This window comes from Chelonia mydas, chromosome 1, assembly GCF_015237465.2.
Source record: "Chelonia mydas isolate rCheMyd1 chromosome 1, rCheMyd1.pri.v2, whole genome shotgun sequence".
Lineage (NCBI taxonomy): Eukaryota > Metazoa > Chordata > Testudines > Cheloniidae > Chelonia > Chelonia mydas.
Window position 1 is genome coordinate 103483134 of NC_057849.1, and position 72089 is coordinate 103555222.

General features: G+C 40.2%; 2 protein-coding genes across 4 annotated transcripts in view; both read right to left on the bottom strand.

Moving 5' to 3' along the window:
* Positions 1-6209: 6209 nt before the first annotated feature.
* On the bottom strand, positions 6210-58388 carry EFNB2 (ephrin B2). The gene is made up of 5 exons (XM_027818243.3): positions 56991-58388; positions 32381-32664; positions 13614-13706; positions 12757-12870; positions 6210-11219 (listed from the first exon to the last, which is right to left on the bottom strand). The coding sequence occupies exons 1-5, from the start codon at positions 57116-57118 to the stop codon at positions 10837-10839; spliced, it is 1002 nt and encodes a 333-aa protein (XP_027674044.2). The 5' UTR covers positions 57119-58388; the 3' UTR covers positions 6210-10836.
* Positions 58389-65534: 7146 nt separating this feature from the next.
* ARGLU1 (arginine and glutamate rich 1) overlaps positions 65535-72089 on the bottom strand; it is an 11339-nt gene continuing 4784 nt past the window's right edge. The window contains exons 2-4 of one of the 3 annotated variants that reach the window (XM_037896630.2): positions 71236-71461; positions 68845-68928; positions 65535-67506 (exon numbers count right to left, since the gene is read on the bottom strand). In XM_037896630.2, the coding sequence (XP_037752558.1) occupies positions 67342-67506; positions 68845-68928; positions 71236-71461 (475 nt within the window). In that variant the 3' untranslated portion in view covers positions 65535-67341. Of the gene's footprint in view, positions 67507-68844; positions 71462-72089 lie in introns of those variants that run through there. The other 2 variants (XR_006287374.1, XM_043535335.1) reach the window with 2 other exon arrangements.

Genomic DNA, 72089 nt, shown 5'->3' on the forward strand with positions numbered 1-72089 from the left:
TATTTCTGTGCTTCTTTCATTTAAATTAAGAAGGTTAAAAGCAGAATTTTTCCTCTGCATAGTAAAGTTTCAAAGCTGTATTAAGTCAATGTTCAGTTGTAAACTTTTGAAAGAACAACCATAAGGTTTTGTTCAGAGTTACGAACATTTCAGAATTATGAACAACCTCCATTCCCGAGGTGTTCGTAACTCTGACGTTCTACTGTAAAAGTTTTTTAGCTGAAAAATGCTGATTAATCAAAATTGACATTTTGCAAAATGGGGATGCTTCTGACAACTTTCCTGCCTCAAAAAATGATTGAGGAAAAAAAGAGTTTCAAAACTGTTGAAACATCTGTGACGAAGTGGGAATTTTCTGTAATATTTTTATGATGCCTATGTGTGCCTCAGTTTCCCCTGTATATGCGTGGTTATCCAGTGGAGGAACAAGGCTTAAGGCACGGTCTACACTACATGATTAAGTCGATGCAAGGCAGATTATGTTGACCTAGTTGTGCATGTGTCTACACTCAAACTGGTCTCCCACCACTTATGCGACATAGTAACACCACCTCCGCGAACAGAGTGGAACCATGGCAGATGTACTTAGGTCAATACAGCACCAATGTAGACACTGCATTAGTAACTGTCCTCCAGCAGTGGTCCCACAGTGCCCCACACTGACTGCTCTGGTCACCATTGTGAACTCCACTGGAAGTCCCCCCTCCCCTCGAAAGCTCCGTGAAGTTTTGAAATTGCCCAGCTTGATGAGCACGCCAAGCAGCTGTCCACTGTTGAGTGCAACTGCCCAACCGACCATGCTGGCAGGCTGCGCCAGATGCGCTCCTGCCTGGAGTAGACAGGAGATATTGGAGCTCCTAGGCCTGTGGGGAGAGGAGGCTGTGCAGGCACAACTCCGATCCAGCCATAGGAAAGTCAACACCTATGAGCAGATTGCTAAGAGACACTGGGGGGGGGGTGGGGGGGGGATGGGGTGTACATGTCTGTGTGACCTGTGGGTAATAGAAAAGGACCGGCTCTGAGCTAACCAGAATGGACTATTCTTTAACCTTCATTCCCCTGTGCTAACCTAAGACCTTCCATATTCTGCGTGCCAGGTGACTAAAAAATGGTTACCTTGTTTTGAAAAGGCTGCCTGTGTCATTGCAAATACTCACTGAGAGCATTGTGCCATGCAAGGGCACAGTACAAGCCTCCCTTCAGACTGCGACCTGGCTGGATATGCCACAGGGAGCCAGAGAGAGAGACAGGGATCACTGGGACAGAACAACCAGTCTTGGAGTTGTGGAGGCCACAGACTTGCCCCTATGGAACCATGTGGGTCTCTGGGGCCCAGCACACTAAAGGGATCAGTGCCAGGAGACTGGTTACAGGCTGGGCGTTTGACCAGACCTTAGGACAACATCCCATGTGAACACTTTTTTAAATGAATAATTCTGATTTTTCAAGTCAAAACAACTTTTCTTTCAAAATTTTAGTAAATAAAGCTTAAAAACAAAATGTTTCAACTGACTCACACCAAAACATTTTTCAGCTTCTTGGTTTGTGAAAATGGTTGAGATTTTTGACTTTTTGTCCTGATGGGAAATTTGTCTGAAATCTTGAAAATTCTCACAGGACAGAAACCCCATTTCCTGCCCACCCTAGGCAGAACCCAGGACGAAAAGCCTGACCCTAAGTCATATCAGTCTCCATGGAGAACCCTCAACAGAGATCAGAACCAGCACAAGCCTGACTGTTTCAGCAGATTATACAAAAAAAAAAAAAATCCTTTTGCACAAGCCTTTGCTCAGTTGGAGCTCATGAACAAGTCAGCATTATTTCTCATCATCAGATCATGACTGAAAGAAGAGGAAGAAAAAAATCCAAGTACTAACAATTTGCCCAAGATATAGAAAAGAGCCCATGGTAGACAAATGTGTATTTGACATCTAGATCCCTGGATGATTGGGCACAGTAACATAGGAATATTTCTCAAAGCCACTGTATGAAAGCTACACATAAATGTAAGCTGCCCTGAGCCTCCCAACATGTACCTAGACATTAGTATATTACTAGTATCTTCAGTGAGGGAATGCTGTGCAAACATCACAAACAACCAGCTGCATGGAAAAACAAAAATGCTTGTGTAAGTACATTTCTGACAAATGTAGTACTTACTATTTTTATCTTTAAAATATTTTAACTTTGGGGGGGTGGGAACAAAGGGAGGAGGAAAAAACCCTGCTGCTCTAAGACAGACTGTTAGCATGGGGAGAAGGGGAATTTATGCTTTTGTTGGAGGAGCTGTGTGTTAGTATAAATTGCTTGTGTTGTATGTAATCACATAGGTTACACTGGCTGGTATCCCAACGCCCCAGACTTCAGTTTTAACACAGCCTGTCATAAAAGACTGAATGGACAGTGCTACATAAATAAGCCCAATGCTGGCTGACACCATACAAATGCACAGAACAGTAAAACGAGTGAAGACTTTGACTTCTCAGTGCTGACTATAAAAAAAAAAGTATTGATTATTGCCAAAATAATATGTTTCAAATACTTGCATTCGCCTGTGGGCTTCAAACTAGTCACAATCTCTTGATTCTGCCCAAAGGATGTCTTCCAAAGTAAACTACTTAGACTTTCTTGGGAGCAGATTTACTAAGATTTACTTTAAAAAAAAAAAACAACACAGCTTAACATTTTTGTATAGCACAATCTACTGAGAAGAAGAAATGTAAAACCAAATGGAATTACGTGATCTCATGTTGAGTTTGTACTTAGGAATTTCACCGCATGCATTTTTTTTTACTCAGACACTCAATTTAATAAATACAAAATGTCTGATTAAATAACATGGAGTTCCCAGCTAGAGGAGATTGAAAAATAGGGGAGTGGTGGGAAATCATGAAAATTTTCAACAAAACTTTGTTTTTCTTTTTCATCAGAAATTTCTGATCAGCTGTCATCCAGACTCAGCCATACAAAGGGAAGAAATTCTATGTTAAAAATTCCAAGAGATTCATGCTCTTTGCACCCTGAGGCACCTTTGTACTGAAGCTTATTTTGGGCTAGATCTCCCACTGGGGAAGTGAATTTAAAGAATCTCTTTTCCCCTGTGGAAGTGGCAGGACAGGATGTCACCTCAGGAGAATAACAAAGGCACTGGCCTGTGCAGCACAACCAAAAGAAAGCATGGTCCGCAAAAGTGCGTGTCCAGTTGCGATCAGCGACCAGGCTCTAACTGGGGATGCATGATGCTCCTTTTCAAAGCAGGAGCAAAATATATCCCACTTCTTGCTCTGTAGGTTTGAACCATAGAAAGTGCCCTGGTTGCATGGGTTCTTAGATCAGAAGATACATAGGCCAGCGTTCCTGCTCCCCCACCTTGCCAGTACAGGAAGGATTTGCCCCATAACATGGACCAACCCTGTCTCAGAGGACTGTGGGCTGCAAAGGATCTTGGAGTTAGCAATACTGAGCAGGTGACTGGGACATGGCACAAGGGTATGTGATAATGGGGCTGAAGGAAGATAACAATGTGTATATATGATGACCACCATTTTGGCAGACACCAAAAATTCAACTGAGGACCTACAGAGATAGTAGAATGATTCTTTCCAGCTAGAGCTAAAGAGCCAGGTTTTGTCACTAGGATCTGTAATGGACTCACATCCTGTGTATATCAGGCACAAGGAGAATGCGTTACACACACTGATTGGGGAAGGGGGTTATGCATGGAAGGAAAGGGAAAGGGAATATGAGGAGTAGCTCATATGCAAGAAACAGATGGCCAGTAGTGTCAACCCCACAAATTCAAAATTCATGAGTCAGGCTCCCCAAAATCCCTAGATTGGCTTAAGAATCGCAAGATTTTCTAAAATAATAAATTTGGAGTTCCTTTTATTTGCCTCCTGGCTTTTCAGGCTTCAACATTTGTGTTCTCTTGTGTTTCTTCATTGTCAGGAAAGCTACAAACTTATATTTAAAAACAAAACAAAACAAGAGTTGAGGTTCTCATGTGACCACATGACTCCAGAAGGAAAGGCTTTAAAACAATACCAGATGTCATGAGACTCATAATAAAATTGCAATAGCTCGCAACCCTGCGAGCTCAGGATGTGCGAGTGAACAGATACTGTAAAATTAACTAAGGGGGCACAGACCATTTGGGTTAGTGCATTGGCTGCAGGGAGCAGAGGGGACAGACTGTTTGGTGGTGGATAGTGTGCCCAGTGCAGAGTGGGGCATAATAATTGAGTTTAAATATTCTATTGAGAGCATGAAAAGAGACATTTGAATTGAAACTATTTTATTATACATTTGCTAGTAATCCAGCCTACAATAGCTATTTTTAATAAAAGTAAGTAGCAAACTACTGTCTGTGTCCAATGAAATACAAATTACAATTATTATGGAAATTAAACACATTGGAAATTATTATGGAAATTAAACACATTGTTATTAATACAGTTCTCAGTCCACTAATTGTAGTGCTAAGTATAGTGACACTTCTGTAAAGCATTCTCTCCCCATTGAGGAGCTTGGGGTGCCATAAGACAATCAAATCTACATCAGCATTGTAGATGAGTGTAGAATTCAGGACTGTGAGAATATTGAACCAGATGCTAAACCGAGCAACATTAATTTACGCCAGCTGAGGATCTGGCCCAGAGAATATAACACAATCACTTTTCCCACGTTGATACCCAAAGACCAGAGAGATGAGGCAGGCCCTCCCTACTTATTGTTTAATTAGTTATATTCCAGCAGCACGCACATAGACACTATCCATACATGTATGAAAACAAAGACCATGCCCCATGGGGCTCAGTATCTAAGTGGCAAGGGGGCTTGTGCTTTTGGATCTCTAGTAACTCCAGTTGAGTCCAGTTCCTAGCTACCCTCTCTCTTCCACTGCTTCCACTCTGTTCCTATCTGTGGTATATTTGGATGCTGGTTCCCACTCTCCTCTCAATTGCATGTTCCTTCTCTCCTCTCAGTATCCATTGGCAGAACTGCCTAGAACCTGGCTTCCCCCCTGCTCATAGTACAGTCCATCACCTGGCAGTCCTGATTTCCTTTTCCAGTGTCAGCACTTTTCTCCATGTCCTGTTCAGCTTTGCAACATCTTTTTCAAAATCTGCACCAAGCCATTATCATCAGCAATGGCACCTCCTGTCTCTAGCTACCCCCAGAACTGGGTCTGACATCTAGGTGCAGTTTGGCTCCCCACTGCTTTCACAATTACTGATTCTTCTCTGCACCCCTCCCTGCCATTCCCAGCACTGCTCAAGCAGATTCTTCCCTCCTCAGCTCCACCCCATCCTTCTTCAGGACCTGTTCTCCATCTCCACCATGTGTGGGTAGAACCTTGCCTATGTTTGGCAAGGCTGTTAGGCTCTGTTCCCACTTTTAGCATGGGCAGAAGCTCCATGCACAAATAGGAAAATGCCATGTGAACACCACACCTCCTATCATTCTTCTTTCCATCATCGCCATTACCTGTCTGACAACTACTAAGAGGAACATGAAGCCCTGATTAAGTAAGCCTCAGGGCATGCCTGTGAGTTAAATTGCATGTAGATAATATCTCATTTTACAAACTACAGAAGAGTCAACAACCAAGGCCATGCAGTCCATCAGTGGCAACAGAACCAAGGAGTTCTAACTCCCAGTTCCCTTCTTTTTCCAAAAAGTCATCACCCTACCTGTAATCTGATGCTTCAGATATTGAAGTAGCAACTGTGTCACTGGTGTGTTTTGTATTTTACCACACCAGGGTTTGTTCCTCACCCACCCCCGATTTTATCTTTGGTGGCTACAAAGACCAAGATCATCCTTCAAAAGTCATTTTCCATATTTTATTGACTTTTCTCATTTCTGTTGCTAACCATTACACCAGTTTTTGAATGAGTAAATTTTCTGCAGAAAGGGAATTTACAGTGTTCATAGAATCAAAGTGTGTCACTCACTGAGTGAGCATTTGATTGATGCAACATTGCAGTGTTCAAAAAAAGAGAGAATACTTCAGACATAGGTAGTAACATTTTGCTACACTTACTCTGTGAGACAATATTTTATGTAATAGGTTCTTACTCCACTTTAGATGGATAACAACTGTACATTATAATTTTATTTTCCACTTAGCAGAGCCTATTGACTCAGACAGACTCCTGCTGCGGAACCAGGCTTCATAATGAGGGCAGTAAATTTTGATTTTGTGCTTGTTTGATAATTAATAGTGCAGTGTCAGCAGCAGTGCAAAAACGCAAGTACATTTTTTTCTCTGCATGTTCTAAAAGATGAGCTGTAAGTCAGTAGCTTGATGTTGGGTGTACTTCTATAAGGCACATACCGTTCATCAAAGAAATGTAACAGGCTGAATGTAGTATCTATTTGTTTATTTATATGCCTCCCACCCTATCAGCAGAGTATCTCAGCACCTCATGATGGGGAATGTATACTCTCACGATACCCTAGTAAGATAGTGAAATATTGTTACCCCATATACAGCTAGGGAGTGGAGACAGGGAGACTAACGTCCTGGCCCAACAAAGCATCCCGGTAACTTTAAGCACGAGTAGTCCCAAGTAAAGTCATCTACATGCATAAGATTTTATAGGATCAGGCCCAAGTGACTGGCCTGAGAAGTCAATGGGACTGCTCACATGCTTAGTTATACATATGCTTAAGTGCTTTGCTGGAGCAGGGCCCAAGTGACTGGCTCAAGGTCATACAGGGAGTCTATGGCACAGCAAATTAAAGTCACTGACATTCTCTAGGCTTCCCTTAAGTCCAGTATAAAAAAAGTGTCACTGCATCTCATGCTTCACCTATAAGTTTACTTTTCACCTGTCAACCGCTCTTTCCTTGATTATTCAGCAAAGACAAATAATTTGACAAATGGGAATTACACGACCAAAAGCTATGAATAACTAGCTGCCTTTCTCAAATGGAAACTCGTAAGACAACTTGGCATCAATTGTTAAAGTGACAAAGGCATCTTTCCCCTCCTCAGGCCTCCCCATATATTACTCTACAGATGATTGTTCAAATTATGTGCTCTCATGGTGACTGGGCTTTGTGAAAAAAATGACAGTATTTGTTAAATGTGGGTGTCAATTGTTTAAGTGAAAATTATAGAGCAGCACACCCACATATTCTGTATTAAGGCTTGTCTTAGTTTGTATGTCATAGGACCCAATCCTGGAAAATCTTATGCACTTTAACTTTATCGACGTGAATAGTCCCACTGATTTCACTAGGACTACTCACAGATAGTAAAGTTAAACATGTACATAAGTATTGGGAGCACTGGGACCCTGAGAAATCCCACGGACTTCAAGTTAAGTGTCTGCAGGTCAGACACCAGACTCCCTGTTCTGCAAGCTGATCCATGTTAGTAGGCCCTTATACCTTAATGGCACCCACTGACTTCAGTGGGGCTCCACGTGGGCATAATGATCAGTCTATACGAATCAGGTTGCAGGATCAGGGCCCTAATTTGAAACGAAAATAGACTTAAGTTCACCCTATAGATCACTAGTAGCTGTGGAGAGTTTTTAAAAAAAAAAGAAAAAGAAAACTAAGGAAAAAGGAAAAAAATAAATAATCAAAAACTAAAGAAAATACTTAGAAGGCAAGATTTCCATAGGAAAAAAATATTTTATTTTTTTAAGAACAAATTCAGTTTGAAACAGACGTGGAATGTGATTTTCATAATTTTCATTTTCTGGGGGCTAATTGCAACGTGGAACTAAAGCAGATTTCAAACCTATGACAGGCTAGTTAAAAAAAAGAAAGAAAAGAAAGAAAGAAATTATTTATAACTCAAGCGTAATACTGTGTTACTTACAAACTGGACAAAGAAATTCTTAAATAAATATTCATGGTACACACTTACAGCACAAATATGCAGCAATTTGGCAACCTTTTATACCATTTTTTCCTCAATACAGTGCAAAGGGGAATGACACTGCCTTTAAACAAGCTGTAGCTAAATACATTGCAAAATTCAAATTTTATACAAAACATCTTGCTTAGACTTTATAAAAAACCAACATTGCTCTATATACACAATCTGGTTAAGAAAAGCCATTTCTATCTTGTTTTCATGTGTATTTTTTTATTTAAAAAGGTGAATAAGGCTACTGTAACACCCCAAATCCATATACAGTAAATCTGAACCTATTTACAGCATCTTCACTTCGACATGATGGTGCAAATTCCAAGTCAGGAGACTAGGGATGATAATACAAGCAAGGCATTTACAGTAACTTTTCAAAGCTGAACCAACGTCAAATAAAGGAACAGTTGGTAGATTGTCATAATGCTGCACCAAACACAAAACAGAAGCACGGTACATTGTTTTCAATTGGTTGCAGGTTGCTCTTCATCCATTCATCTGATTTTTTTTCCCCACAGTTTAGTACATAACCAGAATGTAGCCAACTGATGAAACATACACTTGATTTAATTAAAATCAGACTCACGATGCCTATCTTTCCCCTTTCTCCCCCTCCTGCAAAATAAAATCTTAATGACTTACAAGAAAATCTTGTATGGATGGATTCACAGAAAGGAGGGGTTGTTGGAAAGAATTACATATGTACTGTAGTTAGTCACCATGGTAACCTTCCACAGAACCATGCGTTTTTCTTTTCTTTTTTTTCCTCCTTTTTGACCAACATCATTTTCAGGTTCAGGAAATAGAGAGAGTAATCGTTTCTATGACAGTTCATTTTTTTTTTTGCAGGTGCTCGCTGGAGGTTTGAGAACCTTAAAATGCTGTTGCTACGTTTTCTTTCCCGTTCAGAAAGCCAAGTGTTACCATAGTAACATGACTATGTTAAAGATGTCTATTTTGCATAGCACATAAAAAGTAGGATTCTTTTTTTTGTTCAGCGTGGGGGATGTGGGGGAAAAAACATGCTAAAGCAGACAAACTTCAACCTGAAACTCCCCTTCTCTGTGACCTGCTGAAATCTACAGAACACTTCAGTCCATAAGGCAAGGGAAAACACAACACAGAAAATAAATGCCGGAACATCTTGTCATTGTTAAATATATGATTCGGTGACATTGATTTCCTGGATTTCTGGGCTTGTGTTTCCTCGTCTACTGTTATGTGAGACGCCTTAATAGGGCTTTGTTATTTTTGTATTTGCTCTCATTATTGTTATTTTTGGAATGAAGTTGTTTTTTCCCACAAGCAGTCATCCAATTTTTATTTTTTAATGCTGAGAAATTAAGATCATTTAATTGCCACAAATTAATTTCACATCTTCTGGTGTAGATTCTGTGCAATCTCAAAATATATATTAGAAAAACAATCTTTCACTTTATATTCCTTGTGTTCTATACACCTATTATAAATAAGTCATATCGTCCTTCTCCCTCTCAGTGTCATAATTTATTTTATCCTTATGGTAAGAGGTTTTCCATATGTGCTTTAACTTTGAAACAGAGCACCAATGAACTGCTGTGTCAGTCACCGTACCTACACTGCACTGTGCAGGGACAGCCCTACCATAAACCAAAGAGTCAAAAGGCTCAATCAGAAACAAAATCCTGATCTATCTGGAGAGATGCGAATGTATTTAATAACTCCATTGGTGACGGAATTACTGCTCTTTTGAACCTTTGGCTTATAATCATCTAGGTCAGATTTGGCTCTCCGCTATTTTCTTAAATGCTTTCCCTGTGTTTAGTAAAATGTGATAAGTATAGCAGCTGAGTCTGCTTAAAAAGTCATCCAAAGCAGACTACGATTTTGCGACAGCGTCCAAGCTGTATATCTTATTGCCAGTACCACAATAGTTCTGCCCTAATACATTATCAGGGACCTGCTATTGTCTTGTCCTCCAGGCTTGTTCATTCATTTACTAACAATACCCCTTTGTCCTACTGTATTGAAGGTACTATTTTTTTCTGCACATTGCTATTTGATAACTGTGAACTCCTTCAAATGCGGCCCTAATCCACTGCGCGTGTTGTGTCTCCTACTTGCCTCTTAAAACTTAGCACACCAAAGTGCTGTGCTACCTATATTATGTTTCTTTCCAGCTTCTAGTTCAGAGGCAGCAGCATTCAACTGTAATTGCAGTCAGCCCTTCCCTGCCACCGTCCAATCCTGGTCTTGACTTCACTGACAGCCTAACTTTTGGCTGGAAGGCTCCTTATTAGCAAACACAGTTTCTATAAATGTATTACCCATTCGAGAGAGGCTGCTGTAGCAGATGGATGGAGCATGGCACTCCAAATGTTAATGTTCCATTAGTGATGCAGGAGGTGGAGTGAAAGGAAATCTTATGTGAAGGATGGCAGAACCCTGGACTACAGAAATAAATGTAACAGTGATGGACTAAAAGCAAGAGAATTTAAAAGTCTTACTTAGATGCCGAGGTCTGTGTGACAAATCCAGTCTGCATTGAGAGAGAAACACAAAAAGTCGTAAGATTGCATTTCAAGCCTGATATCCTAAAGGACCTTCCCAGGAGGCCTAGAACTATTAAACGTCCACAAATCACTCCATCTTCCCTTGGCTTTTGTACATGCCTGGATGCCTGCAGCACATGGCTTCAAGGATGATGAATGTAACAAGAATACAGCAATCAGAGAATGGGTATCTTCTACGGAAAGTCTTCCAGCTTTTAGTGAATGTTTGTTCACTGAGACAGGAATTCTACAGACTAGATAAGCTGTCCTGCTCAAGAAGGCTCTCTGAGAAAAGGGTGTTGCCTTTCCCCCCTGTGCCTGAGTCAATACTAGCGCACAGGGGGTCATCACAAACCCCAACAGAAAGCATCTGACCAGTAAGTTTCCTCTATAACTCAAAGGTACCACAGTTTGTCAGACTTTGTAATAAATGTTTGCTGGACTCTGAGGAGGCATCTCTTGAACTATATACACTGGATGTCCATAGTCTCCGCTAACCTTTTCATAGTGAGGGCAAAAAACACTGTCTGCAGTCCGTAGAGGAATGATAATGTCACTGGGCTCAGAACCATTGTTGTTGCCACTACGTTTTGGGGTGGCTAACGTACTAAGTGACAGGGTTGTAGTGTGCTGGGGTGAATGCTTCCTGTGTCTTCTCCGGTACTTCAATAAAAGAACCACCAAAGTGATTATGATGACGATGAAAATGATGCACCCTGATGCAATCCCTGCAAATAAGGCCACCTCTGAACCAAGTATACTGGAATGTCCAGCCTTGCTGCCATCTGTGCTGGATCCTAGAAAGAGAGGAAAACACAAAGAAAAGTTATCGCTGGCCTGTGACCATTTTACGGTGCTTAAAAATGTGAAGACTCAGCAGGACTGGAAGAATTAACTGGCAGCTAAACTTTGACAAACCAATTACCCTGTTAGGTAGCTAAATGCAAACAGCTGAAGTCAGCAATCAATATTAAACAAGACTTTGTGTCTGTTGGTCTTACTTTTATGCTGCTCCCAAACCGCATTGTTTTCTTTTCATATATCATCATCCATCAGCAGCAAGGCCTGGGACTGACAAGGCAGCCTTTGATACATTCTGCATCTTTTAACAGATGCTGGCCAGCTCAAGGCAGCAAACGGAAAAACAGGGAAATGACAAGTCTCAGGACAGCTGACACTTTGGTATCATAGTCTTGCTACTTTCTCTTTCAGATACTAGTTTAAATTAAATCACTGACTGCGTCTACGTATTTTGCTTACTAATGAAACAAGGAAGCTTGAGGCAGCAGGGGAGGTAGGTAAAATGTTTATCATGCAACTAGTTTTTATTATTTAAATTACAGTTATTTAAAAAAAATACATTTGGAAGGCAGATAAAAGCTCTCACTCTGAACAGCCTGCTGAGTGCATGGCATCATCGCATTATCAGTTTGTCACAAGAATTCAATGAATTCTTACTTAGAAAGTTGGAAATAACTTCCCTCTCTTGATGCTCAGTTCCAGATGGAAAAATGCTGCGGATGCTAAATTCACATAACTATCAACTCTGCCTACAATAACCTTAGCACAGAATTGCTGACGCCCGCTCAACAACTGCCATCTCAAAGATTCATTAGCAGGGTAGCAAATAATATAGCCAGTGAGGACAGACTTGAAGCCATTGGTGAGAACCCAGAGTCGACTGATAACCAGTTTGGCTTTGTAATATTCTAAATTTGCTATCTTTCACAGTGACCTTGTTTATTTTTTTTGTTCACTTAAAGCGTGAAAAGCAGTTTGAAGATATTGGTCTGAAAACGATGAGATCCTCATATTAAAAAGATACATTTTTAAAAAACCTTTAAATTTAGTGAAGGATCAATCAGTCATTTGTAGACTTTATAAGATCAGATAAGAGATTAGAGCATTAATTATACATGCATTAAAATAAACCTTACAAATGGCTGTTGACAACCTCTTAATAATGTATCAGATGGGAAGAGAAAGATAGAAATATTCTCTCATCTGCCAGGGTACTAAACATAAGGCAGCACTTACCACTGTAAAGCTATTCAGAGAAACTACTACCCAAAAACTTTCCTGGAAATGAATGATTTTCTTAGAAGATGTAATTTACTCTAACTGCAAAATGGGATAGGGGAAATATGTGCTGTGCACTGGCCAAAATGCACAGCTTCTAGCTACCATCCACTGGTGCATCAGAACACATTTTTGTTTGACCTCACTATGCAAATATTTGCTTTTAACAAATTCCAGTGCTAAAATAATGATGTAAGGAATGGAAAAAATCGCTTAAAATGGCACTTCCCAAGACCAAAAAATCCCGATGTGTACCTGAATTATCCTTTACAAATGGACTTGTTGTGGAGCTTTTTCCGTTGGTACCAGCTTCTTGTTCGGGACGTTTAGTTGGATCAGTATTACGGGGTGATCCAGCAGAATTGGGATCTGTAAGAAAGAAAAATGATTGATTTCAATTTAGACAACTGAAGAGATTAAGCTTTATAAGGCTGCTATATACCATGAGATAGGACTAGCTTTGACTAGAAGACTCTTTATGAAAAGGGCTATGAGATAGAAGAATATAATTTTCCTTTTAAAGCAAAATTGATTTTTTTCAGAGGTTTAGATTGTGAGGCCATCTGCAGAAACTATAGGGATTCCTGTAATTGGCAAGAAAAGCTTTGCAGATGACATTTCAGTTTAACTGAGCAAGTTGAGTGACTCCTAAACCAACTTCTAATTAGAAGAATAATTCTTTCTTTCTGCACAATAGGTTATCTATATATAAAAAGAGACAATGAACAAAAACCTCTTCTGTAGTTAGAATTCATAATAAGAAAACTATAGAAACATTAGCTTTTCTCCTTTCATTTATTCCAAATAATTATGAACTGTGAAGTTGTGGTTTTGTTTTTAAAATAAAAATGACTGAAACGCATTATTACTGGCTGTCCTTCCCTTCTAGAGAGCTCTACAATAAAGAGATCTTATTACACTAGCACTCCTCTTGTAGAAATCTGTCAGTAGCTTAGGTACAGAAAATAGGCTTTGCTCTCAAAATCTAAGGGAAGAATGACCAAACTAGACTCAGTTGGCACTCTGTTCTATGCTATTAAAAGAAGCCTGCACGCTAAGTGGGGTACTGAGACTGATCAAAGTGATTTCATGAAACAGCAGATGGTCTTTACCTTGTCCAACTTTCATGAGGATCTTCATGGCTTTTGTCTGGCACACCCCTCCCTCCTGGTTATCCAGGCCCTCTAAAGACCCATTTGATGTTGCTGATTAAAAGAAAAACAAAAAAAGATTTCAAGAAATCAGTAGGCAAAGTGATGTCAATATGAGTGCCTGAAAACAGGGATTCTTTTAATCTACTGGAATCTGTTCTTGTTGCTCAGGTTGACCTATGAAAAGCTGTGAAATGTTGAAAGCCAAAAGAATGAATACATTGGTAAGTCATACATTATATACAAACGCTGGAATGACTTATCAGGTTTCAAATTTACTCAGCCACTTTTTCTTCTATGCACAATTGAGTGACTTTCTATTATGCCCCTCGATAAAAAGGCATCACCTTCCAAATAAAGGTAATGGGGTCAGCTGAAAAAGAAGCCCTGCCAGGCTCAAAGGAGCAAAGTACTTAATTCACTCTTCTTCTTTTTTTAAAGCAACATCATAATAATCACCACAGTACACCTGCTTCCTCTGTAACAGAGCTCCTGTTTAAGGAAATGCGCACATACAAAAGACAAAGTGAAATCTGAGATTTCATACTGATTGGAAAACAGTATTTTATTTTTTTAAATACAATCTTATTTTTCTTAGGGCTTTTAAAAAATGTTCTACTTTAACAGAAACCTTTCAGCTTCTACAAACAAACGAGTGTCTCCCCCATGTTAAAATTGTTTTCTTATTTGTATGCTTGCTTAAACTCCACATACCCACTTGCAGCCCACTGCTAGCTGGTATTGCAATCTGATTTGTGTATGAAGTACAACTCACTTTGGGAACTCATACATATCAAGTCAGAGTCTACATGATTGTACTCCATCACCAATATTCTGGGGAGCATCAGTTTTCTTTCATGCTACACTAATACTTTACTGTATTGTATTCTTAGGACTACAACGTATTGCATCCCTTACTAGCTCCTGACAGACAACACTGCAGATTAACCAGATACATTAACAATAATGCAGTATTAAATAGTGGGGATGATTCTAAATCTACTTCATTTAATGATTTGTATGAGTGTTTTGTACATTTCCCTTCATTTCCCAAAACACACACACACACACACAGATCCCGACCACCTAGTGCAAAAAAATAAATAATAGATACCAGTTGTATTACTTGTTGGGATTCCCATGGACTGCTTAAATTAAACAGCACTTTCCTTTCTCTAGACTCAGTCTTTTCATCTGAGGACCTAATTCAGCAAGGGCCTCACACTGTCCAGCTCTTTGTTTTCAGTTCTCCTTCCCTCTCCTTTCAACTTCCTCTGGGATTTGCTTTTAATATAGCTTATTTGTATTTCCTACTTGCTTCACAGTGTCTTCCCAGCCCCATGTTAATATTTTTTCTGCTTTAATCTTCTCCTTAGCTGTATACCCTTTACACTGAACCTACCTTCCTATCCTGTGATCCACTTTTTGTTTTTCTTCCACTTCTGTCTCTTTTGTGTATAACCTGTTTTCCCCCCATCATATAAAATTTCCAACTCATTACTTCTTCTTCTATACTTTCCTTTCCTTATATTTGGGCCACCCTGGGTTTTCCCCCCCTGTACAACTAATCTTGTTTTCCCCTCCCTCACTGCACAATCATCACAAAGAAAGTTACTAAAACTTCAGTTTGTTTTTATTTCTAATCTTTTCTTTAAAAAAGTTTTCAAAATGAAAAAAATAAAACCCAGCAACCCACACCACAATAAGTAATTTAAGATAAAAGCAGATCTGAAATGTGCCATTGCATTGCCAGACTCAGAAAATAATGGAGACATATAGTTTGGGGTTTTTTTGTTTTGTTTTCCAGAGAGGAAAAAAATCAATACTAAGAACTAGTTCTGGACATAAATCAAATGTGTCTTCGCTGAAAGTGTTTTTTATGACCTATTTGCCAATGTAGAGACACAAGGACGGGGAAAAAAGTAGTAAATAGAAATATCAAAACTGAGCATCAGCTGAGAGTACAGCTAATAAACACTGACTTTATTTTGTTTTTTTGTTGTTTGTGAGTTTTTGTTTTTGTTTTTTATATCTAGGTTACAGGGATTCACAATCACTTTAAACTGCACTTTCTCAGATTTTAATTGAATAGAGTACAGCCCCTTCTCATATCAGTACCCTTTAAAAATTTGTCTGATTTAACCTACACTGTCAGAGACCACAATGAAATTAGAAGACCCACAGTTTAACCTCAGTCTAATACAAGGAAAGTAAGATGGCAATAGGAATGCAAAACTATTACAATGCCCAGCCTCCATCAAGATGGCCCAATATTACAATGAAGCTGGTGTGTGCTTTTCAGAGTTCAAACTGCCTTGCTTCCTTACTAAAAGAATGCTTTCATAGCTTTGATGCTGGATGAATGAATTTACAGGAGTATTCACTTTTTCCACAGTCCTTCAAGGGGTTTTCTGAAAGCTGATGTTAAAGTTTAGGGGAGATAACACCATATCCTGTGGAAGGAGGACTATTCAGTGAAGTATATTCCAGTGGCAAAGTAACTTCTCCCCTTAATTAAACTAACAATTAGCCAAGGCTGCTGGAGGAAATTATTTGAAAAATTTTATTATGGATTTCAAGATATCACCTCACATATCCCAGTGTGTGGGGAGGAAGAAGGGGGAGTTTTAAGCAGTTTTAAGATTCAAGAAGATGAAGGATTTTCACTGAGAGAGAAAAATAACATGGGATATCAGAGAAAACACTGTGGCCTGTCAAAAGCTTAGTATGCAGAAGTCAAACAAGGGAACAAGTGCAAAATATTCCTAAAACACTTGCAGCTGTCTTTATATTTGATCTCTGAGTGAAAATTACACCTCCGGTGATCTAAACCTCCTCCATTACACACACACACACACACACACACACACACACACACACACGCACACTTCAGGTGGGTAACCCTGTCCCTGGAGTTCTAATTACATTAATGTTGCATCCTGATTCCTAAGAATTTTTTAAAATAATTAATAAATTTGCAATGAATGTTTAATTTATTAGGCTCGAGTTAAATGTTGACCGTGATGCTGTATGCTTGAAGATGACCGTTTGTATCGTTGTTCCTACCACTGCTATACAATTGCAACAAATCTTGTACAAAGTGTATCATGTAAGGTGTCAATGGAAAAGTTACAAACTGTCAAGTATGATTACCCTGGTTAAATCCATGTATCATCACTGTATCTGAAGTTATGAATATTTGCTATGTATTTGTATCTCAGATGTTTGTTCTTGGGGTGACACCCACAAGGTAGGCTATGTCTTCACTAGCACTTTTGTCAGTAAAACTTAAGTCGCTCAGAGGTATGAAAAAATGCAACCCTTGACCAACATAAGTTACACTCACAGAAGCGCCACTGTGGACAACGCTATCTCGGCGGGATTTTCTGCAGTGTGGGGGAGTTTCTTGCAGTCTGTCCTGAGTGTGGCATTCTCAGTGTGGTCTATCCCAGGCAACCAGACACATTCATCATCAGAAAAACTATATAATCCTGCAAACATTTACATACTTAAACAAAGTTGCTCACAGGTGTGTTTTCGGGATTGGGCTCTAAGTTTGTTATATCATATCGCCAGCATCTTCCAGTAAACTGAAAATAAGCACAACAGTGCTAACTGGATAAAATAGGATTCATTACTCCTCTCTTCCTCCCCTCCTCCCCCCACCCTTGGATGACACAGGTGCATCTGAGTTTCTGAAGTCCAGTTGAGCTCCACTGAAGTCAATGGCAAAAGTTCTGTTGACTACAGTCAGAAACAGAATGAAGCAGTTGGACAGCAAGAGCCTGTACACAACCTTTAAACAAACAAACAAACAAACAAATGCCTTAAATCTCTATGAATCCCAGCTGTTCCTGTCCAAAGTTTAAGACTAACACATTTTCAACAATAAACTGAAATTGATGTTTGATCACTATACTAGTGACCTGAGCCAAAATTACTTGAAGTTCATAGGAATTGTCAGAGTGCAAGAAATACAGGGTTGGGCTCAAAGTGCTGTTGATTTGTGGATGATTTGCATCACTGGATTTTTAAGAGACCTGACTAATTCTTGCTTTTGGGACGTGAACTGTGTCTATTCAGTAATTGTAAAATACATTCTCAATATATCCCCTGATTTGACATGGGAGGTGATGAAATTATTCAGACCAAAGCATCCAGTTCTAGTTCTGCTTTCTGTGGTTTAAAATACATAAAAAGCCACTGGAAGTCATAAATCAATGTTTGATCTTTCATATTTATTTGCTTTTAAAACTTCACAATCCCTGTTTATTGTGTGAAATGCATTAGCCATAAATGCAGAGGCAGGGAATCAGAGACTGAAACAGAGTCAGCAGACAGGAATAGTTCCTGGCTATGATTTTTATACAGTCCCCATGGAGAGGAAGTAATATTACATTTTAATATGTCTTCATTTGATTATTATTACTCGGCCTCCCAGGAGGCTAAGCTGCTCCATGGAACTTTGGTTGTTTTCAACCAATCAGGTTGGTGACTTTGCTCTAATCAGATGGAGAATTAAGCTTCTGGATTTGTGCTTCTGTATAGCTTTTCATTCACAAAGAGATTAGAAATGAAGGCAAAGTCACAAAAATCAAGGCTCATTCACTTTTAAAGATATACAGTACAAAATTAAAAACTCCATCACCATTACTTCTAGGAAAATGCTATTACAACAAAGTCTTAGGCCTTTGTATCTGTCACAATTACCTTTATATCTGTCACAAATACTTCCATGCTTTTAAACATACAAAATAGGCCACATTAGTGACATATCCCTTGGTCTAAAAAAGTTTGTAACCAGTTTAATTCAGGGCTGGATTGTGACATGGACTACACCCACCCACCGAGGGAAGTAAAATCACACCCATTCCCAACATGCCAGCGCCGCTTTCTCCTTTCAGACCTTGTGTCTGGGCATGCAGAGATGAGCAAGCGCTTGCCACAGAGTGCCTGCTTCCTCCCTTTGAGAAGATGGGTGGGGGAATGGGTGGAGCCTGGGCTCTGCAGCCACCTAGTGTGAAGAACAGCACAAGGGAACCACTGTAGATGCAGAGGTTGTTGTAATTTGCTACTGGTGTAGGCCAGAGGAAGAGCAAAGCAGGAAAGGAATTGTGACTTAGAAGGGTCTATTTGAGGTACAAAGCCTCCCAGGGATACTCCTGGGGTAGTGAGTTCTGTGTGCCACCTCTTGCTCAGAATTGTACCTTAAGTCACTATCTAGGCCTTTGAAATTTGGGTTTTTACAATTAGAGTTAAATAATATCAAAACCCCATAAATCTCTTATCCAATGCTATTTTTGAAGATAGAAAAAGGAACAGAAAAACCCAAGAGCAGCAATAAAAAAATATCCAACTGTAGATCCAACAGTAATAAGAAATTATTCTTAGTGCAACGGTTTACTTGATCTAATATATGCTCACAGGATCACTAAGTACATGTTTTTTTTTAAATGAAAGAAAATTCCTTTGCCACATCATCCTGTATGTGCGCTCTAGCTGCTTTCATTCACTTTTGTCTTTTTAAAGACTTTCTCAGCAAAGCACCAAATAAGTAATTCTTTCCCATAAATTATCTACATTTACGAGACAAGTTTAAGAACACCAAGAACCACATAACAAAATAAGCACAAATCAAGAAAGTTGTTTCTAGAACAGCCAGGATGATGGACAAGGCAGCTGAGGAGATATAAAGAGTGTTTTAATTAAATAGAATTATATTTGCCTTTTTCGCCCAGCAGCAATGCCAGATCTTCATGAATCTGGAACAACTAAAGAAACTCATTCAGATCTGTTAACTAAAGAACCGGTAAGTCAGCAGGCACTCTGCTTGATGGGCCACAAGAAATTTTACAGTGGGGATAAAATCTGTTTATTTTAATTACCTACAGATTGCTGATCGTTTACTTTTGCTTGTAGTTACAATCATCATCAGATTAATATTAACATACATTTAAAAAATCTACTGAATCTAAGCTTTGTTTAAACAAGGAATCAGCTTTCAAACTGTATTCATAAAAGGTACCAAAGTTAGGTTCTGACACTGGAAATACTGACACCCACTCATAATTTTAAGCATATGAGTAGCCCCACTGAGTCAAGTTAGCACGTATGTATATACCTGCAGACTGGGGAATAAATTACATGCCAATTTTGCAACCCTTATTCACATTCCCTGCTGCCTGAGTCAGTGAATAATGACACTTATTCCAATGGGATACACTATTACTCAACTTGAGTAACAGTGGCAGACTTGGGCCCTTTATTATTAATTATTATTACTATTAAACTTAAATCTTTCCTTTTAAGGGAAGTGGCATTCAGTGAGGCTGAGCCCGATGCTGCTTGTGAGCTCTAAATTTATTTGCGTCAATCTTGAAGAGAAAGGCAGTATCACTTTCATCTCCAGATTAGTGGATACCATGGGTGAAGTGCTGTAACCATGTGAAAGGCCAAGAGATCCAGAACTACATCTTGATCTAATGAGCAGGCATTTCAGGGACCACACTTGTCTTTGTAAAACACAGGCCCTGCCTGTTATTGTCCACAGCAATGCAACAGAGAATGACAAGACTACAAGTACCTACCCATGCTCAACCCAAAATATCTGCTCTTTCTTATGAAGTTCAAATAGTGATGTCAGTAATGCATGATCTTGGTCACATTTAAGTTAATGACAAAACCCCCTTTGACTACAATTGAAGCAAGATCAGGTCTAAATTGCTTCCCTTCCTATTTACAGATATTGGACAAATGTATGAGGTGATAAGGAGTAATTTGCTTGTGTCCTCCTACTCACTACCTCCTCCTCCCCACCAAAAATTTTTATTGTTTCAAGTGTCTTAAAATGAGTTGTAAAAGTTCAGAGCCAATTAAAGAGAACGACCCTCAAGGCTTTATTGCTAAAAATTATTATTTATACTTCTAAGATCTTTCATTAGAGTTAAATTTTTTCCAACATTATTTCCGTTAAATGGTTCTCATGCAGAACAGTCTCAGAAATGTTCTCTTTTTGCCATAGTGATCCAGCTATGCATGTCTACCACATACACACACATAATTTCCTACAGTTTACACAAACAAATTATGTGTATGTGAGTGGTGAACTAAACTGTATAGCAGATGTAAACCTGCTAATTAAAATGTATTCACTTTATAACTTTTTCCTAAAGCAGATTACTGGATAGTTAACTTCACCAGACAGGAAGAGATATTTTACACAGTTTGCCCCTCTTACAAGCCTGCTGCTGGGCAAAAACCCACATGGATAGAAAGAAATGCCTCCCTACTGCCACAATGAGCTTTGCTTAACAGTTCAGCTGAACAGAACTAATAGAATTAGTTAGCATTCAGGTTACATTGATTGTCCCTAATGACAAACAGGCTGGCTAGAAACAAGACCATGAGCTTTAATATTATACAGGAAAATATTTTCTATAGCATGCAAACTCAACAACTTCCTTTACGAATCTGCATCTGCCTTTAAAATCTCTCTGGTTTATGACTGAAGCCCTTGGATGAGAAAAGGTTATAGTAAAATGTTTATATTAAACAAACAAAAAACAAAATAAAAAGCCCACTCTTGCTCATTCTACTGTCACTAATTGCATGCAATGATATTAATGACCCAGTAATTGCTATACAAGTGGCAGTGAAGTGGAAAACATCATTTTGAGCCAGAGTTCATCTCTAGGTGGTAGGACTTCACCAGTGACTGAGTTAATGCCTAGTGACAGTTTAGAATATAACACTACAGATTAGAAAATGTGCCACTCTCATGCTTATAATAGTTTAGATGGACATGACGTTATTTGCTTTGACCGTGTGGAGTCTAGCAGTAACCCCAATAAAGTGACATAGTTAGAGTTTGCCCTACAGATGAACCTCAGTCCTTTCAGAGGAGATGCGCTATACTATAACAATCTAGAGCAATTTTCCACATGTTTGCTTCAATAAAAGAATACCTTCATCTCCTGCTTTTACATCAAGCACAACAAAAGCGTGCTTTATTGCAAAACACAAAAAGCTATTTACATCATCTAACTATCCTTCAGAAACACACAGTTTGGCACTTTAGTACTTAGATCAGTTATGATACTATTGAATGGCTTTGCACTTGGCAAAGCTAATCAGAAGTTAAATACTGTTGTGATTGTTGTATGTATGTGTCTGTGTCTAGAACAATAAACCATCATCGTACAGATCAGGGCCCAAGTTTTCAAACTTGGGTGCACCACTTAAATCAAAGTGGCCTGACCTTCAAAGGTACTGAGTGCCCGTTATTCTCATGAACTTCAGCAGGAAGTTGTCAGCACTTCTGGAGCTCAGACCACTTTTACTTAGGCTACCTCTACACTATGGACCTTACAGCGGCACGGCTATACCACTAAAGCTGTGCTGCTGTAAGGTCTCCCGTGTAGCCGCTCTATGCCAGTGAGAGAGAGCTCTCCCGCCAGCATAATTAAACCACCCCCAATGAGCGGTGGTAGCTATGTCAGTGGAGGAGCGTCTCCTGCCAATATAGTGCTGTCTACACCAGCGCTTTTGTCGGTGAAACTTATGTCAGCCGGGGGGGGGGAGGGGGGGGAGGGGAGGAGGTTTTTTCACACCCTGACCAACAAAATTTTTATCGACATAAGTTCTAATGTAGACAAACCCTTAGGAGTCAAACTATGGATTTAAGTATCAACTGCCTAATTCTGAACACCCAAGTCTGAAAATTTTGACACATACACACGACTGGATAGGAGGATAGATATTTTAAATAAAAACGATATTAGTCAAATTTTAAAGCAACAGTTATTCCTAAAAAATAATTTTCAGTTCATCTTTGAACTTCATTTGTTCTAAGGTCACAAATCAGTTAGGGTCTGGCTCTGATTCTGCAATCAGAGCTACTGGGGCAGATCCCAGTACCCATGTAGATCTCCACTCAAGTCAATGGGGTTTCAGTGAGCTCCACTGCACCAATGGGTCTGATTGCTGGATTGTGGCCTACAAATGCATTTGCATGCTAACACAAAATATTTGAAAATCAATTCCTTTTCAACTTACCTTCCAGGACCTGAGTTCAGAGCTCTTTAGTTTCTCTGCAGCAGTTAAAACATCACAAGCATATAAAGATGAGTATTTTCCCGCACTTTAGCTGCTTATGATGTCATCAACTAGTGCATCAGAAACATATAATCCTATTAGCAATTAAAGCTCTAACCAAGTTTTTAAAACAGTTTTTGCAAGAAGGCTTCTAGTATAATTTCTGTGAACACTGTGAGAAGGAACCACTGAACCACTCCAAAGAACCACTGTTACAGACTACCTAAGGCCAAATCCCGCTCATCTTACTCACATTAGTATTTGTATTGATTTCTTTTGGACTGAAAACAGAAACTAGGTGTGGCCCTAGTTTATAGCAGAGCTGGTCAGAAATCAAAACGTTGATCATTTTTTCATCAAAATTTCCAATGTTGACTAAAACCAGAGATCGAATTTCGCAAACAATTTCACTCAAATTTCACCCTGTTTTTCAGCCATTTCTATTTTATAATATACTTAGTGCAATTCTCAGACAAAAAATTCTACACTAGCCAAGGAAAGTATATTCTGGAAAAATGCATTTCTGACCCCAGGCTGGGCAGGGTATAAGTAAGTAGGGAAATGATTTTTGAATGTTATATTAATATATTGTTTATTTATTTTTTAGATTCATAAAAATTTCTGTAGATGCCTATGCAATTCTCTGGGGTCCCATTCCATTAATTAGAAATACATAATATGCAATAAAAATAATGTAATAAAAACAACAACACAATATAAAAGACTGCTCATCCCACTTGACAGATAAATATGCATCAACAGAAATATAGAATAAATTAATGTAAGTGTGTTTCTGGTACATAAGTTTGTTTCTTGTTTTAGGTTAATAAATATACTGGAACTTAATTAAGGGACCTACTCTTTCACCTTGCGATACAAGTTAAGTCTCATTGATTTTAGTGAGAGTTACTCAGATCCTGCAGTACGAGAATACGCCCTAAGGCCCTGATCCTGCAAAGACTTACGCATATGCTTAATTTTACACTTGATGGTACTGCTCATGCACCTAAAGCTAAGCAGGTACATAAGTCTTGGAAGGATCTGGTCTTAAGTTTTTTTTTTTAAAGCATTTCAATTCTCTCTTAATGCTAATCTGCATGATGAATAAATAAAGGCTCCCTAGCAAGGAAATTGTTTTCCTTTGTGCGTATACTACATCTCGAGTATTGTTAAATCATTTATAAAGCTAAGTGAACTACAAAAAATTGCTATAAATAAATAGTGGCTGAAAATACTAAACTGTATCCTATGAAATATTAAAAGCAGTTTCATTTTGAGCAATTCTTAAATAATTCTTTCTTCCCTTCTAAGCAATCATTCTTCATTTCCTGTCTGCTTACATACCCACTTTGCATATAATTTTTTTTTCTCACCAGCTCCCATCCTACTAACAATCAGAGCAATCTTGTTCTTTCATTTACTGCCCTTGGGAACAGAGAAGTGGTACTTACATATTTCTTGCTGTAGTACCTCTGTCTAGCTTTAAATGAGATAAACTGTCAGTATTGCCTAGGTAATGGCACTGAATATGAACAAAGACCATCAATCTAAAATAATCTTATTCTCTTACAAACCCTGTGTGGTCTGGGACAAAAATCCCAATGGACCGTGACTACATTAGTCCTTCAGGTCTCAGACTCTGTCAGGAATTTGAAGCTGGACAGACACCGATTTTTTTCACTCTCTCAAAAATATTATTTATATGAATTGTATTTATATTTAGTTCAACAAAAGTTAAGTGGTGTTGCTGATATAACCCTTAGAAAACTCTCAACAAACTCAAAGACTGACCTTTGGATATCATTTTACAGAGCTGGAGGTAATTCATTTAATTGTCTGAGGAACAGGAGAAGTAGGACGAGGAAGAAAGAGAGAATGTACTTCATGTATAGCCAGAGTCAAGGTGGCTTTTAATACATGGGCTTTCCCTCCTGGAAAAAGTACAAATTACATTAAATTGCTACAAATGTATGATCTGCAATAACATTATGAATGACTTTGTATAATGGGAGAAGGAATGAAAGTCTATAGGTTTTGTGCAGCTTTGTGCCATTTAAACCAAAAACATTTAATAACGGCACCTGTGCTAGTCTCTTTTGGGTATGTGAAAGTGCTCTTGTGAGCTCTTTGGCAGGTTCCAAGTATTACAGACTGAGAACACTGTGTAAGAGGCATTATAATCTTTAGCCACTCTGACTAGCTGAAGATTAAAAATCATTTTGTCAGAATACAAAAATAAAATCAAATGTTCATATAAATCTGCTTGATCACACAAAAAGATTTATTCCTCCCAACCAAGCCATATTTCAGGGCACAATCTGTACAGTCTTTTTATGTGTTTTTTTCTTTGACAGTTATTGTCTTTTAATTGTAACAGAATGACAAACTGATAGCATAAAAGCCTTATGGTTTTATTAAAAATCCACTTAATGCTAAAGATTCAGAATGAATATTTAGAACTTAAAAGCCACCTTGCTATTAAAAGACTTCTCTGAGCGCTAGTACTGCTAGCCAGTCCAATCTTTTAGATCAGTGAGGGATTAAAGATTTTTTAATAATTAAAGCCAGAGGCCAATTACATAAATGGGTCACTTGAAAAAGTTGACAAAAACATTTAAGGAAAGCCTCATATTCCATTTTGCTAGTGTCAAAGCAAATGATCATCTAATAGTAAACTGAGCTAATGAGGTTGGAGGCAGACCTGGAGGTTCAGAGGAACTTTTCCTAGGGGCATTCTGTAGTCACTCCTTGGGTCTCAAGCATTCTCTATTGAGGAATAAAATTTATTTTTCAAATGTCTAAAATGCAGTGATTACACTGAATAGGGCTATTTAGTGCTTCATATTCAGTTTCTTAAAGACTTTGGACCATATCATTCCCTTTGCTTTATGCACAGAACGGAGGAGATTAACAGAAAACGTGCTCCCTTCGCTACAATTCTACTATGTGGGTGGTGGTGATTTGAACAAAAATGACACTGTCTCTTCCTCCAACTCCATGGAAGCCCCTCTAAGCTAAATCAGTGCATTTGGGGCTCTGCGGTTTCTGGGGCTGAAGACATGGCTGGCTGGAAAAGGGACAGAGCCAGAGAAAAGTCGCTATATAAAATCATAATCCTCCTGAAGTCAATGGGAGTTTTGTCATTGACTTCAGCAGGGCCTAGTGGTTTTGGCATCAATTCCTTTAAACTCATAATAACTTCCCTAACTAAGATGATTTTGCATTTTATGTAATCTTGCTCCACCTTAAAAAATCTCCCCTTCCACCTAGGGAAGGTTGAGCCCGCTAGAGGTACTGGGCTTCTGCATGAAGACCCAGCCTTTTGTGGATATCCTAATAACATAGAGCTTTCCTGTGCATATTGGTATATACAAGGAGTAGAGGGTCAAACCTCCTGCCTACACAGAGTGGCAAACACATGATGAGATGGTTTAGTGGAAACTCCACAGCTTCAAATCTACGGTTTTCTGCCTATCTTTGTCCTTCCCATGGATATTTACACTGAAGGGCACAGTTTAGCTCCATGCATTTAATTACAGATTTCCTTAGGGAATTATGGTATGCTAGTTAAATAGCTATATATTTTAGGTTTCAGAGTAACAACCGTGTTAGTCTGTATTCGCAAAAAGAAAAGGAGTACTTGTGGCACCTTAGCGACTAACCAATTTATTTGAGCATAAGCTTTTGCTACAGCTCACTTCATCGGATGCATTGACTTAATACAGCTTTGAAACTTTACTATGCAGAAGAAAAATGCTGCTTTCCCTTTTTTTTAGTAGTTTATGTTTAATATAGTACTGTACTGTATTTGCTTCCTCCCCTCCTTCCCCCCCGGGTCTCTGATGCTGTCGCATTGCGTACTTCTGGTTTCAAATGAGGTGTGTTGACTGGTCAGTTTGTAACTCTGGTGTTCATAACTCTGAGGTTCTACTGTAATTTACAACGAACCAAAAATTGATGATAGCAAAGTAAGGAAAAGTAAGGACATTATTCTATCGCAGTTTACTTATTTTCACAATAGTATGCCACATCATCTTTCAAGTACTGCCATGAGCAGCATTAACTCTTCAGACCAGATTCTGATGCTCTTACTTACATTGACTTGTACCTCACTCTATCAGTAGTACACAGAAATGCACTGGATTAATTGCAGATTAATGTACAACTAATGCGAGAATGGTTAGCTTCCAATGCCCTTTCTTTTCTAATGCATTTTAAAAAATCCTTTTGTTTGTGAGGTCATTTTTTTTTACATATAATTATTTAACGGAGAAAAACTACTTCCCTACCTTTATATAGGGCTTGTCTACATGGTACTTTACTCCAAACTAGAGGGTGTAAATGCTAGTGTGCACTAGCGTGTTGCAAACTAACTGACCCTGGTGGCACGCACTAGCAGTTTCCTAGTGCGCATTAATGTAGTCCAGTTTCAAACAGCACTACATTAATGCATATTAGGGAACTTTTTGTGTGTACTAGCGGGGTCCACACAGGCCCTGACATGCTGTGTGCACTAGAATTTGTACTCCTCTGGTGCAGACTAAAGCACTGTGTGGACAAGCCCATAGTCAGACTTTTGGGGGGAATTGTGGGTATGAAGATCTCTCTCTGTATTTCCATCACCAAAATGTCTAAGTACCATGGGAAAGCACGGATTTAACCTCACCTTTCCCTTATGGCACGTGGTACAATGGTTTCTCTACCCACTTCACTATTAGCAGTGCCATCACCATCATGGCCAGGATTCTATTCTATGGATCAAGCCACTGTCAATTCTCAAGAGAGGTTGTTCTCCATAAACCTCCCTCCCAAGATCATGATTCCCATGATTCATCTGGTCACGCTTAGTCTAGAGCAGGGATCAGCAACCTTTCAGAAGTGGTGTACCGAGTCTTCATTTATTCACTTTAATTTAAGGTTTCGCGTGCCAGTAATACATTTTAACATTTTTTAGAAGGTCTCTCTCTATAAGTCTATATATTATATAACTAAACTATCGTCATATGTAAAGTAAACAAGGTTTTCAAAATGTTTAAGAAGCTTCATTTAAAATTAAATTAAAATGCTGATCTTATGCCGCCGGCCCGCTCAGCCCGCTGCCAGCCTGGGGTTCCATTCACCTAGACCGGCAGTGGGCTGAGCGGGGCCTGTGGCCAGGACCCTGGCTGGCAAGGGGCTGGCAGCCAGAACCCCAGACCGGAAGCGGGCTGAGCGGGGCCAGCGGCCGGGACCCCAGATCGGCAGTGGGCTGAGGGGCTCTGCCCACATAGAGTGGGTACCTACCTTCTCCCTGGTTCTAGCCCATTCTTTTCCTCTCTCTCTGCACTGAGCTGAGGGTGGGAGTGCACTGAGCACAGGGCTGGGGGTGAAGGAACAGGCTGGGGGTTGGGGTGTAGGGCCTGGTCAAGAGCTAGAATGAGGGAGGGGGCTCAGGGTTGGGGCAGGAGGTTTTGGTGCGGAGTGCTTACCTGCGCAGCTCCCATTTGGTGCAAGGGGTGCAGGTGGGAATGTGGGGGGGGAGGGTGTGCAGGAGCTCCCATTTGGTGCTCAGGGTGGGGGCAGGAATGTGGGGGGTGCAAGAGTCAGGGCATGGGGTGTGGTGGGTGCAGGAGTCAGGGCAGAGGGCTGGGGGCATGTGAGGGGGGTGCAGGAGTCAGGGCATGTGGTGTGGGGGGGCTGGTATGCGTGAGGAGGTCTGGAGTCAGGGCTGGGGTTGTGGTGGGTGCAGGGGTCAGGGCAGAGACCTGGAAGTGTGTGAGGGGGATGCAGGGGTCAGGGCAGAGGTCTGGGGGTGTGGGCTAGGGTCATGGGGGTGCTCCCAGCCCCTGCCCAGAGCGCTTCATGGCAGGGGGCTGGAGGGGATATGCCCTGATTCCACACCCCCTCCCCAAAGCCCCGTCCCCACCTCTTCTCCGCTCCTCCCTGGAGCAGCGAACAACGCGCTGCGGCTCCGCTTCTCCCCATCCCTCACAAGGCCCATCAGCTGATCAGCAGCAGGGAGGGAGAGGAGGGGCAGGAACACAGCACACTGGGGGAAGAGGTGGGGAAGGGGGGAGCTTGCCTGCCCTGCAGCAGTAGCCGGCAGGACCAAGCTTCTTCACCCTGCCCCCGCAGCGCGGGGAGCAGGGAGCGGAGGAGAAGAGCAGGCCAGAGCGGGCAGGATTTTTAATGGCTTGCTGCTGCCTGCCGGGGTCCCAGCCTGGGTTCGGCAGCTGGCTGAGCGGGGCCGGCAGCTGGGACCTGGCAGGCTGCAGCATGCCATTAAAAATCAGCTCGCGTGCCGTGTTTGGCACACGTGCCATAGGTTGCCGACCCCTGGTCTAGAGAATGCAGCATCTTACAGTGCTTCCAAACCAGACTCTGACAGATGGGAACATACTGTCAAAAATGCAATGCAAACACGGATGGGGAAATGTTACAGCAACATATTTGTGTTTCTCATATAATAGATAACTTAATCCATTTTTTTCAGGGGAACTGAGCACTTGTTAACCTGAAGATTCAGGAATCTGGATTTTATGCAAATGATTTTGTATTTTAATTTGCATAGATAATAAATATGTATTATGTTATTTACATAATTGACAGAAAATATCCTGATTACCAGTACTTACTTCTGACAGGGCTATATCAGGGAATAAGCTTTATGGACTTGGGAATTGCTGGGCTCTTAGCTGGCTCTGGCACATCTGTAGACTGGTGTTTAAGTAACTGGCTTCTCTTTGAGGTACTTTCTCTGACTGCTCCTTGTCCTAGCCCAGGAAGGGGCTGTGGTTGGGTTGCTTGCCCTGATCTGGCTACTTCCTACCATCAGATGGTAATTCTCTGCCTTGCCGGCTACCACTAGTTGGATACCCCTTATCTTTTGTGCACTAACTGGGATGGTGAGTGGCCTCTGCCTGCTATTCCCTAGTTATGGTCCAGCATTGCTCTAGTCATAGATCTAGGTCTCTGGCCATGGGTGGGTTGGAGAACTATGCTCTACATCTCTGTGGTGAGAGTCTTCCAAGCTGGCTCTCTGTGTTTAGAGGCCTGGAATATTCTAATTTTTGAGATCCCACCTGGAGCAGCCCTGACTATAACAGCCTAGAGCATTTCCTCAGCTCTCCTCAAGTTTCTGGCCAGGGGGAACCTCTTGGACAGAGTAGGCCTGAATAGGGCAGGCTAAGGGTGGGGTAAGGCATGGGACAGAAAGGCCAAGTCCTTCCTCCTGCCCAGCTGACCATGCCCTTTCCAATCTCTGCCTTTGCCCTGAGCAGTCAGGCTAGCTTGGTGCAGCAGTGCCAACTCGCACCATATGTGGTATTTTGCTCAGCTCCCATGGGCATGTTAGAATATGTGAGAATTTCAGGTTTCATAAAAGAAGCCCTCATGATTGAGGGAAAAAGCTTGAAAACATGACCCCCGAAGCCTCAAAAAATAGAAGTCCAAGAAAAAAAGCATTTATTATTTTCAAAATCTGATGATTTAAGTAATTTTGGGGTCTGACTTGTGATTTCTAAACAATTGGGATTGGCAGTACTGTTCAGGGCAACATTGTCATTGATTCCCCCATTCTTAGCCAGGTATCACCTCCTCTCCAAGGAATGCAGAAGCTGTGGAGCAGAAGTTAACACTGCTCCAAGTAGCATTAACGAAAGCCGCATTTTACAGCCAAATTGCAAAGGATTTTCCTAGCTCTGCTCCCCTCGGTTCACTCATCTGCTGAATATTCAACCTGATTCTGGTTTTGCTTAACTGGTGTAAATCAAATTCAGTGGAGTTACCCTGGTGTAAAACTGGCATAACTAAGATCTGACTCAGGCCCATTGCCTACCTCTGAACCACAAAAAAGAAGGGAGTTTCAGCTCCACGATACCTGATTTTCAGAGCTACTGAGTGCTCACAGGCCCACTGCTTCACCTGCGGGTATTTCTGAAAATCAGACCCATGGGCCCAGATCCTCAAAGATATTTAATTGCCTAACTAGTTAGGTGACTATATATCTTGGAGAATCTGGGCCATGGTGCTAAAGGGCACTGCCAGCATAATATCAGGTAGGCCTTTTGTTGATACCACAATAATCAGGAAGTGTGGCAGGCCATGTAGTTAGGCAGTAAGGTATTATTGAAAATCTAGTATGATTTCTGAGGAACAAGGCGGTAGGCCAAGCGACTTATACCAACCAAAGAATGCAATAATCCTCCAGGAAAGCAATAGCTATTATGTCTTATTGCTATAATGAAATAATTATAGAAAAATAAAGAAAATGAGTCTTACTCATGGATTTACCCAGAGAATTGTTGACACACAAATGACAGACCTGACAGCCTATCAGAAGGTTTTATTTGTGCCCATAATTCTCAAGTTATAAATATAATGGTGACATTTATTCCATTATATCTGGTCTACTGTGGGTGTTTCCCTACACTAGCATTAAATAACTGAAATATTTCACCCTTAAAGCCAGCTATTTGCATATAAATGGACATGTTTATGTTCCACATTTTCATTAGGATTACATGCAACTGTCACAGCATCTGATCCTGCTGTTCTTACACAGGCAAAGTTCAATGGGCACTTCGCCTGAGTTAAAGACTACAGCATCAGGCTCTTTTGCACCTACTTTAGTAGACTGATTGGGGGGGAAGGAGGGGTTAGCAGAGCCTGACACCATCAACAAACTGCATTTTAAAACTCCCACATTTGTCATTTAATCAATTCTGTGATTATTTCACATTTTAATTACACTGACTGCTTACATATTTCCCTGTGATTTATTAGATATTTTTACGTATAATGAAATTACCAGAAACAGTCCATATGAATATGTATGTAACAGAGGAGTACGTATCCACTTTATTTTTATTATTTGTTTTCCTTTAACACTCAATTTCCTTGTTTTTGTGTATGTTTTTTAAATGATCTATGTTTATTAAAAATGAAAAAATATCAAGAGCAGCTTCTTTCAGGGGCTCAGTTTTCAAAGATAAACACACAAAGAAAAAGATGGGAAGAACCAAGGTCCACCAATGCCCAACCTACCTGTAATTGCAGGAAATGGACTTTCCGGAGTATGCCCAACTCCTACTAGCAGATGATCTCTGCTCAGTTCTCCAGAAAAGATGGAATGCCTGCAAGGCTTTGAATGAGATACTTTGACCTTAATGTTAGAGGGCCAAATCCTTGGCTAGTGTAAATTGGCATAGTGTCTCTGAAGTCGAGGGAGCTGTGTCATTTTACACTTGCTGAGAGTCTAGGTCATAATCTTTAATAAGATTTGGCTGAGGCCAGGTTTGGATACCTAAACTCACAATTGGTAGAATATGACCTAGCAAGGAGCCCCACTGACTTCAGTGGGACTCCTCATGTTGTAAGGTACTATGTGAGCAAGGATATAGCCATCTGGCACTTAATAAGTACCCAAAGCTATTGTGAGAAGCCCTTATAGGCATAATCTATAGTGACTGTATACAAGCCTGAAAAAGAGACAGAGGCCCTACAGACGCAGCAGGGAATGTTAGCTTGTTGAAAACAAGCTGCCAAGAAAATATTTTAAAAGAAAGAACAGTACAAACCCAGGCAACTTCTTTACTTGCAGACAATGTACATACATAAAAAAGAAAAAGAATAAACAAATGCCAACTTGTACTTACATATAATGTAATAATCTTTTTTCCTCTGAAATTCCAGGCCCCAGAGGTTAGGGCTGAACTCTTGAAACTTGATGGTAAATTTAACATCTTGATCTGGCTTAGCACAGTTGAGTAGAGGTGTGTTGTCCTTTTTAATAGTACAGCTATCTGCTTGGTCTTTATCAACCATGTAGACCTTATAATACTCATACTGGCCAACAGTTTTAGAGTCCACCTTTGGGCATATAATATCCAGTTTGTCTCCTATTTGTGGGTATAGTACCAGTCCTTGTCCAGGAAGGAATCTATAAGAACCAGGAGAAAAGGGGAAATGTGAGACATTTGATAAAGACTGATTCAGACAAATGGCATGTGAAAAGAGCAGACAGGAATACACCGTTTCCAAACCATACATGATACAGATGAACGAAGCAGCCATTGATAGTTTGTGCCTGACAATTTAAAATCAACAAGGTACGAATTTAGTTCTTGAAAATTAGAGCCAGAGTATGTCTTATAAGCACTGTCCCACTTTTGGGGACTTGAAAAGGCTTTGTGTCCCAGACAAGCACAATGATTACCAAAGATTCCTTCTACAGCTAGCCAACTCCACAATCCAGTGCAGGAAGGGCAGGGTCATGACACCTTTTCTCCTTCCTGTTTTAGGGGGCTAGCATCCCTAGCCTCTCACTGCCTTGCATTTATTTTGTTTGATTCCTGCATGGGAGACCAACGGCTGAGAGATTTCTTGCACCTCCTGTTCCAGGGCACGGCACAATCTAGCCCTTAGGATTTACTAACATATCAGTTACTATTATGTGTATCGCACAGCACCTAGGAGCCTCAGTCACCGACTAGGATGCCATTGTGCAAGGTGCTGTTCAAACACAGAACATAAAGGCATTCTCTGCTCCAAAGAGCTTACATTCTACTGCCAACGTACAGTAATGTGACCAGCTTTAATGATCTCCTCTTCGCCCTTTCGCTGCCCAGTCCCATCGAGACCATGGTTGTGGTCTTTGTAACTTCAGAAAGGCTTTATTTCTTGTACTGCAATCCAAACCTCCACTAGTTCTCTAGCAGCCCCTTTGGAAACTCTCAGACACAGATTTCAAAATTCTTAAGGAATCACAAGTGTGCAAGCATTTTGTTTCCATCCTGCTATGATATATTTGCTGTTGAAGTTCATTAACAGGCAAGCTTCATCAAGAACATGTTGAGTTACTTATCATAATTAGTCACTCATCGATCAAACAACAGGACTTATTTTAAATTGTGCCTTAAAAGAAATGTTTTACAAATCCATAAAGGAAAACTAAAAATAATTAATTGCAGTATTGATTCAGCCACAAAATGAAGAGCCCTGTTCTCGCAAGGACAAAAGCCATTGCACTTTTCTGCTAATCTTTTTTCTGAAGATGTATTTGGTCCAATTAATGCCTCGAAGCAAGTCTTTAGAGCTGTAACTACTGATACAATATCCACTAATGCCTACAGCTAAAACCCTCTCTCTTCCCTTTTTCTCCTACCTGCCAGCCATATTGCTGCAAAGATCTTCCTTAATGGAGAATTGCTCAGAAAAACTGAAACAATGGCTTCCTAATGAACATTCTTTGTTTAGTGTTAGCATGCTAACACTAAACAACATACTTAGAAAACCCACCTCATTCATAGGCAGTCATCCTGCAGGCTCATTAAAACATTAGAGACAGAGAACAAAGCTGTAAGCCTAAAGTACCCCCATCCTTTAGGTAGCTAAAGGAGCCAACCAGCTATAGCATAATTAATAGATCAGAAGCTGCTAACTCAAAACCAGCAATGAGGCCCCCCAAGTTTCTGGTCTGTAAATTGCGACTACTTGGTCCTGCACAACGTGAGTTTAGGATTTATGATTTGTACTAATGAATGGGATTATTTCACTCACAAAGCCTTTGGAAGAATTATATTTGTTGTGAAGCAGTATGTAGCAGAAGAAAGGCATTCGTAATTACAAATGCATTAAAAAAAACAAGACAGTGTTATGGCAAGAAAAGTACATGTTGCTGTAATTCACTCGTGCTATTTAATTTCTGTGTTACAAATATTGGGCTCAGCTATGCCTACCGGGCACAGGCCTACGTTGGGGTCAGCGTGAAGCTGCATTGCCTCCCAGAGCTCATCGGCATGCAAGAAGAATGCATCCAGTGCTGCATCCCTAAAGGGAGCTGCATATGCTCTCTCCACGGCAGAGGTGGCCAGAATGGAGAAGCCTCACCTCTTGCTTTCTTCTCCCTGTCGCCTTTGGAGAGGCCAGCACCTTCGGGGGCACAAGCAGAGTAGTAGGGAGTGGCCAACCCTGCACAGGGAGCGTAAAGAGAAGGGGCAGGAGAAGAAGTTATGGTACTTCTCTCCCATATACCAGCACAGGGGCTGGCCACAATCTTGGGGCAGAGTAAAGATTACTTGTGCTCCTCCCCACTTTGTGCCAGGATAAAGGCCAGCTGCTGTTTGGTCCCAGGCCTGCAAACATTTACTCGTGTATTTCCATTGCAGATGATGGAAATGCTTAATGCAATTTGCAGAAGCGCTTGCAGAATCGGGCCCTTCGTTTTCAATAAACCAGCTTACATTTGCATGTAACATGGACATAAATATTGCATTAATTGGGTTAGACTATGTACCTGCTTAACATAAATCTTGCCGATATAATTTAGAAGCCTTTCTGAAAAATAACAAAAAGGACCTTTAAAGCTGATCCTAAATTTTGGGAGCAACGGGTCAATAGGGATGACTGAAGTGAATGGAAGTTTGGAGTGCAAAAGGAATGCAGGCCAGGGCCCAAAGTCAGTATGAGAGAACAGTTTTCAATTCGAAACAGACACATAGTGGGAAACATGCTTTTGGTTGTTGTTCTTGTTTGGGTTTTTTTTAAGGAAATAAATAAATGCAAAAGAATAGAAAAACGGACAGGGAAATAAAAGGTTAAAGAGCTTTAAAAGCCACTTAAAAGCCAGGAATCGGAATATAAAGGGTAAAGGACAGAACGGTCCCATTATACTGCTTAAACACATTTTACAAGAGCTTTAACTGATGCACTGGTTAGACATTACAGCAGATGGAATATTCTGGCTATGTGTCTGAACTCAGCATATTCTGAAAATTGAACCTGACAAAGCTTCTTCCACTCCAATTTTCAGACTTCTAGCATTAACACTGACGAGGTAAAGGGAAGGAAAAAAGGAGGCCTGAAAATGAAAGGTGGTGCTAGGAGCCTGATTGAGCTGAAACCTTCTCCACAGTTTGTGGCTTTGGCTGTGACCTTTTCATGAGCAGAGTTCATGCAATTTACTTTCCTTGTGATAGTAACTTATAAATATGGGTGGAGACTGTAAAGATCAAGAGCTTCACCTGATTCATTTATGTGGCATACAGAAATGTAGTGACCCATAACTGGGAACAGTTATTATACAATAGCATACGAGTAAGGCTGAGATTTGCAAAAATATGAGACTAAAATTAGGCTCTCAAACTTCATTGCACCCCCTTCTGACAACAAAATTACTACATACCCCTGTGGGGGAGGGCCCAAGTCCTGCCGCCCTGGGTGGGGAAGAGAGACGGCCTAACTCCAAGCCCTGCCACCAAAGGTGGGGTGGAGCTCGGGCTTCAGCCCTAGGTCCCAGCAAGTCTAATGCTGGCTCTGGCGACCCCATTAAAATGGAGTCGCAACCCACTTTGGGGTTCCAATTCATAGTTTGAGAACCACTGCAAAGACTCCCTAAGGCTGTGAGTCTCAGATCCCGGGTCAACTGGCTTGGGCTCCCAGGGCTCATGCTTTTGGGATAAAATATTAGTGTAAATGTTCCCGCTCGGGCTGCCACCTGGATTCTGAGTGAGACCCTCTCACCTCATCGGGTTTCAGAGGCCAGGCTCCAGCCTGTGTAGGAATGTCTACACTGCCATTTTTAGCCCCACATCATGAACCCCACAAGCCCGAGTCAGTTGACCCAGGGTCTGAGACTCGCTGCTGTGCGGGGAGAAGGGGAAGAGTTACAATGTAGATGTCCCCCTATATTTTTTCATTTAGGTTCCTAAATAAATAAACTGATTTTCAAAAGTGCTGAGTAAGGCCACTTACCTAGGTGCCTACATATGGAATTAGGAGCAGAAATCTAGGACCGCATTTTTGAAAAAATCTTGGACTAAACCTTTACATCTGCAAATGGAGGAGTATGTTCAGCCTTGGTGTAAGTTAACAAAACTTCATCAGGGCTGAAAATAGCTTGTAATATTTATATCATTGCATCTACTGTTTACAAGTTTTAAGCATAGTGAGCCAAACACCTCTCTGTTGAAATGGTTGAAGGGCTGCATAATAAAGTCAATAAATTGCTCCCATCCTACAGTCCTAACAAAAAAGTCAGTGTTTGAAGCCAACTAAGGTAGCAGCAGGCTGACTGCAGTATTAAGACATTCACACATCCAAAATCCATCCAAGTACGCTGGAAGTGATTTGAAAGGTGTTCATGAGAAGGTGCCTTCAACTAATTAAAAGCTTATGTCAAATAGAAGTGTAACTAATACGGAGGATCAAAAAGTCTTCTGAATCCCACGAACGATGCCAAAGCAGCGGTGCCAGTGTCATGTGTTACACTAAAGATCACACTCTGGATTGAGTCTCACAGCAAGGATTCATTAATTATGTCTGAAACAGTTGGGGCAAATTCTGCAGCAAAGATACCCACTATGAGGCTTAAAGGCTACATGCAGACCCCATAGTCTAAAATGCTACCCTCCAGCTGCCTGCTTGCAGTGCAGATTTCCATTGCTGGAGAATTCAAACAGGCTATTTCTGTTAATCTATCAAGGAGGTATAAAAGAACAAACAAATACTAATGGGTAAACAGACACACACACACACACACACACATGCAAAGTAAGGAACAGATCCTGCTTCCATTGAAATCAATGGACATGCAGCATATTTTCCAAGAATGGGAGTTTTAGGCCCGGAGTGCAAGACCAGATGAGACTGAGGGACAAAGGTGAATTTAATCTACCTTCATCCCTCCCCAATGCCAGGAATTGGATGGCAGCCACAGCGATGTTCTAATTTGCACTTGGTGGCTGTCTCAGGTCCCAAGGGATCATTCCAACAGCCAGAATTTGCCTGGTCACAGGGACACTCCTTTTTGCCCATGAACGTCCCTTATGCTGGCAGCCCTACACCAACAATGAAGTTTCCCATTCCAACGCAATCCTCGGGGGAAGGATCTACTGGTTTATGGCTCATTTATGCAGAGAGGCAAAAGGAGCCTGCTGTGTGATCAAATATCCAGCCCACAGAAATTTGTCATTGCAATGATTACTCTGGGAAAGTGTGCAGAAAATATTTTAGGTATAATGAACGCTGTGCATTGAAATTAATGTACTTTCTCTGTAGGCATGTTCATACCAACAGTGCACTTTCACTGAGGGTCCAATATTTGTTGACACTGTTCAAAATCCCATGAACACAAGTCCCATCCATTATTTAAACTATTCACTCATCTTGGCCTAACAAACAGTAACATGCCAAGCATCACATTCAATTTTCCCAGAAAACATTATCAAAAGACATTTTCTTTAAAAATTGTAGATCAAATATTCATACGCTCCAAAACAAAAAAATAAGTTGGGGGGCTGGGCAGGGAAGAGAACTGGAACAAACAAAGTCTGACCCTCCACTCCCATTAATATTACTGTAATTTTCTACACTACACTTTGTGCTTCTACCGTAAGCCCCAACCATTTCCTGGCATTAATATACTATCCTGGTCAAAGTACTACAGAATTTAAATTTAAGAATCCTATAGAAAGGATCTCATTCTCTATTAAATTTGATAAGAGTTTTAAGACCAATTTCTTAAGAATGTAATTAAATTTTATAAAAACCTATTACATTCACCCCTATTAAATTATATAGGACTTTTCCATAGGAGTAATCTGTCAAACCTGCCCTACTTCCTGATATTAGACTCTACCAAAATTAGGAGTACATCTGTAAGTGGAACTTTTCATTGAGAATATGTGCTATCCTTACTACATAGCTATTTCTGAAAACTGTAAAATAGTCAAGGGAGACAAATTCTTAGACTACATTAATTAATCCTGATGCCAAAAATATGTGCTGCTGTGCTTTTCCCAACCTGGGAACCTGTAGATACTCTCAGCTTTGGAAATGAAGTTTGAACCTAGACATTTCCCAGTAATGTTTAAATGAATGCAGTTATAAGAAGCATGTTAGTACCTATTAACCTCGAGTATGTAACTAGGGAAAGAGTGCCAAATTTACATGCTCTAATATCTTATCTGAAATAATTGGTATCAACATTTAGTCTTAAATTAACATGACAAAAATAACCCTAAAAATTAGAACAATCAAGTTGCTTCTTAAAAATGAAAAATGAAACCTTCTGTTAAAGAATCCCAGCTACTTACCTCTATGAAGTTTAACTACCAATCTGACTATAAAGTTACTCATTGAAAAGTTTCATTAAGGAAATGTCATGAATACTAATAGCCTAATATGTTAGATGTGGCCATGTTGCTTGTAAAAGTACAAATTGCAGCAGACTAAAGAATATTGTGCCAAGTATATCTCCCTATTTAAAAAAAACAAAAGAAAACAATGGCCATTAAATAATACATATATTCAAGACCTTGCTTTTAAAACAATGACAAAATTAGTATTTTGCATATCAAACCCCATATCTGCAAACCCCATTTTGCATATCAAACCCCAAATGACTGGAAACCAGTTGTAAGTGAATGAGTTCTCTGTTCGATACAGAAATACAACTTTTTATATCAATCACCTTCTTATTCTATTTCAAGTTATGACAATAATTTGGAGGTACTGCATACCTTATTAGAAATTATATCTATGCATTTTCAGAAGCAGTAACTTTATGGACCTGATCCCACTGAAGATTAAATTGCCACTGAGCTCAATGGGAGCAGGGCATGTACTTAGCTCCCCAGTAACTGATGTAGGAGAAATATCAAAATGAGCTGCATCAAAAAAGATGAAGGTGAATCTCATCTTTCAAAAATCTTATGGAATTTTTTTTTTAAAGCCATTAGTCTTGCACATGTCCCCTAAGAGAAAAATTACCTCTGACTGTGGGATTGACACCAAAAATATAATGTGATGATTGAATCAATTTAACACACAAATTAGAAGAGTAAACTTTGAAAATTTAAATGAATTTCATTCCATTTCATTCTGTTTCATTTCAATTGACTTAAACATGGTTTTGGAATCTATTTTCCTTGCCAGTGTTATATGATTAGGCTATCAGAAGCAAGTAACAAGGTGTGACACCAAATTTTAAATGATGCACTTGTTTAAAAAAAGTCAACCTCTCATCTAGCATCTAATCCACCAAACTCTTACTCAACCAGTAGTCTTTGATCATGCAAGAACTCTCTCTTACTTTAATGGGACTACTCATATGAGGAAAGATTATTTGCATTAATAAAGGATGATAGGATCAGGCCCAAAAAGAGATTTAATAACAAAAAAAAATTCACAGTTATAACTTAAGATCATTGAAAGTCAAATTAACAAACTACAAAATATCACAATGCAATTTTCTAAAACTGGGGCTCTTTTACATTCCCTTTCGTGAAGGAAAAAATAATGGAAAAAACCACCTCAATAAAGGTACTTTTTTGGCTTGGAAACATTCTACTTATTCCCTTTGGCAAGCCATTTGAATACAAAAGCTTCAAAATAGTATCCATTGAAATAGTCACTATTCTCCATACTCTATTACTGGATTGTGCAGGGCCTGCTCACCCCTTCCTATATCCAACGTACTCCACCCTGCTTCTGCCTAGATAGGAGGAAGTACAGGCAGTGTGTTGGAAAAGGGGTGTGTCAGGGGTTCAATTCACTTAGAGCTTGTCTACATAAACATTTAGTTTGCAGCAAGCTGGGATGTAAATCTATTCCACTTTGAAACAAGAGTAGATCCAAGTGCACTGAGGAACTGTTAGTGCATGTCCACACAGACACTTAGCATGCAGCAGGCTAGTGCTGGGCAGATATACCCACCCAGCTAGGAGTGAACTAAATGTTCATGTAGACAAGTCCTCGGTCGCCATTCTGGACACAAAATACCAGCATTGCCACCAGTTAGTGTGACAGAACTCTTCACAGCCCCAGACATGTTATACTACTTTATAGAGGACCAGATCCTACTCCACTGAAGTCAGTTCAGAACTTCCATTGACTGCAGTGATGCAAGATCAGGGTCATCTGGAGAGAGGGGGTGTCATACACCTACTGCTAAAGGCTTGGCAACCTTTCCACAATGACTCTGTGACGGCAGATTTAGTCTAAATTGTAGGTGGATGGGAGAGATCAGTTTCAGCTGTTCCAATTGGCAGTTTTTGGTAATCATACTTTACCAAATGCTACAGAAAAAAGAAAAACAAAAAACAGAAAAAAAAATGAAGTACTTTTACGCACATGCCCCAAGGTATATAGATTTTTGAACAAAATATAATATTTGTTTTGCACAGAGCCACAGAACTGTGCATTGATTATCAGATAGTGACGTTATAGATCATTCCTGAAGAGGGGACATTGTGAAGTCATGCAGCCCCAGCTACTCAGCCCTGAACGACATTGGGAGGCATAGCATCCCCTGTAGCTCTTGGGGAGCAAAGCCACTAAAGTTACCCTTTAGAAAGGTCCAGCATGCTCATGCTTACGTGGCCAGCCAGCTCGAGAGGCCATTGCCAGGGAGGAGGATGGGGGGTGAAAGCATGGTCACATTTCTTCTGAACCCCTTACAGAAGCACCTCTAGGGGGTCACAAATCGGGTACAGTCTTGCACTTGAAGGAGCACAAAGCCTCCAACTGTGACCAGCTCCTGGATGGGGAAAGTCACACACACCATCTTTTGTGTACATGCAAGGGGCCAGCCACAATCCTGCACTGAATCTGCTTTCCTGGAGATACCATTAAATTAGATACCTTATCTTCTCATGAAAAGATCTGATTTTCAAAGGCTATGACTTCAACTTAAAAATTAGCTCTCATTCAATGGAAACAATGCATGGTGCAATGTAGTGCAGCCCAGGCCTTCTAGAGCTGCCACCTCAAGCCCTGAGCTGAAAAAGTGGCCATTGATCCACTGCACCTCCAACCCACGAAGCCCAGCAACTGGAGCCATGTAACTGAGTAGTCAGCAGCTTCTTCACCAGCATTTCCCTCTGTACTGGCCTATTCAAAATTAGCCTCTCCAGGACATGGAGTGCAGAAGTCCTGATGAATGGCTGCTCTGCCTTCAACTCCCTCATGCAGGGCTACCACAAGATTTTTGGAATACATCAGTCTTCCGTGCGTGCTCAACCATGGGGGTGAATTTCAACCACACTGCATAAAAGGCAAGATTTTACTTTGCTGGGGAACCTCCTTTTCCCTCACTGTTCGACTGTTGACTAGGAAAAACACTGAAACACACCCACTAACCTCATTAAAATTTAGACAGGCTCATGCTTTACACCCCTCACTACCAGACATAAATCTGGGCTGAGCGATTGGTGAAAAATATACCGCACAGATGGGGAAAACTGCACTTCCTCCTGCCTGAAAAGAAAATGCCTATCTGGCTTTTTTTTACATCAGTATGGGGAGTAAAGTCTGGCTTTTTTCACACCAGAATGCAAACCAGGTAGTAAGGCCTGAGATTATGAAAATGTGTAGGATCTAGCCCTTTTAACTGGACTGATATTAGACTTCTGTTCAAAACTACAGCTTTTATATTCAGCTTTCTTACGTGACCTTCACATAAAGTACTATTAATAGCAATTAGCTTTTTTGTATTATTGTGTAGAAAGCAGTTACTGCAGTGGCATAAGAATATAAAGCACTAGAGAATTCAGATCCATTTACTAAATCAATTCTGGTTACCACAAAAGAGAAGCTAATGTGCTGTAGGCTTGGACTCCAAACTGAAGACTGTTATTATGAATATTACCAATATTCTATTTTAAAACTGTGTGTGATTATATTACCAATATTTTATTTTAAAATGGTATTAGATTATCAGTTTGGTAACACTTACACACACACAAACACACACACTTCAGTAGAAGAGGTTAAAAAAAAAAAAAACGCAAGTGGCTGCAGTGGAGAGTGGAAGCCGGTCTGCATAAATGGGTTATTCTGTGGAATTTCTGAAGAGAAAACACTCAGTAGGTGCATTGTAATTAGTTGCTCTTTCTAGTTACCTCTTGATAAATGATGCATGCGGCTCTGGATGAGAGCCCAACTCTTGACCCATGACACCACTACACACTTTAGTACTTCAACCAGGAATCCCAAGCCTCAGAGTTCTTTTTGTTTTGTTTTTTACACAGATGTACTTCTGGTAATACACAAAATGAGCGCTAGATGTTAGACTTCTTTCAGAAGTGCTTTATGTAGTTATGTTCTAAATACACTTGAGGAAGGATTTCTGACTCAATCGTTCCAAATGGGCAGCATGTTTCATGCTGGGGTTAAAGGACAGAGTACAGAAAGACACACGTCTCACATTTACGGCCACAATGCTTAATGTTAAATGTCTTCCACTATTTAAGTCTCTACATGCAGAAATTATTCATAAAAACTGGTTATTTTAAAAACAGAAGATCAGAAGCCTAGAGAGAAATGCAACCTCTATCATGAAAAAATACCCTTAAAAAAATCAACGTTTTTTGGATAGCACTTTACTGCCCCCTTTTGCACTTTAACATTAGAACAGGTTTCAGCATGAACTTACTTATGTGAAACCCTGTGTGATAATGGGGTACAACAATAGGGCACTAGGTTTACATAGGATTATGTTATCACACACTGCTTCTGGAGCATCTTGCAATTACCTAAAATGTAAACAAGTGAGGTGTTGATCCTCCATGGCATTAGTCTGCAGGGAACCAATCAGTAATTGGAGGCTTGAATGGACATTTTCTACTTTAATCTGCTTGCATGTGTGTGCTTGGGGTGATTGTTTGTTATCGCAGGTGGCCCTTCTTTCATACTTTTCTAAAGCAAAGATCATCTGCAACTTGAACCTGGTTTATTCATTGGAAAGAAAAGAGTGACAAAGGGTGATCCAGTTTGGGAGCCATTAAGGTGTTAGCAATCCTTGTGCTAAAAGTATAGGTGTGTGTTTCAAACCAGAACTTCACAAACTGGCAGGCAAAATATTTTCATGAAAGGTAAAGACAAGAAGCCTCTAGACATTCAAATGCCCTGCCAGCCCAAGGGCCACAAACCTGTTCTGCAACTCTGCACTGCAGCTACGGTAGTTACAGCATTCTTGTGTGTGTCTATGTCTGTGTATACATATAGTACGAAAAGTAATAAATCTATAGTCTAGTGGCTAGTTATTTACAAAATACTAATTCATGATGACAGAGCCAGAGGGGGCTCTCCCTGCCCCAGTAACGTTGGCTTTCATTTGACAAAGTCCATGTGCTGTTGTGTACACTTATATTTAAACTTAATCCATTTCCCTCTGTCATCCTACAATTACTATACAAGTCAGAGTAATATTAAATTTCACTGCCTACAGCACCCACAACTGAACCTCTACTGTAATGAAAACCTATTCCCTTTGATATTAATGCTGGTGTTTTTTTCTCTATTTGCTAGTCACAAAATACAGGAAGAGCCTGATGTTGATTTAATTAAAGAGTTTGTGTTTAAAATATGATGCTGGAAACATTAAACTAGTCTTTGCTCTCCCAGCAAAGATAATCAAGTTATTTATTTATTTATTTGTTTCTTTAAAATCCGGGCCATGAATTCAGTGTAACACAAACCTGCTGCTCCCACTCAAAGTGCTCAAAAATACTCTGAACCGAAAATGAGAAGCATTTCCTTGAAAAGATGCAGAGCTGTGTGTAGTGCGTATGGAAAAGAAAATCAAATCAAACCATGTGTATTTCTGACAGAAATCACTAAAGTCTTTGCTTTTAGTGAGCTAACAGAGACCAGCTGGCATCTGCCAAAGAACTGTTTTCTAAAGGACACTATAGATCACAAATTTCAGAGTAGCAGCCATGTTAGTCTGTATCCGCAAAAAGAAAAGGAGTACTTGTGGCACCTTAGAGACTAACAAATTTATTTGAGCATAAGCTTTCGTGAGCTAGGGTGTGCTCTACTCTGTTACTGTTACAGAACCAAATCTGGTGTCAGCCACATGCAAGGAGGTGAAATAAAGTTTTCAGTCTCCTTTCTCTTAAGTATAATTTGTTTGCACCTGTACAGTCTTGTTCCAAGCAATGCTCTCAGCAGCAGTCTATAAAAAAGGGTGGGGACTGCCTTGTTATTTGGTGAGACATTCATAATCACGGACTATCACTTATTAAATACATTCAGATAGTATTTTCAGCTGGTTCACAGTTGTTCTAAAATAAATTATTCCATACTATTTGTCTACATAAGGAAACTGTAGAGTTGGAACAAGTTCCTATCTCATGCCAGTTCAGTCTGGGATATGCCACACTAGCAGTTTGTCACATTATAGGATGGAATAAACAAACAACTCTTTGATAATACACTGGCATGTTACAATCTAGAATTTATATGTGAATATTTTCAGAAAACCCATCCACAAATTTCATTTCACTTTTTTGTTTCATCCTACATGCTCTTCCTTTCACATGAAAAAAAAAAAAAAAAAAAAAGCTTCAAGAACAGAAGTAGTACAAGGAAGTTTCATTTAAAGCAAAGATAGGCCCAAAGCAAAACTCACGATACAAACTCGGGGTCTAAATCAGAACTACATTCTCTTTGTAAACCACAGATTCAATCACTCCTGAACTTGGAGATCTGAAATCCAGATTTAAACCAAAACTTTCCTAAAAAATTCAGATCCAACTTTCAGACTCAGCCCATTTTAGAGCTAGGCTTGAACTGTGAGCAAGAATCCCAGCCTGGATTCTGTCTCAGATCTAAGATCTTGACTTTGCTCTGGAATAGCCTGAATTCAGCACTGGTGGCCAGCAATCAGGGTAAAGACACTGGCCTTGCTCCTAGCAGCAGGCAATAATATGCAAAGGTTTGCGTCAACTGAGCTATTCATGTAGGGCTAGAGCTTGATTAGCAAAATTGATGTACTCCTAGGGTGACCAGATAGCACATGAAAAATCAGAACACATTTTTTTTCGAGGGGTGGGGAAAGGTACAGTTGCATATATAAGACAAAGCCCCTAATATTGAGATGGTCACAATAATATTGGGATGTCTAGTCATTCTATGTACCCCCCTCAACTTGTCCTTACCTATATTAGGGATCTGCACTGGTAGCCAAACTTTTTCCATCATGCCTCCTCCCTTACCCATAATGGAACCTGTCTGCATCCTCCCCACCCACGAACTACGGTCGGGAGCCACAGCCAGGAGTGGGGCCGGAGTGGAGCTGCGGCCAGGAGCAGAGCCAGGGCCGGTGCCCGCAGCTGAGACCGAGGCCAAGAGCCGTGGACAAAAGCAGAGGCTAGGGGCCGGGAGCCGAGGCAGGGGACGCAGCCGGGAACAGATCTGCGGCCAGCAGCCGACCTGCAGCTGAGGCTGGGCCAGAGTATAGCTGGGGCAGAGCAGGGATGGGTGGCACTCCCGCCCCGCCCTCCTTGGGGGCTGGCCTGGGTCCCGCTGTGCCCCTCCCTGCCCCCAAATGTTCCTCCATGCCCCTTTAGGGGGGGTGCACCCCACAGTTTGGAGACCACTGAGCTACATCAATTACTTGCCACCAATAGGTGAATTGGGGCTATTCCACAGTGCATAGAAGGCCTTGGGGTTTGATTCAGGCCCATTGCTAACGTAAAGGATTTTACAACACTAAAATCTAATAAGAAATTTATATTTTTTATTATCAAAAGCCTTCTCACTCTAGTTTGAATTCAGGAAAGCACATAAATACATGCCTAAATCCCTCCCTCGTTAGCACAGCAGTTAAACACATGGTTAAGATCTCTGTTGAAGAGGGATGCTTTCCTGAATCAGGGTCTCTCAGAGCATACATACTTAGGGACAAATCCTGCTTGCTCTACCCTTGCACACAGACCCACTGAACTCAATGGACTATGCATGTGAGTAAGTTGTGCAGGATTTAGCCTTTATCTTTCATGAAAAATCACTGGAATCAGATTGATTTCTGTAAATTCACAGAGATACAGACTCCACAAAAAATTCATGTCTTTACAAACATGCCTAGCAATCTTGGCTGCCAACATGATTTTCCCTGCTCAACTAACCTATACAGTCTGGAATTACCTTGAAAAAACCCCAAAGGTTAAACATTGCACAGTGATTAAAGCAGGCTGCTCCTGAACTAAACTGAAATTAATTAAACATAAAGAAAGCAACTGAAGTGTGGACAGTGAATGCAATGTGACTGTCGAGCACCAAAAGGAATCACGATGTTCCTAACTCCAAATTTGCACTTTTATCCAGTCAGGTATAGAAACCAACTGCTGTTCAGGCAATAAGAAAACAGATGGCAACCACCAGTGAAAATGGAAATGCAAAATGACGCACCACTCGGGAGTCAAAACTGCAGCTATGTATGGATTCACCAGTTTTCACTGCATAGGTTCCTTAAGCAACCTGCTTCAAACTTGCAGAACATCAAAAGCCAGATGGGTCTTACTGAATGACCCACAGGCAAGAAGCCAGGATTCCAGTCTGCTGTAGAAATAGGCTTGGACTTGATTTGAGTCTTCTCAGCTCTGATAGGCTAGAATCTGGCAGAATTCCCAAATCCAAAATAATATGGCATTCGACTGTGACTTGACTTTTATTTTTTTTTATTTTTTTTTAAGTCATACTTTCTCATTAGCTTTAACACATACTTTCCCTTAATCCAGCCCACTACCCATTGCCAATCTTGCCCCCCTGCTCTTTTCAAAGGGTATCTAATAATATAGTAAACAGAAATCTTCTAACAAAGACACAATAAAACATTAAGAAATAATTTGTAAAGTGATAGCTTACAAGGCTAAAAGGGGTCATTGTGAGCCTAGCCTCCTGCATAGCACAGGCCATCACTTTATTTTGCAATATGTATATTTTGGTTATCCTTTAATATGTGCAAAGGTCTGGTCCTGGTGAACAAAATCTGGGAAATGTAAATTTAGTCTTTAGACATGCACCATTTTGAAATTTCTATAGATTAAAAAATTCTACAATGATATGTATATGTCATGCACCAGGAATGATTTACCTAGCAATACAATCTCCTATAAGTCTCCATAAACCATTCTTGGCTGGGGAACTGTGTTTAAAACCAGAAGAAAGCCTAGACTATTACATCAAAGTTTAAATCAGCTGCATTATAATTATCATGCTGATACTGCAATGAAACACTGGGTGTTGGCTCCTCAGGGTTGCCAAAAAAAGAAAGACAGAGGTCCTTCGCTTCTCACTTATATCTAAAATACATATAATCACAACATCAACGCAGAGTCCTACGAATAACACAACTGATAGAAAAAAAAGAGAATGTTCTCTGATGCCAAATAAAACTACATACTTTCAACACTGCTAGAAAATAAAAACCTGTACTGTGATTCAGATAAACTGAAAGAAAACAACCTTGAAATCCTAAAATATAAAAAAAGGTGCTATATAGCAGAAGGTTGCTCCCTTAAAACCCCATCTATCTCCCATTGAAGTAAATGGGAGTCTTTCCACTTAACTTTATTCGGAGCTGGACTGGGGCCTTAAACATGTCTGTCTTCTTGAAAACGAAGTAATAAAATGGACAAGGTCAAGATTTGCCTAAATGAATACCTAAATTTGAAAATAACATCACGTATCTAGGAACCTAAATATAAATATAGAAGCCTAACTTTAATCGTCCATTTTTGAGAATTTTGACCCAAGACTCTCTCATCAAGTCTTGTAGTCATAGATTTAGTTAAAGACATTGAATACAGTGAAGTATTTGGGGGCCTGATCCTGAATGACTGGAATAAAAGGGTATTTTGCCATTGACATCAGTGGGAGATGGAGCAGGCTCTTCTTGAGACAGAATTAATATGCAAAGGCTGTGGTACTGGAATACAGCTCCATGCATTCTAAATGGTGCTGGTAATCCTCTATCCATTCACAGAATTTGTACACATACCTTACACTCTCCATTTTGAAAATCTACCTAGTCATGTCCTGGAGAATGGAGATAACAAACCAAACAGTGCTCTTATACTGCCAATTTGTTTTCATAGTTTGTTTAGAGAAATAGGATGAGGGCAATGGGGTTTGTTTTCTTTCTTATGAGTTTCTCCTACTATTTATTTTCTTTTGGAATCAGAGAACACAATCACCAACTGCAAGGCCCTCTTTGCAGGACTACTTGCAGATGTTTGTAAGAACATCTTTAAATTAATGTATACAAGTGAAGAGTATTTTAAGAGAATAGGGCCTGCTGATTATTCTCAACAGGAACAACATAAATAGGCATACCTGACTTTTGCTGCATGGGAAACATTACATAAATGATCACCTACTCTTTCCTATGCCTCGCCAAATGTACACAGCATTATCTAGTACATTTCTGAAATGTGACATGACAGGTAGGTTCGAAAGCTAAATGTTGGATAATGGTTAGCAAACAAAGGACATCGGTTTTTGCATTATTTCTTTAATCACTTTAACCCTTGTTCTAACAGAAAGCATAAGGCCAGAGTAATTCAGCTTCCTCTTTTGTCATTTGCCTGCCATAAATATGCACCAGTCTGCATTTCAAAAGCTGAAGGAGGCCGCAAGCTTGCTGGACATTTATCATGCTCTGTTCCCTGTTAACAAGCAAATACTTTAGTTGAATAGCCCATTAGCAATCATTGTCAAATGCAGAATGCAAGGTGCTTGGATGTGACCAGCCTGTAAATTAGAGGAGGGTGCCCCCGTACTTTGCAGAATTTCAGAAAATGAAATGGATCTTTTTATAGAGATTTCTTAAGGTTAAACTGGAACCGAAGAAATGTTTTAAGTGCTTCAGATTCCATATATTACACAAATCTGCTCAGTCCCCCTCCATGTGGTGGTGTATGTGCATATAAATATAAATACTTGTTAAACCATATTAGCTTCAGCAGCATGTCGATTTTGGTTTTGGACTCGGGTTTTCTGTCGGAAATTTATTACACCTATCAGCTAGGACAAAAACTGCAAATTTGAAAATGCAATTTTCAGAATTCCCCGTATCACAGAAAGTGCAGAAACCTAGAAAGTGACAAAGCCACTGTCAGCAAACAGAACTGAGTTCCATTTTCTCAAACTCACACAAGGCCCACTTAATCAAAAGAGACAATAGTTATGGTATCAGAGGTTTTTTTCTGTGTCTAGACTCCTGCTTTTTTCCCCTTGCACACAAATAAACAGGCAATAAAGCAAATATTCCTTTCTGGACTGCACCTGTAGTTTGCAGCACAACAAATAACCTAACAGGCTGGTCTATGGCCTTTTTCTGTTTTTCAGATGTTTATAATGGTAAACACAATGCAAAAACAAAAGTCTTACACTATTTACAAGGCTGTTTGGGACAAGAGGCAATGAAGGACCAGTGTAGCAGCAACAAGCAAAATCTTTTCTTACTTTTACAGCTAAATAGCACTTAAAATAAATGACAACACAAAGAGCCAAATTCTTTGCTGTCCTACCTCCATTGCAGTCAATAGAGCTAGGCCAACAGAGAATTTAGCCCAATGATTTTAAATTGCAGGGGGCTTATCTCATTCAACTGTGGATTTCAGATTGCCTTTCAGGAGTAAATAGCACCTGGACTAAGCCATATCAACTTGGCTATCAGCAGCTTTATTAGCTAATTTGAATTAAAGTTGGATTTTTTTCTTTTATATGTTTGCAGGGTGGGAAACACAAAAATTGTACAAGAATCATCTCGCTAAGGGAAAAGGACAATGTGGAATGTTTACCTTTGCTTCTCCCATGGAGTGTGAGATTGAGACCACAGTCTGAAAGATGGCTGAAATCAAAAGGTCTCTGTTTTCTTTTCAGATAACCCCAGTCTTACCTATCCCCTCTGCTCTCTATTCCTTGCCAGCAGGTCGCTGCCTGAAGCCCAAATAGATTAAGGAAACAAACTCAAAGTGCTGCTAATCCTACAGAATGGCTGCGGCTGCTAGACCAGGAGTTAAAAAGGAAAATCTTCCACATCCTAACAATTGCAGTGATCTGAAGTTTTAATCAGTCCAAATCTTAATAAAAAGCAGTAAATGAAATCTACCTTTACCATATTATACACTACCAATGAGCAAGAACTGAGCAGCTTTTCTTTACTGCTTTAACCATCCCAAGCCACAAGTAGGCCTTTCATACTTTCTAATCCTGGCCTCCAAGTTTTGTGCAGTTCTCACATAATACCTTACAGCCCGGAGCAAGTCCCTTAGTTTCTAACACCCCTTTCAGAGACGTGTCATTTCTAACATCAAGCTAATCTATATGTTGCCATGGCATCACCCTTTATCTGCTTTTACATCTTATGAACTGCATGGATTTACCACATTATTTTTATCTGAAAGACAGAAAATGGTGGTTTTATTGCCATACAATCAGATTACTGCTGCTAGTTTCTCTATGCCTTTTTACCATACTTCAATCAAAAGGGATCAGTTTCTTTATACTCTGCCCTTGATTTACATTACATCTGTAAAGACCTAGTCTGAGTTGTAATCCCCTTATTAACTATGACCAGGGTTGATTTGCCTAAAAATAAAAGCAAATTGTGTCAGACCTTTTCACTTTGTTTTTGATTCGGAACTACAAAATGGATTACTAAAGAAATCTTCAGAGTTCACACGGCTGGTATAGTACTGAATTTAAAATGAGAATTAAACAAGTTAAACATGGGAGCCGTGTCAACGGTTTACATTTTCCATCATGGGAGAAGGGCTGAATTGCGTATGTCTTTGTATTCTCTGGCTTTAAAGAGACAATGAAGCCACAGGAGTTTTTCCAAGCTGTTCTAACACTGTCCATTTGCCATCCTCCCTTCCTTTGCTTTTCATATACCAAAATATTTTTTTTTTTTTTTAAATCACCCAAAGACTTAAGTCTTGGCTAGAAGTTTATAGTTCTGTGGACCTGCGTATTTTAATTAAAATATTTTAGACAGTTGAACACTCCTAGTTAAGGCTCCACAATATCGCACAAAGGGTGATCTCATAAGCAAATATATGTAGATGTATGATAAATGACCTGAAAAACAGGTTTCTTTATGTCAGGAGCCAGAGAAGGCAGAGATTAGACACACATGAATAACATTTTAATCACTATTTTTCTCAGAAACATTGCTTCTCATTTGCAATAAGCAATTCTGAGTAGTAAGGTTGCATGATACATTAAGACTAGATCCCTAAAAAAAGTTGATTATGGCTGCTATGCAGGTACCCGAATGGCCTATTTTTGCCAATATTCCCTTTAGTCATCTTGGTATTTCAAGCAATTTCCCATTACAGGAATGTTTTGTGAGCATGAGATATACCCTAAGTGCCATACTAAAGTAATGTGAGCTCATTACAATAAAATATGGGAGAAAAAAAGGGTGAAAAAAATGTAATGATTTCAGCTTGACTTTCAGTCACTGCCTATCTAAAGACAATTACTGCACTAACCAAAGTGCTTTGCCTTAGTAAGGTTTACAGATAAGAGGCTTTAAGATAATTATTATAAATAATATAGCATTTATACTTCAACTGATCCTGTGTACAAAGGGCTGCCGAAAATCACTGAGTCAAAAATTCAGTCTTCGGGTTGTTCGAGGTTTATGTTGCTAATTCACCTGAGCTAGGAGTTGGCCCTAGGTGTCCGAAATATCTAATGGGACAGAGGACACTGTTCAGAGTTCTCTGCACTAGCACGCCAAGTGACAACAGCTATGTTTTGGGTAAGATTTAGAAGCATGTGTTTAAATCATTTTAACCTTCAGCTCCTGTTTCTTCAGCTTGAAGCTGTAATTATTAAGGTTAAAGAGCGCAGTCCCATGGCACAAGATTCCCAAATAAATTCTTGTCTAGAAAGAGGAGACCAAACATGTTGTGAGATATCGTTTTAGCAAGCTCTTTGTGCTTCGGTTGGCTCAGTTGTCCTGTGAAACAAGGACTGTCCATTACCTACAGTTTATCATCCTGACAAAATGTGAGGAATGTGGATGTGAAAGCACTAACAATTCCACCCCTGGTGCTTTGTCCTTTTTTCTCTCTATATTAAAACCGACAAGATTAACCCAAATGCAAACTGCAGAGCATAGTTCAAGGGGCTATTCAATCAGTAGTGAATGTGCATTTGTTTACCTACAAAAATAAGAATTTCAGATACAATGAGAGGCAGACTGGTTTATATGCTCTTGACTAGACTGTTTAAACAGGACCATCAATTGTAGTTTATTTTATCAATCTCTGACACATTGGTATTTATTCAAACGCTAATTGTGGCAGATTCCACATATATCAGGTTATCACAGATATTATTTAGCTATCATTTGTTTTCCTTAAGACAATCAGTATCAAAAATACAGCTTTTTACGGAGAGGCTTCATTGTGTTATGAAAGAAAAATGCTTTGTTAACAGGCCTACCGCATACAGCAGTAGCCTCAGACACCAGAAACACCGTTCTTGATAAGTGGATCTCTCTAATGTTTGACTAAAATCCAAAAAACTACATTCTGCGATGTAGTCCAAAGGCAGTGTTGTGCACTTTGAGATAAAATTGAAGTAATACACGCAATCTATGTATCTCATTTCTCTAGGTGGAAACATGGTATATGGGGAAGATATCTCTAGGTACATGGGGAATATATTCCCTGATTGAAAAGTGTCAAATAACAGGAGTTATGTTTTCGTAATCATTTGTCCTTATATTCTAAAGATCATGTTTAACGTCTGAGAGTCTACAAATGTCACTTCGATGACACCTAGTTGAAGCATTTCCCCCCAAAATGTAATGTCATAGACAATAGATTATTCCTTCCCTTTTACTATGTTTTTTTTAATTACATTTGAAGATTTAGTCAAGGCAATGAAAGTGGATCTCTAAAGAGAGAACTGTAATGGGGGAGGAGGCCTTGATCTTATGTTCAAAGGACTACCATGAGATCTCTGTCCCAATCACCTGCTAAAAATTATATCCTCTAAAACTAAACACAAAACAAATTTAGTGTATGCTCCCCTCAGCCTACATTTATTATTCCATCCTCTATATTAAACTGACTAATATATTCCTATTGTATTTAATTGCTGCCCTGTACAGAAGATTTATGTACTGAAACTTTCAACAGAAATATACATGCAACTTCCATAAATAAATTAGCTGTAAGACCAAAGCTGGTAATTATTTATTACAGACATAGAAAGCATCTTTAATATTGCACCGTCCTCAGATCCTCCCGGCACCAGCAGAAGGAAATTTTCTAATTTCTCAACCTAGTGTTCAGCTTGGATCCTGTGAAAGAACGACCTTTTCTATGGAGAAATTATTCAGTACCCTTCAGGCAAACCATTGTGACAAGAATTAGAAAGAAATCCTGCTCCTGAAAAGTGGAGCAATCACACCAACAGCAATATCGCTAATGCATTTGTAAGCTTCCTCAAACTACAGGCCTCCAAGTGCCCTATAAATCACTAGGCCCAGCTACTGAAAAAGACTAATTTTAATAGTGTACTTCTTCACTGTGGTGATTAAACTTCAATGAATCACTCAAGAAAACTCAATTACATCAACGGGCAAAACCTATTTTTTTAAGTGTAAATTTAAGTTGAAAAAGTAATTAGGTAGCATCATTAGAACTGCCATTAATAATGTTCAAACCTTTTTGAAATCAAATACCTTTTAGAATTAGCAAAATTGAAACTTTATTTGTATTTGCTATGATAGGCATTGAGACTTGTACTATAGCAGGGATTAAATTTGGTTATTTAGGCATCAATGAAATGAAAATATCTAATGCAAGCTCTCAGTGTAAGCAAAAAAGTGAAGGTAGGCCAGGACAGGAAGAATGGCAGGGAGGAAGGTCCGGTGCACAGACTGTTCTGTTTTGGAAGAGTGACCTCTACAGGAACAAACTGATCACTGGACTGTGAACAGGGGGAGGGGGACTCGGGTGGGGGTTCCTCTGCCATTGTACTAAATCTCTCTCCACAGTCACTGCAGGCCTGCTAATGCAATGCAACCTGGTCTTGCCACCAATCTGTTATTTCAGGAATTCTGATGGCATTTTAAAAGTGTCTTGTTTGTCTTATTCACAGATTTGGTGTTTAATCTTTTCTAGGTCAGAGAAAGGATTTAACTAGATAGCATCATATAAATGCAGGTCTATAGATCTAGTTTAAACTGTGGCTCTGTTAACTGGCTTTTCATGTCATATAGTATATGTGATCATTTGTCATGTAAAACTAGAAAAAACAGCATTTGAAATGTTTCAGTTCATGATAATCATTTTCCACATTTTAATGAAAAACTATGTTGTCCTTTTAAATTTTCCTGTAAAAACTTTACAAAGGACCTTAACACACTCATAAATCTTTCCATTCTTGAAAAAAGTCAGGAGACATCTACAGTATAATAAATTATCTTCTAAAAGCAGTGGAAGATAAATGCTGAAGTTAGGATGTGATTTCTTAATAAATATTTTCAGCTCCCAGATCTAATCCAAACTTGTGTCATTTGAGTCAGACTCTGGGTTTTGCTACCAATACACAGTTAGTTCCCTGATTCAGGAAATACTCCCCTCTTCTTCTCTGTGCACTTTCTAATATGTCTTGTTCATCTAAGGGCACTTTTACAGATATTCACTAAATGGAGTAAATGGGAAATCCTGAATTCAGTTAATACATAAAGTGAGTATGCTGAAATTTACATTAGTGATCTTCTATGTGTCTGGTTTGTTTTTAAACACATTTAATTAAAATTATACATTAAATAATATTTTTGGCATAAAACTTTCTAAACTCATTATCAAACTATCCTTCCTGATAATACTGTGAGAGGGGAGTTCAAACTGTGTTAAAGAAAATCTTTCCATATCACAAAACTTTTGACGGGTTTCAAAGTTTATCAAAGCCAACTTCAGATAAATGCATCAGTGGCATAAATAAAACAGGTTGGAACAATACACGTTTTAAAGCAAGAAAGGCTCTCTTTGCATCATTGCCTAGCTTTCTCTTCACCAGGATTTCTTATGCAAATAACATACCTATTTCCAAAAGTAACAATCTCTATACACCTAAGCAAGAGACTTTCAAAGAACAGGACTATATTTTAATAATGTGCCTTAATAATTAAATCTTGGAACACATATACTTTCTGCCTGCTCTGACTAGGAACATGAAAATGCTCTCTGATGGACAATACTCAGTAGATTACTCACAAGCATGTGCCTTGCTATCATCAAGTCCACTGGCCAAATTTAGCCCTGCTGTCAGCCAGTGCAACTTCACTGAAGGCAATGGGCTGAATCTGGCCCTGCATCTCCACATGGAGAAGTTGAGCAGTAGTTCCCAGAGTGCATAAAGTAGCGCTGCTCAAGGGGAAGTGGGACCAATCTGCACTCCCTGCTTTGCTGGAGGTGAGAAGCTACAAGAGTTGGCAACGAGTCCCGCTGGATCTGGCCCTGCTGGGGATCAGTATGATAAGGCTCATCTGCCCAGAGGCTCTGTACTCAGTCGTGCCCTCTCCCACTGCTGGGAGAATAGCCCCCAGCAGGAATCCAATCATTCTTACAATTCCTGTAGCCCCCAGGGGGCCCAGTCAGATTTGGCGCTAGGCGCTGTACAACTGCTAACTCATCTGAAGCCATGGCCCCTGTCCCCATCGAGTATGCAGTCTAAAGGGGAAATCCGCTGGCCCCATTAAAGTCAACGGCAAAACTCCCAGGAACAGCAATAGCCTTCATTCTAGGGATCCGCCCTTACTCTTCTGTCACCCATATCTCCCCCTGCCCCAGAGCCCTGGTAGGATCCTTGGACTTCTTGCTCAGGCAAAACGCCCACTGACTTCCAAGTCATAAAGCATTGCCTCTCCCTGGGAGCGGCCCCCGGCCAGGCACTGCGGGAGCTGGCCCCATGGCTGTGTCTATATTTGTCCTGCAGAGAAACAGAAGCCAGACAAGGTCTACCGTGATACCCTCCCCGGTGAGACAGACTCGCTGCACAAATCCAACCCACCACCACCCCGCGGTGTCTTCGGGGTATTGAATGGGCGGAAGATCCTCAAGTGCACTGGGGCGTCGGAGAGTTTCTAACCTGGAGAGCGCCCTGAGCGCAGGGAGGGAGCCGGGCGAGGGATCGCCTCGGCGCCCAGGGAGCCAGGGAAGGTGGGTGAGGAGGAGTGCAAGGATCCCGCCGCCCGTGCCCTGCCCAGACTGTGCTCCGCATGTGGTGCCCGGTTAATCACAGCCAGTACCCCAGCGGCGGCACCTGGCCCTCGGGGTGAGAGCAGGCGCCGCCAGGAGCTCAGCCCCCTGGGGGCTGGGAGCGCAGCGCTCTCCACGGACCCACGTCGGCCTCGCTGGCTGGCTGTGCCATTAAAACTAAATCAGACCCCGAGGGAGGGGGAGGGGTGGCGGGGAGGGATGAAGCAGAATGAGGCAAACTTACTTGGGGTTGGAGGAATTCCAATATATCGGGTCTAAAACTATCGATCTGGCCATTGCAGTTCTGCATAAAACCATCAAAACTCCCCAGCAGTACTTCCAAAGGGAGGAGTCTCCCCTCTGCACAGCCATGGTCGACAGCGGCTCCAAGTCCCTTGCCAAAACCTCGCCAACTCCTCCGTGCGACTCCCCGTACCTGGTCAGCGGGGGCGGGTGGACGCTCGCTACCCCCCCCAACAAGACAGATTGACCAGAAACAAACCAACACCAAGACGAGCGACGAAGCACTTGGTGAGAACTGCAAGCAGCGTTACTGAGTCATTTGTGCCCCAGGCATGTCGGAAATTCTCCTGCGAGATAAGAATCCAGCCACCTCCGAAGTAACAACGCCACCACCAATGCAAACGCCTCAGTCCTCCCTGCTCTTCGGGGGCTCCCGGCTGGCTTGCAAGACGCCACTCAAACTGCCCACTCCGCTTTGGATCCAGTGCGCCATCCACGGTCACGGCGCCTGGGGATCGCGTAAAATAAAAACCGAGCAGAACTGGAGATGGGGGCGATTAAAGGGGAGAAGGGACCCGGCCTCCGCCAGGAGGATCCCCCTGGGTCTCTGCTTGCGCTCCCTGCTCCCCGCCGCGTGCAATCCGTGCGGCCACCGGCGCGGGCTGTGCGGGGACGGCGAAGGGAAGCTTCGCTCTATAAATCCACTTCGAGTATCAGCTCCCGGGGCCCCTGGAAGGCGCATCCGCAGGGTTCCATGTCCACTCCCGGCGCGGGGGTGCTGTCCCCGCTGTGTGCAGAGATGCGGGGGGGGACGACTCGGACTCCTAGCGTCAAAATCTCCCCTCTTCTTGCTTCTTCCACTCGAGAGCTGCAGCGCTGGGTGGCGAGCGGGCAGACCCAGAGAGAGAGAGAGAGGCAGGAGCCCCTTGGCTTGGAGTGCCCAGGTTGCTGCTGCTGAGTAGGTGGCTTGTGCGTGTGTGAGACAGAGAGAGGCAGGGAGAGAAAGAGGCGGACGAGCTGCAGCCTTTCCCTCCCCTGCTCCTTCAGGCTCCAAGTCGCTGCTGCGGCCGCCGCTTGGAGTCTTCACAGAACCGCTCCTAGCGTGCTGCCATAGCAATATAAACTCAGCCCATCCTCCCCTTCAGCCCGCGCTCATAGGGCTGCTGGAGGAGCGGAGGCTCTGGTTGGATGTCGCGTGTGTCACTTACACACCTCAGCCCTCGACATTCTGTCTTCGGGTGGGCCTTGTGTGTGACAGGTGATCCTCTTGAAACACTATAATATAATCTTACTGTTAATAACATGAACAATAATTTAAAAAAACACCATCGCTATGTTCATGATCAGAATAATACAATGCAGGAGGAGACTCCAACCACCGTTTAACACTTTTCCATCCGATTACAGTATTAACTAGAACAATTCAAAAAAAAAACTTTTACACGTCTTGTCATAAAGGCTCAAGCAATGTTTATGGCTGCGAGGTACTGGCAACGTTATGCATGGGATAAAAAGGATCAGAGTGAAATTTATCCCTCTCTGCATCCAACCTGTATTTGCGAAGTAATTGTATTTCCCTATTTGCAGGTCGTGCTTCCTGACTTTAATTACGTTTCACTGGGAGAATCGCTATTATGTAACTTCACGTCAAGTTTATCATATGAAGCCACATATAGTGTATAATTTAATAATAGAGATAATGAGATAAAGCTCTCCGTCCTCCCGGGCCCTCACCCCCACATGTTTGTATTTTCAGTCAGTATTTTTCTCTCCATCCTGTCACGTTGATCCTGGCTGTCAGCATTTCCCACAGGGTCTCTTAATTACAGTTTTCAAAGTTTATTTTGTTACAAAACAATTAGCCACGGACAGTCCTAAATAAACAGGATTTGGAAATGCAAAGCCACTTCAAAGAGATGTGGAGCCTGAATTTGCAACAGATAATTAGAGACTCTCAACTCGGGTGTGAATTTTCTCGCCCTTCCCTGTCTGTCACTCAGTGCCACTTTCTTCACGTCTACATATTTGTTATGATGAGGGTTGTTCGGTCAATACTCCTCTCCAGATCCTGAGAATCTCAACAGCACCGGGCAACTTTTTGCAACGAGGCAAGAAATGCCAAATTAGAGTCAACACTGGCTGTCTCCTTGGGGTCAGACTCTCCCAAAAGTCCCTTTACACAGGGCTCAAAAAGAACAAATGCGATCGAAAGTGGAAAGTGGAAAGAGGCACAAAAAGTAAAAACTGAGTAGGTGGCTGGGGAAGCCTTCAAGAGCGAGCGTTTGCACTCTGATCATTCCTCGCGGCCCAGGAGAGAGAATCCGAACGTGCAGGTCTCAGACGCCAATGTACATTTCCACAGAGCCACAGCGCCCACTAGCGGCCATTTGGTCACGGCTTCACTGTGAAGCAAAAGGAGTCCACACGGGTCTAACCCCCTTCCTGTGACTCCTTTCCTTTTCTCCCTAAAATCTACATCTATTTCTCCCCCGAATATAACAATACTTATGCGGCGCATCTGTTAGGAATGATTTTTGGAGTGGAGGTTTGGCGGAGGACTAGCAGTTCAGAATGATGGTGATCCCAAGACTAAATAATCATTATAAGTAAGTCATACACCGTTTTTTAAAATTATGTTGGTTGCTAAATCTCTTGAAATAGGAGTTGTGTCCCCCAAAATCGACAAAGTAAATAAAAGTCAGATCCCCTGTGAACTACGTTGTTCTTTTCCTCTCTTGAAACATAACCATTTCCCCCACCGTTGAATTAAATGACATACAGAAAATAGGTGAACAAGCCAATTCTGACTAATTTTATTCCACAAGAAAATATTTTTTAAAAATCAGAAGAGTTCATTCTGTTTGTACTGAAATAGGAAAAAGATCTTATCAGGAAAACCAGCTGCCATTTTAATTTGATTCCTTTATTCCTTTTGGACAAAGTGGCTACAATTCCACTTTTTACCAAATTTGTGATTTAGGCTTCACAGACATGTCTGGCACAGATCACTTAAGCCGTTAACAACACAAGGAGAAGGAGAAGGAGGTTAAAGGCGCTTTTGAAGCCTCGTGGGTTGTGTGAATTGCATATGGTAGTTCTCTAATGAAATCGACAACTCAAGGAAGAGGGAAAATCAGTTTGTCTTTCACACAAAACATCCAATATATCTTAAGTACGCTATTAATTAAATTTAACCTGCAATGTTGTCAGAATTGCAGATTCGGCGCAGCAATTAGGTAGAAAAGGATCCAAGTCCCAGGATGGGAACCGATTCCTAACACACAAGTGGGAGACAGAGTTTGTGTATTATTCAGATCGAGGGGCATCAACCAAAGAGCAACCGTTGTCAGTCGGGGTATGTGTCGGGGGGATAGGGGGGGAGTGTTTAATTTATTTATTTATTTTAAGAAATTGTGTGATTTGTATCCCTTCGTGAGCCAATATAAACAGTGAGTTTGATCAATGCTTCTAGCAACAGAAAAGTGTAAAGTAGATCAAACTCTCTATTTTGTTACTTTTCTACTTTTGTTTGGTTTGAAACAAAAGGTTAGGGAGTGGTGGTCTGTAAAAGCTGCGAGTAAACGGTGACCTCTAACTCTCTGTATCCTTGTTTTAAGTAAACCGGAGGAAATGAAGAGCTCGGCATTGTCTGAAAATATCCCTCAGCAGCTAAAAATACAACTTGCAACACATGATATTTGGGGTCCCCAGAGGTTAATCATGTTTCTACGCAATAAATAAAATTGCTTTATGTAGTCTTCAAAACAACAACAAAACATTTCTTATTAAAAAAAAAAAAACAGACAAACCCGCCTTTGTATAACTAAGCATGGCATGATGCTCACTTACAGTATTTTTATGAAACAACATGTACTGCAATAATTTGACGTACAAAAAAGTAATGCGCTGGATGATGTCTTTATTCATTCGTCATTTTTAAAAGTATCACCAATAACTTTGTTGATTTCTTCCCTACTGGCGATTTAAAATGGTTTGACAATAGCGTTATTTTCCTTTCAGCAGCGAGGCGTAATTTTCCAAGTCTGAGAGGCTACATTGCCCAGAAGGGAAATGCAGGGCGAGCGGGTGACAAAGCCGGGTGGGACCAAAGTTACAGTGGCCGCAGTGTGTTTTGTAACAGGGAAGGAAACCTTCCGAGCTGTCCCACAGCCTGTTCCCCCAGCTCCAGTCCCCTGGTTGCTCAACGCTGTTTACTCCCGTAGAGCTCAACACTTGCGGGATCGGGCCCTAGCTTTTCTGGTTTGCCTCCCTACAAACCAGGAATCGCAAAGGAAACGTGAGATTTTGTGAAGGCTGCAAAACTTGGGCTATCAATCGCTTTCTTAGCCACAGGAATCGCTTCTTTAACGAAGCTTTTTCTAACAAATCAAAAGATCAGGAAGTTTGTGACCAGGATAAATATCCAGGGCTTCGCATGTCATCGAAAAAATAGTTTCCCCACTCTCTACATTCTGGAGACCAAGGCTCGATCTCCCGCGGATACTTGCGATATGGTTTGGGGGCACGATCCTGAGTGTCTAGCATAGACCTAGTTCCCGTTTTCGGTGTGGGTGGGGGAGGTTTGCGTGAGCAAAGGAGGAGAGGATCGGCCCCATTAGTTGGTGCAGAAAATGATACAATGAAGAGAAACTGCTACATGTGTCTAGCTTGTGTAAAAAGCAAACAAAAATAGAACGATGGGATTTGCGCTCTGGAAATCTTTATTTCCCGCTTTCATTCCAACCCCAGAGCAGAAACCAGAGATTTGTCTCTGAATAATTCGGTTGTTGTTTTTTTCCAGATCCTGGTTATTACACAAATATTGGCTCTCATTCTATCCTCACTGCAACTTTTAACAAAACTCATTTAGGGAAATAGAAGCAGGATCGGCCCCCAATTCATTAATCCCTTTTAAACATCAAGTTAAGGGGGGGGGGGATCAAAATATTTTTAAGTGCAAACCCCCACCCTCATTGGTCATTACCTGAAAATTAACCAAAGATAGAACTCAATAGCCACAATGAATACTACATTTAATAGTGATAGACAAATGATGGACAATTGATGCTTACTGCTTTTAAACAGATTATTTATTGTTTGTGTAGGGCCAGCTGAGTTGGGCACTTGAAGGAGATCCTAAAACTCTGACCACTACCATCACTCAAAATTTAACAAGATGTATTTTCCATGTCTCTGACACAGTGAATACAGACTTGAACTATTAAATTAATCTGCCCTTTCCCTGCCTCTGTTTTGTAACTGAGAGCAATTTTGGTTCTCTATGCTTTTTCAGAAAGCGCTCCTCTCCTCCTAAATGCCACCAGTGACAGAATGCATGCTGTAAAACATGGCAGTGTGCAGTTTGGCCCTTGTTTTTTGGCTCTATGTTTGAATTATTTTTATACCGACTCTTCTTAGCTCAGGTACTGACCCCCAAAGGAAATTAAAAACAAACAAACCCCATACATAAATAATTCTTCTCTGAAGTCTCCAGGTGGGGGCAGGGGAAAGAACCAGGGAGCAAAGTTAATCTGTTTCAGTGGCCTTTTAAAAGGGTGTATGTCTACTCACACAGAACCGATCACTGAGCCAGTATAACCTTTGGTCGTTCCAGGCAGATAGGAGTCATTTGGATATCCACTATGGCCATATTAAAAAGAGGTTCTGTTCTCTTCTCTCCGCTGCCATGAAAATTAAGCCCTCAATTACCACCACACAAACATATGAAGAAAAAACAAACCCAACAGACTGTCTTTGGTTGGGTGATACAAACATGAAAATGTATACACACACAGGCCTGGAAAGTTGTGAGAAAAGCAACTCCAGTTTCTGTAACTGCAGAATCTCAGGGCCAGGCACTTTCCCTCTTCCTTGCCCTCCCTGTCATGGATAAATGCAGCCTCCACTGTTATTTCTAAAAGAATTGCCAGAGCATACAAATTGGAGTGTATGTTTCCTATTTGGTTTGAATTTCTCCACTGCGCTGTACGGGCCCCATCCTGTTCCCATTAAAGAGAGTGGCCAAACTCCCAGGGAGTCCCAATAGTGCAAGATTAGGCCCTCACCAGAGACAGGCAATTGTTTTCCTCCTCCAAAGGGACAAAGGACGGAGCATGGCATAGCGACTGTGCTACAGTCCACACCTCCCTCAGTGCTTTTAAATGGTTAAAAGATCATTTGTGTAAGGGGGGACCAAAAGCAGCAGCCCCCATGAGGTAAATTAAAGGATAGTTTATCATAAGTGCGAAAAAAATCTCACTGATTTTGAAAAAGTTGTTGGAATCGATGGCTAGGGTAGCAGTGCTAGTTTATTCCACCCTCTCTCTTTATGCCTGTTTTTTTTTAAAAAAAAACCACAAAACAAAAACAAAGATCCAACAGTCATTTCCTGAAAAGCAGGAGTAGCCTGGCAGGCACAGAGAGATTGTTGGAGAGCGCACAGCCTCTATTAGTGAGAAACAACTGCTTCCACATTCTTGGTGAAGATAGTAGTAGAGCATGTGAAATAGCATAGGGAAAAAAGCAGGTGGTAATATTTAGGGCAAGTGCATATGTGAGGGGGAAGAAATGGGAGATGGGTGGGGGTGGTTTTCCCTTTTTTTCAGGAAGCAAGCAGGGATTTGATTCCAGTATTAAATGCCTTGAGGTGTAGTGACACTCCCTTTGTTATGCGGGTGCGTAGGGCTTTGGTCTGTTGCTTAGATAGCTCACAGGCCAAATTGTCTCTGCAGGCTTCAGGGGCAGCAGTTCTTCAGTCCACTTCATAGCAGGTCACTTTTCATCAGACTAATGAATGTGGTATGGTTAAAGAGTGGTTTATTGTCCCAGCAAAAGAGCCTCTCTTCTGATTTTGAAATAGTTGTTTGCGTCTAGGGCTAGGGTAGCAGCTCTAGTTTATTCCACCCTATTTATTCCTTAAAAAAAAATCCAACAGACACTTCCTGAAAAGCAGGGGCACCGGAGACAAAGGCCATCTTTATCATTAGATGAAAAATGTATGGTGCACACTGCCTTTGTGCAGGTGGACACAAGGATGTCCCACTCCTATCAAATATTCAGTAAGCAAACATGTTCAAAGCAAAGGTTGAAGTGGCTTAAAAACCAGGGAAAAATCAGCACCCCTTCTCCACTATATGAGAAATAATCCCCCAAAATAAAGTAATAAAGTCAATGGGAGCTGTAGCTCATAATTGTGACTTCAACATGGTTCGGTATAACAAATGCAATAGTTCCCTGAACTTTTTACTAAGCATACCCACCAACTCCATGGTCTTCTTTTGCAAGGCACCCAGAGTTCAAATTAAGGACGGGTGGGGGAGGCAGAGCAGGAGGGAAGGGACAAAACCATAAGCAAGTGTCCTCTTTCACCAGCGCTGCTGTCTTTTACTTGCCCTGCTGAGATGGTACTGACCACCTATAGCAGCACCCTCACCTGTGTCATCCTAATCCCAGCCCAGTGCTAGAAGACCCTGGGAAGTAAAGAGTAAGCCTGCCCCTCTCATCCTGCACTAACAGCTCCAGTTCATTGCAACCTGGAGTGTGGGGTTACAGCACTGCTCAGGTTTGGCCTCGCCACCCATCCCTCATGCCAGTGAGCCAAACCTGAGTGGTGCTGCAACCCCACATGCCCGGGTGCAATGCAGAGTGGGGAAACCAGGACAGAAACATCGCTGGGAGGGTTATGGGGCTGGTTCACTCTCCAGCCCCTTCCCGGCCTCCCTTCTGAACCATGCTTGCAACCTATCTACAACCTTCCCATGACCCATCCTTTGGGGGAAAACTGACAGACTAACTATCTATCTGATCAGTTTAATTGTTGCCTGAAGTGTTAAGGAATTTGTATATGTAACGAATACTTGTAACTGTCGACAGGTACAAATATCAGGGAGTGGGGTGGAGTCTTCGGTCATTTCTTGTGACAGGATGTCAAACATCAAATAGCAGTGGAAGAACTTTGAGTCTTCACTATTGCCCTCAGGGTTGCAATTCTTTTAGTGGCAAAAGAAAATATATATATATAATATAAAAAGATTATTCCCACTCTCCCCTTCACAACTCCAAGTCATCACAAACAACTGACAGAAGTTTTTTTGGGAGGCAGGGGGAATTAAGCACACATGAATCTCTCCCTATACAAAACTTATAAAATACTAGCTGGTAAGCAGAAATATTTGAAGTTAATGGAGTTATGACAATTACACACCAGCTGAGGATCTGCTTCTAGGAAGAATACAAATACACAAGTGTAACATACAGTAGGATGTGAAACCTTTTTTTTTTTTTTGGACTGGAATAACTGTCGGAGGAAGGATGACTTAAAAATTACGATCTGAGAAAGCCACTTACACTGCATACCTAAGACAACCAAGATTTGATGTATTGTATTGGTGCCATTATTTAACAAAATAAAATAATTAATGAAGTGTGAAATGACTCACAGTTGCTATCATTTCTAGACAAAAAATATTACAACTGCAAATCTGCATTAGGGCAGATTTAGTTTCTTGCATTCAGAACAGGAGAGGAAACAAAATACATAGGTCTGTTTAAGTATTGATTTTTTAATAGCTTGTTTCTCATATAGGGAACAAGGGGAAGTTTTATATTTTAGAAATACAGGTATCAGTTGAGTTTTTAAATAAAGCCTGATGCTTGCTACAGGTCATGTACATTGTTTGGCTTCAGTTTGTGTGTTTACTCATTAGGCAACACTTTCTGTAACAATTTATAAAGACAAATTTAAGTACAAGTACTGTTGTAGGTATTTTATATCTTCATGCTTATTGTAACACTCAGGACAAAGCAGAAAGTGTCAATCTGCGCCCAACTCCAAGTTCCAGACAAAGACTGCTGCATACTGTTACAGTGACACATTCAACCTGCTACATTTTATTTATCAAACCCACAAGAACAGATCTGGTGAAGTATCAGGAATTCTTTCCCTCTTATTCCGGAAAATCTTCAAATGTTTTGTCAACAATTACGATCTTTCATTTTAAAGTATTCACTATAGATGTTGTCATACCAATAGGAAAATGGAATTTTAGAACTGGACACTACAGTAGCTGAAGTTTCAGCAGAAGAGTTACATACAAAAGGGGATTTTATATATAGTTTTCAATCTGTGTTTTCATTTGTCAGAATAAAACCCGTATATAAATGGATAACATTCAGGACGCTGCACATGAACAACAGTTGCTTTGTGCCTAAAACAATGTATTTAAACAGAACTTCACTTTTTGCTTTCCATTACCTCGCAAGTGTGCTTGCCCTTCAATTTAAAAATAAATATATATAAGGTTTATTTTCCCTTTCCTAAATCTATCAGATCCAATATATATGGTGATGACCCAAAATCATACAACATACTATATAATGAGGCAAACTCAAGGGGATTAGCTACTGAAGTACTTTTCTGGGTTCAGTAAGCTAAACAAGCCAAAATAAGTCTCTGTCAGAATAAAACCAACATTTCATGAGAATAGCAATAGCCATTAAAAAGAAATATTAAAAACTGTGGGTTTTTTAACTGTCTGTGTAATCCTTGCATTAGAGGTAGGAAAAACAATAATTTTTTTGAAGTGAACTTAAAAAATACCACTGTATTTTTGAATTTAGGAAAGTGAACTGTCACTCTTACTGTAGTTATACAAGTGTACTAAAAAAATTTACTTAAACATATGAATTTAAGACTTTACTTTATTCAGCAAATTGGTTTATTTACACAATGGGGAATGCTGGTTGAATTTTGTCAATGTAATAAAAACAATCTAAGAGACAATACTGAACTCTCAATCTTTCTATATATTCATAGCAGAATTGACCGTTTCCTTACCTGTATCGGGAACATCAAGTGCAACAGTGGGACAGTATCATAGGACACTGATTTAACAATAAACCACAGAGGTCCAGTACTACTTTGGGAATTTACTGATGCATGTACTAACTTTTTTTGTTATTAAAAGTCAGCAAAACCAGCATGAAATTTGGTCTAATATCAGAGTATAACTCTGAGATCAGCGGGTCAGTAAAAACCTTATCAGATCATACAGAATTTATAAAGTGACCTGATCTGCTTCAAACCACTATTACAGAAACAAAATGGATGAGAACAGATTACTCTCTAAAAGGCAACAGTGATCTGATAAGGATTTAACTTAATGGAAGTTAAAAAAAAATATTAAGAATTGCAGAGCACAGCCCCTATTAGAACAAGCTAACTTTCCAGACTTCCCAAAAAAAAAAAAAAAAAGAAAAAAAAAAGAGAAAAGTGAAAAAAACCACTTCAACATGAAGCTACCATACAAAGTTTTTCTGTTTCATTTTTCTTTTTAAGAGTTCAGAGTTCCAATTTAATCCTGGCTCTTTAGTGAGAAGGACAGTTTTGGCCTAGACTTTCCCTTGCCCAGGATCATTTTTTGCTCTTCCTTTTGCTGACGTTGCCTCTCTTGTTCTAGTTTCATCCTCTCCTCATGAATCTTTCTTTGTTCTTCAACAATTTTCAATTGTTCTTCAGCCTGTATACAAAACCAGTAGAATTTAGAATACATAATATTTTGCAGCCCCCATAGTAGTGATTTCTTAATCTCTGTTTTACATCTATTCAGCAAACACAGGGCCCAATTCTGAAAATTCAGACACGTAACTACTCATGTTACAAGTTCCATTGGCTTCACAGAAGTAAAGTTTTGCACATGCATCAACATTTTAGGGATCAGGCTCTTAAATGCATATCAAAATCTCATACACCAATACAGTTCTTTCCATTTTCAACACACTTTACAAATACTATCTGTATATATTTATATGCATTAAAATTTTAAATATAAAATTGTTCCTGTTTTCATTATCGGGGAAATCAATTTATAAAAAGGAATATTCTCCACTACTTCTTGTTTGTGTTTGATAACTTAAAGGGGCACTATCAATATAGAGCAAAACACTGCCAAGTTTTCATCCGATTTCTTTCTCAACCTATTACAAATTACCATTTAGGCTCAAATAGTGCAAGCACTTATGCAGTAAGCTTAATGGAATGACTCCGGCATAAAGTGACTTGTGTCTATTTGCACTATCAGGACATAATTACTAAAGAAGGAAAGATTAGCGGAAGAACTTCTGTATTTTCAAGTTTTTATTTTGTTAATTTAATAGTATTTAGCATATAGTTAGTTTAAATAATTTCTTCTGTTTGTATAGTTGTTTTTCCATAAAGTGATAGGAATAAAAATGTGGTTGTAAAACCACAAAAACTGACCCCGTGAGATTTTAAAGCAGGTGTAAATCCAGAAACCAATTTTAACAAAGGCCTCATCTACACAAGAAAGCTGCCTTGGTTTAAAAACACATGTGATTTTAAACAATTTACTTAAACTGGTGCAAACCCCTTTGTGACCAAGCTTATTTTACATTATTTTAAACTGATCAACCAAAATAAACCACTCAAACCAAAATAACAGCATCCACACAGGGATGCAATGTTTCTGCACTGATTTAACTAAACTGTTTTAAAACCTATTGATTTACTTTAAACGAGTGCAACTATCATATACAGAAGTCAGAAGTGTATGTGCTGACAAAGTCTTCACCACCCACCGCACATTGGAATTTCGCTTGTGTCAAACATGTTTATACCTGTTCTGTTACACTAGGAACACTAGTCAAAGCCTGGTCAACAGTCAAAACCTGAAAGGATACATTGGGAGCTGGAAAGAGACTGTTTGCCGTCAATGGGAGCATTCACACTGACTTCAATGGGAGTAGGATTAGATGTTAAAAAAAAAATAATTTATCGAGCACATCAGGCAATAGGATTTGAACATGTCTACATTAATGTAAACTTCATTTCTACCTACCAGTTTAGCTTGTGCTTCTGCAATTTTTCGATTATTCTCTTCTAATATTCGCTCTAGTTCCTCACGTTTTGCACGCTCTTCCTCCTAAAGGGGAGGACAGGGTAAGATGTTAGAAAAGTAAAATACTCATTATGTGTCTTCACTAATCTTCCTCAGAATTCTTTTGTGAACTGACTTACGGGGCAGCTTTACAGCCACCTATTTTGTCTCAACAGTAAATTGTGCAGCCACTAATATTGGTCTCTAGTACTAAATTTAAATCATCCCTCCCAGTCCAAACAGCAACAAACTAAACCCTCCCTAATCATAGATTCCTGACAATTTATTACTAATATTTTAATACCACACAAATGAACAAGGACAACTACAAAAACTGGATAGTATTTACCAAATTAAAAAAGTAATATATAAAATATAAATAAAGTGAATAGTTTGTCTCACCAATTAAGTATACCTACGTATTCTTTACCTATACTCCTTTAATCAGCATTAAAAGTTGAATATTTACTGTCTTGTCCAGTGTCCTGCAGAGTGTGCTCCTCGGCTGCCATACGCGCCAGCTTCCTCTTTAAAATGATTTGTACTGTTAGCTTGGCAATACCTGCATCAGCAGCTCAACCATTTATAAAGAAACAACATACAAGGAAGGCTGAGCTGAGGAATGCAGATGTTTATGATAAGAAGGAACAAAAATATGTAAATCATTCCTAAGGCAAACAATTAATAAGAAAAATACATTTACTGTTAGTGAAAAATACAAATGGTAATCCATACTTCATGGAACTAAGGGCTTCTTTCGTGGGGAAAATGGACTTAACATTCAATATTTTGACAATTTTAAGACAGCTTAAACTGTCATCTACAGTTTGAACTGGAATTCAGGAGTCCAGGAAAGGCATGATGAGCAAATAGAGCCTTATAAATTGCTGTTTCCTTGGTGAATTTAATAAAACTTTGTTATGCAAAACATAAATATGAAGAGTGCGGGAAGGTTTTTGAGGTGCTTCAGTTCACATAATAAATATCCAAATTATTTTAGTATTTGGAAGATTTTAAATCAGCCAGAGGTTTGTGTCTGTGTAAAAAAAAAGTTAATATGAAACAAAAACAAGCATATGAAGAGAAAACTTCTTACGATGACTAGTAATCAGCTACTATCTAGCACGCTTTGCTCCAGGAATTGAAATATATTTTACATAGAAAAGCACTGATGAAACTACTCCGCATCAAACTTAATTTATGGTTTTTAAAAACCTTTTTGTGAATAATGCATCCATTTAGTTAACTGAAATCCACTATATACAAATTTCAGCAAACTTGAAAGTATCTAAAGTCAAAATGCATTTCTCTTAAAGTTGAACTTTGAATTGCACACATGTGAAATTCTGCATAACTTAAGTCTCAACAAAAGAGCTTTTATTTCAAAGATATTATATTGGCAGACAAACAGTTGATGTTTAGCCTGAAGGGGAAAGCATCATTATTAATGGCTTTCCCATTGTAAAATAATCAAGTTATTCATTTAGATCAACAAGTAAAAGTAGTACGGAGTGAGAGAGTTACTGGACACTCAGTGCTATTTAGCTGAATTTTCTTTAAGGGTTTAAAAGTTTGACTTTAAATTTTTGGATCCTGGAGTGATTAGTGCAGACAAGCATCAAAGCCTTAGTAGCAAATTACTGCCTCACAGAAAGACGTTTTTCAGCTTTTCCTCCAGCTGCTGATAAAACAAGTCACATGTTTAGCTTGACTTCAGACAAGGACAACCTGCTCCTTAATAAATTCTAGAGGGAAAAAAAGGAGTTAGTAGTTATTGAAAAATGGATATAATGATTTGGACATAAGTCCTTGGTGAAGACGGTGGCTGGGCTTATGTTCAAAGTACAGGAATTAGTCCAATGTATGCTCAAAGAGAATGTTTGTTTTAAAGGGAGAACAGTAAGAAAACCTAGTTAAAGACAGGTACTGCAGCTCAGTGCTGGACCCTGCTCTTTTCCTGACTGAAGGCAAAAAGCCTCTTACAGTCTAGGTAAATAAAATGAAACAAATGAAGGATACACTTTATAAATTTTAACCCTTTCCCCCCAAATAAGAAAGGATTGTGGATAAATCCTGCAGCCATGGCAAAAGTTTCAAACAATTCTCAAATATGTAGGTCAGTTCCATTAAAATTCAAGTATCCTTGTACAGGTTTTAGGAGAATAACTGTTTTAAGTATCAGTGAGCTCCTCTGAATAGGCTAGAAATTAAGTTTCGCAGCAATGCAAGTTTACACGAGAAGGGAATTAGATTTGCTGTATTCCATCTCTTTCTGAACCGAACAGGAGGCACAACCAGACACTGAAAGTTTTGCCATGGACTGTCTCTACTTTCCAAACGACCGAGCGTTACCTCTCTGGCTTTTTGTGCCGCAAGTTCAGCTTGTCGCTGTCGCTCGAGTTCTTCGAGCAACTGTTTTTCCATGATGCGCTTAGCCTCCTCCACCCTGCGGAGAACCTCTCGCTCAATCTCATCCTTCCGTTTCTCCAGCTCTTCCTCTACGCGCTTAGCCACAAGCTCTTCCACTCTTCGAGCTGTCTCTTCCTCTATGAGTTTCTCTTCAATTTCTTGTTGGCGTCTAGAAAAAGAGACATGAAAATAATAATTTAATTAGTTATTTCAATAATGAAATTTAAATAAATCTTTGAATTCACAGATTGACGTAGAAGATTATGGTTGGTATTATATATTTAAATGTTTTCCTTTATTCTTCGTTCACACACCACCCATAAAAAAAATTTGCTTTACATTTAGGAGAAAGTGACTACAAAAGCCATAGCAACATAGCATATTTAACACATCTTAAAATGTTACATTTAACAACAAAATAGCATTTTGAGTAGGTTGTGATACAGCAAATGGACTATTTTGACTCTGAATGTTACTTAGAACACAGTAATGTTGAAACATACCTATCAGCTAAAGTACCCATCCCCCTTTCAAAATTCAGAACATTTTAGGTTCTGTGTTACATGAAGTAATAAAACACTGCCCTAAGACCTCTACCTCAAAGGCACCAAACTGGTCTCTAACTAAAATAGAAAGCAGAGACAATAAAATTTGTAATTTGAATATTCCTAACGAAAGCTCCAGGTGTTGTCGTAATCTAGATCGCCAATAATTTACCTTATCACATATCAAATATTGCAGATCTACTTAATTTTTTTATGATGGTATTGAGTGTCAGGCATAATTGTACAAGAGCA

Bases quoted from the DNA above. Each gene is read 5' to 3' on its own strand.
- EFNB2 (XM_027818243.3), bottom strand. From the start codon at position 57,118: ATGGCTGTGCAGAGGGGAGACTCCTCCCTTTGGAAGTACTGCTGGGGA. The intron at 12,871-13,613 runs GTAAAGACCATC...TCTTTCTTACAG, and splicing joins CCTCATGAAAGTTGGACAAG to ATCCCAATTCTGCTGGATCA. The intron at 11,220-12,756 runs GTACACATCGGG...CTCTCTTTCTAG, and splicing joins ATTTGTAAAGGATAATTCAG to GATCCAGCACAGATGGCAGC.